At 41.8% G+C, this 72089-nt stretch overlaps 1 protein-coding gene across 1 annotated transcript; it reads right to left on the reverse strand.

The window, feature by feature from the left end:
- Positions 1 to 21819: 21819 nt before the first annotated feature.
- Positions 21820 to 48909, reverse strand: RIPK2 (receptor interacting serine/threonine kinase 2). Its single transcript, XM_056854390.1, has 11 exons — positions 48698 to 48909; positions 37490 to 37643; positions 36068 to 36223; positions 32423 to 32580; positions 31600 to 31649; positions 31053 to 31214; positions 28293 to 28378; positions 28027 to 28122; positions 26669 to 26774; positions 23273 to 23440; positions 21820 to 22162 (listed from the first exon to the last, which is right to left on the reverse strand). Exons 1-11 carry the CDS (start codon positions 48907 to 48909, stop codon positions 21831 to 21833), a joined length of 1680 nt encoding a protein of 559 aa, XP_056710368.1. The 3' UTR covers positions 21820 to 21830.
- Positions 48910 to 72089: the final 23180 nt, after the last annotated feature.

The following is a 72089-nucleotide window of genomic DNA, read 5'->3' on the forward strand; positions in this document are numbered from 1 at the left end:
CAAACCCTGATGCGCACTTGGCTAGAGTTTTTTAACCTTAAGGCCTAGGTTTGCCAACCTCCAGGTACTAGCTGGAAATCTCCTGCTATTACAACTGATCTCCAGCCGATAGAGATCAGTTCCCCTGGAGAAAATGGTCGCTTTGGCAATTGGACTCTATGGCATTGAAGTCCCTCCCCTCCCTAAACCCCACCCTCCTCAGGCTCCACCCCCCAAAAAACCTCCCACCGGTGGCAAAGAGGGACCTGTCAACCCTATTAAGGCCCACTGAGGCGATATCCCTAAGATGCATTAGCATTCCTCTTGTCATGCAGAATAGACATGAATTCAAAACCCAAGCCTGCTCAGCTATATAGACATGAAAAGCAGTACAAAAAACTAGCTTGATCCTTTTATCAACCCATGCTGCAATCCTAAGAACCCTTTCCTGGCAGGAAGCACCACTGACTAAAATGGGACTTACTTCTAAGCAGACCTGCTTAGGATTTCTCCCTCTGTCTGGCAGAACAACATTCTTCAAAAGCCCACTGAAGTTGGTACTGAACTGGACATCTTGTCTCGGTGAACAGCAATTATGAAATGATTTTGATGCTGCAAGAGAAGCAAATCCTTCACACTTAGTACCAGCTTGAGGCTTACTTCTCTGTGTTCCTGTGCGTATTTACTTTTCAAATATAAGCACACCTATTGTCTAAAGAAAGAGAAAATGTTCTGTGGGATGTGATTTGAAATTTAAAACCTGTAATTGTTCGCTATTAATTATAGCCCTGACCTGGATGGCCCAGGCCTAGCCTGATTTGCTATGCGGCTGCAACATGCTGGCGCTTTCCACCTACATTAATTATTACTAGGAGGCTGAGCAATAATGGATAACTCACATGGCTTAGGTATTACACGTCTTACTGGAAATTTGGCTGAAAGGACACTGAAACAAGGACACTGTAACAAGGACACTGAAACAAAGTTAAAGTATGTATGTCTCTAGAAGGGCTTTGCGGGGGGTAGGGGGGACGGACTCTGAATTTCTTTCACTCCTGCTTCTCTCACTTCTTATCACGCAGCATTCCTGTAGACTTTTAATATAGTTCTGTATTAAAGAGCCTCATTCTCCCAATCTGTAAGGGGTAGGGTTGCTAGATCCGCCACTGGCGGGAGGTTTTGGGGGCGGAGCCTGAAGGGGGCAGGGTTTGGGGAGGGACTTCAATGCCATAGACTCCAATTGCCAAAGCGACCATTTTCTCCAGGATTAACTGATCTCTATCAGCTGGAGAACAGTTGTAATAGCAGGAGATCTCCTGCTACTACCTTGAGGTTGGCAAACCTAGTTAAGGGTGCTACATGTTCAGACATCATAATTAATGCTTGTAAAATTGGTGAAAACTTCCAGAAGGGTAGCTGTCGTTTTGTACATCGAAAGGTCCAGAAGTACCTAAAAAAACGTATCAAGGCACTACCTTTTTTGGACTGGAGCACATTTCATCAGCTATTTTCACAAAGAAAAATAATGCAAATTTTTCCAAGCAGTGGATGCAGGTTTCCCCTGTATTTCCTTTCTCTTAGCAGTCCCTTTTTGACCTCTAAAAATTGATACTGGTGGTTATCTGTGGGGATAGAAAGCCCAGGAGAGTTGGGGAGAACTTCATGGAGAAAAGGGAATTGACTAAAATCGCCCTCCTTTCTTTTCAACTAGAGGAATCTTGATAATGTGCAATGTCACCTACATTGGAATTAATGAAAAAACTGGCAAATTCAGGAGTTGCTGGTACACATCACAGTGTACATGTCACTCTAGATCAGGATGCATATATACACAAATCCTTTAACTGTGGTTATCACAGTATTTGCAAATTGCAGTTGATTGAGACTTGAACAGTTTCAGATTGCTCTATGACATTCCTTCCCCTCCCCTTTGCAATTTATTCATATACAGTTTGAAGAAAAAGTATTTATTCCAGTGATGGGGGCAGGCCAGAGAAGGAACCTACTTATCAGAGGCCAGGAGGTGCTCCACATGAGGAAAGCCTTGAGGCATGGCTGGAGGCCAAAGGGTACAGCAGCAGCTCTGCGAAGCCTGCTCAGAAGAGGCAAAACCCCAGATGGAGCTGGTGAGGGCGAACAACCCTGGAGATTGGCCAAGCCAGCTGCCATTAGCAGCAACTGGGAACAGATAGGGCAGCAGGGCAGCAAGCCAGGGTGCTTGTTAAGGGAAGACTTAAAAACAGCAATTTGAGGCTTGCTGAGGAGGGAGGCAGATGGAGTAGTGAGAGGAACTGGAGAGCCTTGAGGCAGGAAGGTGCTGTCAACTACTTCCTTGTACTGTATCCTGAAGGACTGAATAAATGACTGACTGGAGAGTCCTTGTGGGCTTGGAGGAATGGGACCCATGGACTCTAGACCCTTGCCCAGATGGCTGCAGGCTGCAGTACTACAGGTCACCTGGGTGACACCCAGTTCTGTCACAATCCCATGCACTATATACCTGAGCGTGTTACACTAAAGTTTGCACTTCCTAATTTCTCCATGCCTACTGCCCTGGAGACTGGCCAAGCCAGGGTGGTATAGTGGTTAAGAGCGGTGGTTTGGAGCAGTGGACTCTGGAGAACCGGGTTTGATTCCCCACTCCTACACATGAAGTCAGCTGGGCGACCTTGGGCTAGTCATAGCTCTCTTAGAGCATTCTCAGCCCCACCTACTTCACAGGGTGTCTGTTGTGGGGAGGGGAAGGTGATTGTAAGCTGGTTTGAGTCTCCCTTAAGTGGTAGAGAAAGTCGGCATATAAAAACCAACTCTTCTTCTCTGCATATCACACCTAATCCAATCACACCTGCTATTGTCATTTACTTGCTTTTGACATTTATATTGCCATTGTGTGTCTAATTTGCTCTTCTCTACTTAAGAATAGTTGGACTCATATTCTAGCTGTATCAGAATGAGCTGTGGCTCATGAAAGCTCCTACCCTGCCAGAAATTTTGTTAGTCTTTAAGGTGCTACTGGACTTTTGCTCTTTTCTAAAGTTTGTACTGACATCTCTGTTTTCTCACCATCTTCTCTTTGGCTTTCATCCTGATGCCCTTTGAAATCAAAGGGAATTCAGCGATTGACTTTTATAATCAGGTTTGAACTTCACACTCTTCACACAAAAAGTGTGAAAGAACATTATTTTATTGCTCAAATCTTGGCATTATGGGTTCTAAGGATCAGTGCTTCCTTACAGGAGGAATGCAAACAGATGCCGAAGGCTAATTCAAATGAGTAACTAGATTATTTACAGCATAACCTCATTTGCCCGTGGCTCTTGGAGATCACTTAAGCTCATTTATCATAGTCAGAGGTTCCAGTTCACAGAACTTCTGTGACTACATGTCCTGATGCAGAGAAAAGACTGTGAATATAGACAATAGGAAAATCTGGACTGAGGATCAGATAATGGAAATTCTGCATGTTGAACAAGGTGTGGTAATTCTGCTAAACCTGAACAATAATGAGTCCATTGTTAAGAAACTATTCTTGGAACCCATAGTACCTAAACAGCTATTGGTTGGTCTCTCATTTGCCTTTTGGGAAGGCATAGTTCTCAAGGGTGTGGTGGCAATTTAATTATATTTGTTTGTGGATTAAGTAGATTATCTGGATCCTTTTCAATTTAGTTTCCAATCTGAGTACGGGACAGAAACACCCTTGGTCACCCTGGCTGGTTGCCTGTGCCAGGCAACAGATGGGGGAAATGTGCCGTGTTGGTTTTTCAGGATTTCTTGGGAGTTTTCATTGCCATCAACCACGGTATCCTTTTAGACCACCTTGCTGGGATTGATTGGTTGTTACTGTCTTGCAGTGGCTCCAATCCTTCTTGGTAGAGAGATCAGAAGGTAGCTCTGGGAGATGACATTTATTTCTTTACATATATCTTGCTTATCTTCCCAGTGGGGACCCAAAGCAGCTTACATCATTCTCTCCTCCTCCATTTTGTCCTTACAACAACCACTCTGAGAGGTAGCTTAGGCTGAGAGAGTGGTTGGCCCAAAGTCACCCAGCAAGGTTCCAGCGCCAAGTGAGGATTTGAACCTGGGTCTCCCACATCATATTTTGACACTAGCCACTACACTGGCTTTCATTGGTCCATCCTTTCACTGAAGGCTTATGGCATGCGGCAGGGCTCCATCTTTTCTCCCACACAGTGTAACATCTACTCAAAACACCTAATGAAGGTCATCCAGATCTTTTGAGCACAGTGCCATCAATATGGAGATAATACCATATTGATGGTGCTCGCTTTCTCTCATTTTTCTCTCTGTGTCTCTCTGTGTCTCTCCGGAGATTTTGGAACAAGTATCTGGAATCAATAATAGGGTGGAGGGTGTGTTGCTCAGTGGTAGAGCATCTGCTTGGCATGCAAAAAGTTCCAGGCTCAATCTCCAGCATCTCTAGTTAAAGGATCTGGCAGTAGGTGATGTGAAAGACCTCTGCCTAAGACCCTGGAGAGCTGACTGCTAGTCTAAGTAGACAATACTGACTTTGATGCACAAAGGGTTTGATTCTGTAAGGCAGTTTTATATGGTCATGTGGGTGAATGAACTGAAATTTAGTCCTGACTAGCACCCCAGGCTAGCCTGATCTTTTCAGATCTCAGGAGCTATCCAGGGTTGACCCTGGCAAGTATTTGGATGGGAGACCTCCAAACCACCTCTAAATGTCTCTTGGCTTGAAAACCCCACCAGAGGTCACCATAAGTCAGATGTGACCTAACAGCAAAAACAAAACAAAATAAAAAGACAAAAATGCTGTGGATCAGGAATGCCCTTGGTTCTGGGTGGAATTTGCAGTTTAGAGGTACTTTTAGACCTGCTGTTGCTGCTGAAGAAACAGAATGCGGAGAGATAGCCAGGTGTGGTTTTTACAGCTCAGGTTGGCTCACTAGTTTGTACTTTCACTCCTGGACTGTGGATCTGACCATAGTCAAACATGCTTCAGTAACAGCCAGATGAATTTACTGTAATGAGCTTCACAAGAGGCTGCCTTTGAAGAATGTCTAGAAACTTCAAATGGGTCGGAAAGTAGCAACAAGGATTTTAACTGAAAACCACAATGGTGAGCTTAAGTGTTACATCAGTGCCACTGGATGGTTTCTGAGTACAATTCAAAGTACTGGTTTGTGACCTTTGAAAGCCTAAATAATAGCACCATCTTGCCGTGAACCTGATTCTTCAATAGGAGTGCAACTCCATCTAGAATCAGTTGATTCCTTACTCCCTGATTAGGTCTATTATTGACCAACAGCTTCTCAGTTCAGGTTTGTCTGGATTGAGCTTTAGGTTACTGGCCTTCATCCAGCTCACAATGGCCTCCAGACATCTTTTTAAAATGTCTGCTGTCTCACCAGACTGCTGAAAAGGAGAAACAACCTGTCCCCTCAGCCTGAGGAATAAGATGGAATCTTGTGGGACCCTTTAACACAACTGGCACTAAATCAGCAGTACTCCTCTCACGCCTCACTGCAGAATCACTTTCTGGAACTGGTCAAATTCCCAAGTACCCCAGAAATTCACCATGATTACCTGAGAAATTATGGATAATCAACAGGGTTGCCCTCCCATCTTTCTGCCAGCCAAGGTCATTCTCAGGATGCTGAAAAGGGTATAGATAATCTGCCTCTCCCAAGAAAGCCTGGAGTTGCCCTACCACACCTGCTTCAAGAACCTGACCCCAAAAGAGGGTATTTGCAAGGAATATATCTCCATGACTACTCCATTCCATGCAACATGCTAATATCTTCAGGCTGCAGCAGCTATAAAAACATTCAAGAATCTGAGACTAGATTGTAGTCTGATACCATTCTGAGATTGGCTCACAGAACTCACGGTATCCAGATGGGAGCAGATGTACCAAAGTTTGCATCGTCTCAGAGGTCCCAGCAAGCAGAATAAGATGTCAATTGAGTACAGTCATTTTTTTCTTGACTTAGCAGTTTGTTGCGGGAATTGTTATAAATGCCAATCTTTATCAAAACCCATGGTTTGGCTTTTGTTATTTCCCAAAAAATGGATTTCAGTGTGACACTCTTCTCATATTATGACAGGACTTGTTGGCAGCTGTTTTCCTGCTCACTGTTCCTCCCCCTCCCACTGACACAGTTCCTACAGTGTTTATTGCTGACCAAACAGGGCCAAGAATTCTAGGCTTCTACGTAAATAGTGAGGGTGGTTGGGGGCGAGTTTGCTAAGAACAGAATGCTAGAGGCAAATAAAAAGGAATTCCTCGTAATTTTGTAAAGATTTATGATTTTAAATTATCCAGCACTGACTTCATAATATTGGCCTGCATCCAAATGGAGGGAATTTTCCATTCTGCATTCATTGCTCCTGCAAATTCAGAGGCATCAGTATTGGTAACAGAGTGTCCACATAGAAAATAGTACTAAACCAGGTTGGACAAAACACACTGAAGACGAGGAAAACCTGGAAAGTAGATGATTAGGGTATGACTCCTCAAAAATGCTTAGGGGGTGATTAGGGAATGACTCCTCCAGTGCTTCAGTTTGGAGACAAAAGAAAAACATATTTTTTAGGGTTACCAAACTCCAGATGATGGTTTAAGATCTCCTGGGATTACAACTGATCTCCAGGTGACAGAGATCAATTCACCTGGAGAATGTGGCCACTTTTGGAAGGTGGACTCTATGCCATTATACCTCATTGAAGTCTCCCATCCTCAAACTCCTCCTTCCTCAAGCTCCACTCCCCAAACCCCCAGGTATTTCCCAACCTGAATTTATATAGCAACCAAAATCTATTTAGCAGCCTTGGTGATCATCACTTAGGTCTGATTCACATATGCAGGAGAATGAGATCACAGGATACTGAGCTGACAGAATGGACTGCTTCATTTCAGATTGCAAATGGCAAATCGCATTGTAAATCCTCTCTTAAATTACAAAAGCCTTCAAATACAACACCAATATGGCAGGCAGAGTGTGGGATGTTCCCTCAAAGATGTTCTACTTTTTTTATTTGGGGGGAGTTTAGGTTTTTTTGTACATGGAGTAGCATTCAAAACTGGTACCCTCACTTGTTGCCTGATGCTATCCTGACAGTTCTATCCACCTCAGGATTATATCTTTCCCATCTCATTTTGTTGTATGTTTTAGACCTCCTCCCCCTTTACTACAAGAGGGAATAGAGTTGTATAATAGATTGTGATGTTTTGCGTCCTTCTTACCACGATTCACTAAGGTTAATAAACTAATGACTATGCTTACAAATCTGAGCTTGAAGAGGATAACGGTTAGGGTGTTGGATTAGAATGGCAGGAGACCTAGGTTGAAGTCTCCCCTCTGCCCTGAAGCTCCCTGGGTGACCTTCTCTAAGCTTTACTTACTTCACAAAGTAGTTAAGGGGATAAAATAGAGAGAGAACTCTCCTTGAGAGAAGGGTGGGATAAAAATGTGTAGCTACTCCAGAATAATTTAGCCTGGGGTGGACAGAAAGGCCCATAAAAGTTGACTGGTGAATGTCTGTGAAAAGTTAAGTAAATTAAACCAATTCCAGGGCACTTGTGTTAGTTTGCAGCAGCCAAAGTAACCAAGAGTCTTGTGGCACCTTAAAAACTATCAGATGTATTGTGGCACAAGTTTAGGCTGGTTCACAAACCTCAGAGGCTAAGCTTATGCCACAATAAATGTGTTAGTTTTTAAAGGTGCTACAAGATATATTTTTTCACCAGCTAGTGAGCAAACGGTGCCAGCTACAGCAGTGAGAATTCAGTCATGCCTGTATGAAACTTCAAAACACAGCTATTGAGCATGACCAAATGCAAGCTGTAGATGGAATGTTTATTATGTGAGCGCTTGCCAAACCAGGGGCAAGCCAAACGGACAAAACAAGCCTCCGCATCACAACCCCCCCATACACACACCAGACATATTGCTGAGCAAAACAAATTCCTCCCCCGAAGTTCAGTAGAAAAGAACAATCCTTCCCGTCCCATGTAAAAGAAAGAGCATTTCTCTGAAAATTGTGTGTGTGTGTGTGTGTGTGTGTGTGTGGAGATCGTCAGCTGTTCCAGCTCATAATGTTCAGTTTCTATTTATTTAAACATATTTCAAAACAACACACAGTCTGCCCTTCGAATGGCCCATCTCCAATTCATACTACTTAAGAATATCCACAGGAGAATATGATCATTAATCTGCAACTGAGGGGGAGAAATTGAAAAGAGAATGTTAAGGCTTACCCGTGTATAACTGATGTCTTGCTTCATTTAGCACAAGGCAGCAATAACTTCAGGAACAGAAGAGTGATCTCGGGGTCTAAGTAATCAAGCAGCTGCGAGACGAGGAGTGGTAAGTGATATGACTATGAATGGCCCCTTCTCTCTCTGTGCTGCTATTTGACTCCCCATAGCAGAAAAACTAAATTCAGCAAGAGGAGGGAACTGTTTTTCATCTGAACAGCTCAAGTTTACTAATGAATAACAACTGCCAAGGCTAAAGCCAGTCCCTTGGTTTTTAGCAGTTCCTAGAAATAAACTCAATTTGCTGCAAACAAAGAAATTCTCTAGCTGTTTGTGTGTCGATTTCCACACTTCTCAAATGTGTTTTGGAACCTCCTTTGATTAGTGTGATGCAGTTTCTGATTGAAGTGCTCACAATGGGAGGTTTTAGAGAATATGAACAGAAAGGAACCCGTTTTCAGAGCAATGAATAGAATGACGTGGTTGCCATGTGACTATAGGGCTCAGACAGAAAGAAACAAATTATTTCATGAGTCACTTATATAGATCCAAATCAGCCAAGCTGGAGGGAGGGACAACTACGATTGCCAACTCTGGGTGGAGAAATTCCTGGAGATTTAGGGGTGGGAGATGGGGAGGGTGGGGTTTGGGAAGGGGAGGAACCTCAGAGGGGTGTCATACTGTAGAGTCTGCCCTTCAAAACAGGCATTTTCTCCCAGGGAAATGATTTTAGTAGTCTGGAGATCAACTGTAATTTTGGGAAATCTCCATAGCAGAGTGGGGATTTTAACCTGGGTCTGACTCTCTCCACTACACCCCACTGGCTCTTGACAGTATTAGGAAGTGTAACAGCCAGATTGCAAAGGAGTTACATGAAAAAAAACCATAACATCAATGGGAAGCTCTAAAATGGGTGAGTGAACAACAATGTGGCAAATGAAGTTCTGTGTAGCTAATTGTAAAATGATGCACACTGGAACAAAAGACCCTGACTTTAAATATATGTTGCTGGCGTCTGAACTAGCTAAAACAATGAGAGAAAGCAATATTGAGGTTGGAGTGGGGTTGCCAACCTCCAGCTACTAGCTGTATTACAACTGATCTCCAGCCAATAGAGATCAGTTCACCTGGAGAAATTGGCCACTTTGGCCATTGGACTCTATGGCATTGAAGTCTCTCCCCTCCCAAACCCCACACGACTCAGGCTTAACCCAAAAATTTCCAGGTATTTCCCAACTTTGCAGCCCTAGGAGCTGGCAACCCTAGGTTGGAGCCAATAGCTCAATGAAAATGTCAGCTCATTGTGCAGCAGCAGTGAAAAGGCAAACTTCATGCTGGGGACAATTAGGAAATGAAATAACCAGCGTAATAAAGCTCCTATATTAGGGTTGCCAGCTCTGGGTTGGGAAATACCTAGAGATTTTGGAGGTCGAGGCTGGGAAGGGCTAGGTCTGGAGAGGGGAGGGACCTCAGCAGGGTACGATGTCATTGAGTCCACCCTCCAAAGCACCATTTTCTCCAGGGGAACTGATCTCTATTGTCTGGAGATCAGTTGTAATAGCAGAAGATCTCCAGGCACCACCTGGATCCTGGCAACCCTACCCTGTATAGATCTATGGTGCAGCTTCATTCGGAATCCTGTGTACAGTTCTGGTTACAATATCTCAAAAGAGATGTTGCAGAGCTGGGAGAAAATGCAGAAGAGGGCAATCAAAATAATGATGGGGTTGGAACACCTTATTTTTGAAGAAAGTCTGGAGGAGCTGTTTTTTTCAGTTTAGAAAAAAAAGATAACTAATGAAGTTTATAACATTATTCATGGGGTACAGATAGTGGATAAAGAGCTTTTCTCTCTCTCCCAAAATACCAGGACGTGGGGGCACCCAATGAAGTTGATGGCCAAGGGATTCAGGACAAACAAAAGGAAGTACTTCTTTGCTCAATGAGTAATTAAATAGTAGAATTCACTCCAGGAAGTAGCGATTCCCAAGAGTACAGTTGGTTTTAAAAGGGGATGAGACTCATGGAGGATAGGTCTATCAATGGCTACCAGCCCTGGAGATTAAAGGGAACCTTCATATCCAGAGGAATTAAACTTCTGAATATGAGTACTTGGAAGAAACATCAGAGGAGGCCTTGGCTTCTGTGTCCGTTTGTTGGCCCTCTAGGGCAATTGACTGGCCTCTGTATGATACAGGATGCTGAACTACATGGACCACAGAGCTGATCCAGCAGGGCTGCTATTATATTCTTATCCCAGAAAGTCAATGCAGCAAGTCATATTTCCAGTTTTTTTTACTGAGCTATAAAAGTTTGTTCCATTAAAAAAAGGAATACTTAGAAGTTTCTGAACAAACATTTTTTCCCCTAGAAAAAATGAGGCACTACAATGCTTAGTAGTAAACCCCCAACATGGAAGCTTGGAAGCTATTTAAAAAACCTTCCCTTGCCACATGAACATACTGCCTTAAAATGAGCCAGAGACCCTTGGTGTATCAAGGTCAGTGTTGTCTACTCAGTCCCTCAGAATGACAGTATTGACAATGTACACTGAAGACAGCATAGATAATGTACAGTATGGCAGAGTACAGTATTTACTGTAGACAATGACAGTATTGTCTACTACTGACTGTGGCTTTTCAGGGCGTCAGGTAGAGCTATGAAATGTCCTGAGATATGCACACCACACACATTGCTGACAAGCTCAGAACAAATCATGTAGTAAAGGCCACATGCTTCTTTGCCAACCCTTTCTCATATATTTGATTGTATATGTTTCTGTGCATACACAGCAACACCAGAGCAAAGCCAGAGTAGTTTAGGAGTGTTTAGCAGTGGTACGAGATGTATGGCCTTGGCAAGTCAACTCCTCTCAGACTGTGCAGGGTGAAAAGTCTAATCTGAGTTCCTCAAGGAAAAAGCACAAAGAAAACGTAACAAATAAATAGTTGGCAAACAGGCAGACCTTATCCTATGGTCTCACTGTACTGGGGGCTAATTGCAAAGTAACGGCGCTGCAATCTAATATTCTGTTCATAGAACCAACAACTATAGCTGTAGAAACCAAAGGGAGCTTAACAACAATAACCGACACTCCCACAGAATCACTGGAAACTCCACCCCCAATCAAAATGTTCCTTGATAATGACTCCTTTTATTCATGCATGAAACGACCAATCAATATGCAGTTAACAGCAGGAATGCCATGCATATGCTACTTATTACCAAGTGCACAGAAACTCTCCCCCACACAAGGCACAGGCACATTCCCTGGAAGATACCAGCACTTCCCATGCTTCAATATACTGTATGTAGAACCCAGGTGCTTCCCAGGTGAAGGATTCAGATACAGTAAGGGTGCCATTTATTCTACAGACTTGCTAATAAGACTACGCACACCATGTTGTCTGCTGAAGAATCAATTTGATAAAAGGAATAATAAAAGGCACACCAACAAATGAATAGGAGACTCTCCTATTCATTTCTCTCCAGGATCAAAGCTCTCCAGGATCAGAGGAGCATGCCTATTATTTTAGGTGCTGTGGAACACAGGCAGGATGGTGCTGCTGCAGTCATCTTGTTTGGGGGCTTCCTAGAGGCACCTGGTTGGCTACTGTGTGAACAGACTGCTGGACTTGATGGGCCTTGGTCTGATCCAGCAGGGCTTTTCTTAATTAGGGTTCTTAATTAGGGTTAATTAGGGTTACCAACCTCCAGGTACTAGTTGGAGATCCCCTGCTATTACAACTGATCTCCAGCCGATATAAATCAGATCCCCTAGAGAAAATGGCCACTTTGGCAATTGGACTCTATGACATTGAAGTCCCTCCCCAAACCCCGCCCTCCTCAAGCTCCACCCCAAAACCTCCTGCTGGTGGTGAAGAGGGACCTGGCAACCCTAGAGACAATACCACGAGCTGCCTGGCAGCTCAGCAGTTGAAAAATCAAGATACCCTTATGCCCACACTATAAGTCTAACAAAATACAAAGCATAAGTACGACAATTGCAGTGTATCATATAATGTCACAGTTATACTAGGTAACAATACAATTATACATTCACACACACACACACATATATATTTATCTGCACACCAACTAAAGTAACTCTAGTAACTATATAATACATACACTTAGCAGGCGATACTAAAGCACTGTTGGGAGAAAACAGGAACGTTTAGACTTCCTTCAGAGTTATAAAGCTTGCTGGAATCAAAGGTTCAGAATGAAGCAACGTGAAATACAGCCCAAGACGATGAACAGGAAAACAGTCCAGACTAGCTTCTTGCGAGCAGAAACTTCAGAAGTTAATGAGTGTTGGAGAATTAAACCCTGTCTCCTTGGGGTTTTTTCTTTTGCTATGCAGCAGTCAAAACAAGGAGGCCAGGGTCAATGAATGAGTTTGTGTTTGTGAAAGCAAAGAGTGACTAGGAGTTTACCAAATGTAACCAACCAGACTGTGACTTAGCCCCCCCCCCCGTTTCCTCCCATCATCTCACATTTGCAGCTGTAAGTGAGATGGCTATAATTTTGGATATAAGGTGAACTGCTGCTTCTAACTTCCACAGTCGAGATCTGAAGGGTTTTTCATTCCATGCAGCTTCTCACCCCTACTGACCACATAGGTTCACAGAGACCCACAAGCACTGTTCAGTATTCGCGACTTGTGTTCTGTAACTGCCAAAATGTTTTCAGTTGTTGTCTAGAAGACACCTCCACAAAGCCTAGTTTTACTAGTCTGTGGGTAAAAACAAGAATGAGTCATGCCACCAAAGGTGCTTACAGACAAAGTTTCTGCAATAAAATTAAACAAAAGTGACACAGTAGTCATGCACGGGAAAAGCCTGGCACTACCAGTGCTGATTAAAAAAAAAATTTTTTTTTTAAATCAACTGCAAAACAATCATTTGAGTGGGTTAATTGCTGTAATATTATACAGTTCCAAGAAATCCAAACCCTTCTGTAACATAGTAACAGCTGTTCTATTTTAAGCTCGCAATAAGTACGAGTGTGAAGAAAGGCAATGCGACACTGTATATTAGATCTGCTTGTGTTGATAAATGAGACGACTTCTCGGAAACATAAAAAAAAAATAGAGTGACCTGACCTCAGTGAAAGAAGAGTGACATCCTATGCATAGGGTTGCCGACCTCCAGGTTGCGGTGGTAGGAACTAAACAGTGCAGGCAATAATATCAAAAACATATTTTCATGAAACAGTGCAAAACATACACAAACGACAAGTGCTAATACAAAAATAACTATCAAGGAAATACAAAATATATACAAAGCTATTCACAATGTGACAGCAATGTTAGATAAAGCTATCTCCAACGAAATAGGAAAGTCCAATGCGAGTAATTGCAAAAGTCAAGGTCTACTGGAACACCTCTTGCTGCTCCAAAAAGGTGACAGAGGGAACGCTGGTGAAAGCGCTACAAATATCCGGGATAGCGTTCCCTCTGTCACCTTTTTGGAGCAGCAAGAGGTGTTCCAGTAGACCTTGACTTTTGCAATTACTCACATTGGACTTTCCTATTTCGTTGGAGATAGCCATTGTGCTTTATCTAACATCGCTGTCACATTGTGAATAGCTTTGTATATATTTTGTATTTCCTTGATAGTTACTTTTGTATTAGCACTTGCCGTTTGTGTATGTTTTGCACTGTTTCATGAATATATGTTTTTGATATTATTGCCTGCACTGTTTTGTTCCTACCATTATTAATTAACAGTGAAATTGAGTTTTTCTTTGGTTGACCTCCAGGTTGCGGCAGAAGATCTCCTGCGATTACAACTGCTCTCCAGCCGATAGAGATCAATTCACCTGGGGAAAATGGACGCTTTGGCCATTGGACTCTATGGCATTGAAGTCCCTCCCCTCCCCAAAAACCTCCCGCTGGTTGCCAAGAGGGACCTGGCAACCCTACATATGCACAATGGACACTGTGTGGGGAAGGGGATTCTACATCTAGCACCCAGGTGGGTGTGGCACTCTCGGACCGACTGACTTTTTCCGTTGGCAGCTGTCCTTGGCAACTGAAGTGGGCACTGTTGGGGGAGCAGAAAACTACTTGTGTATACGATACAAGGTTTCCTGTCGTACTCCAAAAACCCTTACCTCCTCGGCTTCACTTTCCTCTAGCCTCTTCGAAAGCAGGGCAGCAGGCGATACGTACCCAATAGGGCCTTCAGGCCTCTTCTCAGAAGTCAGCATCCATTTTGGTTTCCCTGGCAGCAGCAACTGTTGGTAAGAAAGGGATAGGTAGGCCGGGCCGGCCAGCCACCCAGGCTTCCCCATGCACATTCAAAAGCTTCCCTTGGCAACCTGCCTCAGGTAAGAAAAACTACCCAAATTAATCAAATTCTGGCCAGGCGGCAACTCTTGTCCTCGTCCAACATTCTAGCCCCACCTCACCTTATTTATTCAGGTTAATTATTTAATTCCTTTGGACCCCCACTTTGATCCCCAAAGTGGCTTACGTCATTCTCCTCTCCTCCGCTTCACCCTCACAACATCCCTGCGAGGTCAGTTAGTTCTGAGGGAGTGTGACTGGCCCAAGGTCACCCAGCAAGCTTCCATGTCACGAGTGGGGATTTGACCCTGGGCCTTCCAGATACTTGTCCGATGCTCTTAACCACCACACAACACTCGCTCACTGGTTTGGTGGATTACATTTCAAAGAAAAGAGAATAATGTAGAGATTAATGCCTTGATTTTATTCAAACAATAACCTTCAATATGGCCAGTGTTAGAGGCAGGGTTGCCTCTAACAACCTGGAGGAAGAAAAAGCCGTACCCTTTTAACATAAGCTTAATGGGATGTTATTTAACAGGTGATGTTATTTACCTCTGTGCCATGAAAGGCTGCAACTACCTATTTCTACACATTAAGACCTCTGTTAAAGGGGCATTTTTTTCCTCCAGGCTGTTGGCAACCATAGTTAGAGGTTAAACTGTGAATGGCTGCTACTTAGAGGTATCTAAGGGAGCAGTTCTAGGCAGGTCTACTCATACATAAGTCCCATGTTATTCAGTGGGGCTTACTCCCAGGAAAGTGCCCTTACAAGCGCAGCTGAAGTATAAAATTGCTTTTGCCAGTTGGCAAAGTAGGAACAAAATAAAAATGGATAATAAAAGCATAGTAGTAAACAAGAAATATTTTAGTAGCTGGGTTTAGAAACAGTTACATGTGCAATAGTTTTGCATGCTCCAGCATGCTTTCAGCTTGGATTTCTTAAGCATGAATCGTGTGCTCTTCTTTTAGGGCAAACCACTTTTGAAATTGAGGCAGATTTTAAAAGCAGCTTGTGCTAAGTCACAGAAGGCTGCCATGAAAAGGAATTTTGAAAAATCCTAAGTGACATGCCCCTCCCCTTGGGCACCAAAATAGCGCTAGGATCTTTCCTAGTACATAGGATCTTTCCTAGTACATAAACTCATAGAGCATTATCATACAGAACATATTTTCTTTTTAGGAGGAAAGCTCAGAAAATCAGCACCCCTATAATGTAATGAAGGAGCAGCAATAAATCTAGATTTCAGTAAATAACATATCTTTGAAATACCAGCACAAGTAGTTTTTTCCCCCTTAAAAATTTCAGAAATGGTGAGCTTCTGACTCTGAGTACACTTTCTACTTTGTGGATTTCACAAAATGAGAAGCTTGTATGAACTGAAACAAAAAATGGCATCTTTTTCTTGATTGTGTGGATTTCATTTCATTTATTTCCCGTTTTTCTCCTCAAATAGGAACCAATAAAAAAACAAAAACAAAACAAAGTACAATAATACAAAACAATTGAACAAGAGAGGGAGGGGCGGTTTCAAAATATAGAATCTCTCTCCCTCCCTCCCAGATCTTCACAGTGTAAGGCAGTCCTAAGCAGGGGTGCGCCCTTCAATGGATTTAGAAAGATGTAACTCTGCAGAAGACAGTGAAATCAAAGGTAAGAATGAAGCAGAATCAGAGGTTATGTGTATCCCCATGCTGCATCCTATGGATCCATTCCATTAAAAGTGGTACTTTCCTTCTGAGTAAGGAGCCTTTTTCTGTTGCAAGAGGTTCTTTGACTGAAGAAAGAATCTCTTGCATTGGGAGAAGGCTTCGTGTGGCAGAGGAAAGCACCACTGTTAGCAGAACAGATCCATGGTGTCCAACCCACTGCTTATTTTATTTATTTAAAATATGAACCCATTTCTCTTCCTCTTCTCAGAGGCAGACTCCTAGAATGTACTAAACGTTTTGCATTCGAAGAGCTGTTACCAACTTAAGAAAAAAATAATACAAACACAGAAAAAAATAATACAAACACAGTCAAAAAGACACTCGTTTGTTTGTATCGAATATAAATCTAATTAAGAAATTACAACCTGTTCTCTAGCTACATATACAAAATTATTTTTTAATTATTCTTACAACTAAAAAAATCAAACTTTTCTCTCTCATACCGACATTCTTATTCTTCTACTTAACACACGGGCACACTGGGTAGTTGCCTGGGGGCCCCACGAGAATAAATAAATACTATACTAAACTATAAATATTTGTTATTGGGAAATGCATATTTAGCGTTTTACTAAAGACAACAAACAATATTAACGGGTTTGGATTACGAATAAATACTGAAGGTATAATGCAAGAAAGGGCTTGTTCATTATGGAAGCGGAATGTTTAAATATTCCTGTGAGTGGTTGTGTAGATAGGGGCCCCAGTGCCCTGCTTTGCCCAGGAGCCTGTAATGCTGTTAGGATGGCCCTGAGTGATTATTTAGTACTTTAATCAAACGGTCTGTTCTAGCACGGCATCTCTTATGTCCTTGTAAATCACAGCATGAAGGGTATGTTAAGAGGGCATGTAAGACAGCAAACGTCCTAAAGCTAAGGTGGTCTAGGTGTCATCACTGACCTTGTAGAAATCACATTTGCACTGCTTTGAGTTTTGTGTTAGAAGAAAGATGGGATATAAAGGAAATAAACACACACACATTTACTCCAATACATATTGTGTGTTCTTGTGTGAACCTGAAGAACAACATCTTTCCATTTATTGTTGTCAGGGTGAAACTCTGGCATACATCTACCCTGTACACACACAGCTGCTGCTGCCCTTACAGGGAATGTTCTTGCCAAGAGTTTTGGAACATGCACACATTGTTAGATCAAAGTCAATTGCTAGATTATGTCCTTCAGAAAAAAAAAACATGTTTTAAGGAAATCAGTGGCAATTTCATACAGCAGGCAGTTATTCATACAGCAGGCAAAAAGAACCATTGTCTTTTTGCCAAATAATAAATATCAGATTCTGACTTGACATTGGCACATAACGTGACCTGAAGCGTTTGACACGGACATGGAATTTGTTACAGTTGCTTGACTCAGCTTTCTTCCCCTGACCTGAAAATACACTTCTTGCCAAAAGTTGGTGAGCCTAGCAAGCGGAAAGGCCTCGTGGTTTCTTCATCCTCCTTTGACCCCATCTCGCCTCATCATCTGTTCTTCAAGAATTTTTATACGCTTACTGAATTTTGGTGGTTGCCAAGTTGGTATTTCTACTGGAGGAGGAGACCATATCATAGGGTAACCAGATATCAGTAATGGCAGGTAATTGCTCGCCAATTAGAGGGGCTGCCCACCGCTCTGCCAGCCGAAGGGGGGCAATTAATGTCACTTCCAGGTTTACCCCGGAAGTGACAGGGATTCTATGAAACCGAGGCCACTAGCTGCTGTTGGTGCTCACAACTTGATTATTCCTCACTTTATCTTGGTGAGAACCTGTCCCTTCCTTCCTAACAGATGAAACTGACTAGAACTGAATGGGCCAGGCTAGCCTGCTCTTGTCAGATTTCAGAAGCTAGCCAGGATTGACCCTGGTTAGTACTTGGATGGGAGACCACCAGGGTTGCTACACAGAAGCAGACAATGGCAACCCCCCTGTTTGTCTTTTGCCTTGCAAACCCTGTGGCAGAGGTCCCCAAAGTGGGTGCCCTAAGGTACCATGGCTTCCACCAACTCCTTTCCTGGCGCCCAAGTGTTTTCAGAAAGTGGGCAAGGCCAGGTGGGAGTTTTGCCCAGCAGAACGTCTGATTGGCTATGCAGATTTTTAAAAAAAATTGCTTCAGCAGCAGCTGCCACCCATCACAACACAAGAATCTTCACTGTGTCACTGCAGGTAAGCTGAAAATATTTTTTAATGGTATGTTCATTTTAAAAAGGCTTCTGCTTGAAATTTTGACGACTCCCTGAAATTTTGTGGTTGGCAGTCATTTTGTGGTTGTGCCCATCACCCTGTGTCAGAATTCCAAGGTGCCTGCAAGCTCAAAAAGTTTGGGAACCTCTGACCTACAGGGTCATGATAAGTCGGCTGTGACTTGATGGAGCTTTCCACCACCACACTGTGGTTTACCAAACATTAGCCTGGCTCCACTAGCAATCCAGCAATCACAGAAGTGTCATGTAATGTGCTAGTTCTTCTTTCCAATACTCTACCATTCCCAAGTGCCATTACAAGGATGAGAATGTGGCAAGTTATTATAATTCAAATTAGATCTCTTGGGAAAATACTGTGATGGCAGCCAAGTTTGATTTGAATGAAGGAGATTAAGAATCAAAACACACGGGAACATAGCCCCCACAGATTGGCCCAAAGGTACATCTGGTCTAGTATCCTGTTCCCTTCAGTGACATTCCAGATGCCCAGGAGGCCCACAAACAGGGCATGAAAGTAACAGACCTCCTGCTGTTACTCCCAGCAAAACTAGTATTCAGTGGCATGCCACACAGAAGTTCCCTTTAGCCGTGATGGCTATGAATGTGTCTACTCCTTGTTTAGTCATCCAGACTACTAACCATTACCATATCTTGTGGTGTGGTGGTTAAAAGCAGCGGACTCTAATCTGGTGAACCAGTTTAGTTTCCCCACTCGTCATGAAGCTTGCTGGGTGACCTTGGGCTAGTCACAGTTCTCTCAGAACTCTGTCAGCCCCACCCACCTCACGAGGTGTCTGTTGTGGGGAGAGGAAGGGAAGGCGATTGTAAGCTGCTTTGAGACTCCTTAAAGGTAGAGAAAATTGGGGTATAAAAACCCAACTCCTCCTCCTTCTCTGCCTTGTCTTTTGTCTATTGTGAATCTAATGCCCATCAATTTCATTTAGGTAACCCTGAATTTCAAGATTACAGTAAAGGGGTTGACCCATATCTAATTATAATAGGCCCATTAAAGCACATTCAAGTACAAAATGAGAGGGTCTTCCTCTTACAGAAGCACAACATCTAACCCCATTATTTATCAAAGCTGTCAGCTAAGAGATCTGAACACGGCTAATAACATGCAATATTTACACTTCAGCGCCGTGAGATTCCTGTACCAAGGAGGCTCACGGCCCTGGGAACTCAGGCTAGTTTATGTTGCCTCCACTATCTTTCCAGGTCACTAATGCTTTTGATATATGCTGTCATAAAACATTTAACCTCAGGTCATAAAAACATTTAAAAGTATGTAGACTGTAATATGCGGAAGAATATTGTATGAGGAGTTTTAGGTTGACATGTCACATATCCCTCCATATTTCCTATATAAAAATATAGTTTTCTGTAATGAATGCTGGTTTCTGTAGTGTTACTTTAAGGGGAGTGTTGTGTTGCCAGATGTACTCACTAGTTGATTAGGCAGTCTATGCTGACTCATGCAGCAGCTGGTGTGCATGATCAGGAAGGCAGGGCTGTGGGCCAGGTGCCCTAAATCAACCCAAAGTACCTGGCCTAAGTGAAAAACCCAAGAAAGGAGATGAACGATGGGCTTCTACACAGATCAGTCTGGATGCTGTGTGACCGGACTGTTGACCCTGGGATCTCTGGATGCTGCACTCGTAGCCTCCTGCAGCCAAGGAGGGGAGAGAGACTCATGTAAGGTGTTATTACTTTGTATTGTGGATTATAAGCTGAATATTGTGTTACTTTATAAGTAAAGCATTGCCTTTTCTCCCCCTACTAGTATTTTCATTGCCTCCAAATCTTAAAGAACCTCTGCCTTGGCAGAACAAGACTCAATCTCAACTCAGTACTTTTTCAATAAGACATATCAGTCTTATTAAGGTAAATACCAATAAAAGCACCCTTCCGGGGTTTGTCTCCAGTTTATCCAACTTGATATTGATTGTTAAGAGTAGGGTTATGTAAGCAGAAGATTCTCTCATGAATTGAACCGTACTGGTTTCAGCAGGGTCAGGTAGTTTCTAATATAGATTAAGTTCATATAAATTTAATACTGTGACCTACTTTACAACCTCTCCCTTCTGCTTCATGGTCTTTACTAAGCTATTGCCCAACTGCTGATGTTTTTACCAGGTTCATTGGCTTTATTCAAAAAAGAAGAGGTAAACGAGTTAAGGGTTTCTGTGCTGATTATTCAGAAACACATGCCTTAAGTGGTGTACTAAAAACATGGTTTTTTTTACAGCAGTCCATTCTATGTTACCTCCACAAGGAGGCACATGTTCATTGAATGATGGCTATCAAGGTTTCCTCTTTGCTGCTTTTTAGAAAGGATGATATTTCTATGCTAAACAGAAGCAGAGTTGGAAAACGTGGTGTGCATCTCCGTTTCTATTTCCATGAATAAACCAGGAACAGTGGAATTCAGACTCAGGGTGGTGGGTACATCCACAAAATGCTGCCACAAGAGGCGGAGCCAACCACAAAATGTCAGGGAGCGAGGTCATGCATAGCTCTTAATAGTAACTCTTCAACATTTCAGGCAGAAGCTCTGTTTAACACAATGCCTGTTAAAATGAACGTGTTGTTTAAAAGTATTTTCTTGCATACACACAGCTTACCTTCAGTTACACGGTGAAGACACTTATGCTGTAGTGACAACTGCTGCCAAAGCAACTTTTTAAAAAGCAGCACAGTCAATTGAATCTCCAGTGGGCAATCAGGAGCCCTGCTAGGCACATGGCCTCAATCACTTTCTAAAAATGCTTGATGGGCACCAGGAAAGGTGTTGACGGGCACAATGGCACCCAGGGGCACCACACTGAGAATCCCTGAGCTAGATACACCCTTTAAAAAAAAAAAAAAATATGGAAGCTGGGAATTCACAGAAGCTGTTACACTTATTCTTGAAATGGTATATTGAGATAACAATTTGAAATTGACAATTTTTAATTGAAAGAGCCCCAATGGCTCAGAGTAGGGGGGGATGATCCTTGCTGGGGGACTGAGGCAGGGTAACCTGTCACGTGGAAGCCCCATTACCTCTGCGGTGTATCAGCCCTCTTGACAGCAATGGGGAAACGACCCAATGAACTAAACCAGAATTTTTAACTCTTTATTCTCAAAGCCAGTTTTGGCTGGCAAAAAACAAAACAAAACAAATTAAAAAAACCTGAAACTGCATATATTTTTATAGTATTTTATGTATTGCCTCTGTATATAGGTCCATGAAATACATTCCAAGCGTTTGGTGTAAAAATAGTTTTTTATACTTTCACTTAGCAGACTTTTTTAGAACTTCATGCTAGAGAAATAAGGCAAAAATCCTAAAGTGACCTTTCAGAAACAAGAATCCTACTTTGTCATAAAACATAGTTCTTTACTCCAACTTCTATAAATTCAGAGATGTCGGCTTATTCACAGTAGATATATTTGGGTAAGGCTGAAGTCCCATCTGCTTGTTGTCTTTCAGTTTTTGCACTATAATTTTAGCAACTTCCTCTCCTTGGCTATCTGTATTATCAAGCAGTTGCCTGACTCTTGATGTCCTTGTAGGTTTGGTGCTGATAAGTTCATAATCCTCTTTCAGTATTAAATCCCTTGATAAGAGAGCATCCAGACACTGGTTAAGACAAGCTTCAGTCATCTGGTCGACAATTTCCTCTCTTTTACTTTGGATCCACTGATGAGTAATTCCATGGCGCACAGTCCTCAATATAAGATCTAACAAAAGAATTGACACATATGGTGGTCTGGAACTGTACAAATAACTCTAAAAGATGCTAAACTACTTGAACAAAACTGTCATAATTTTAAATACCACAGTTATGGGTTGGATCCAGTGGATCTGTTCTGCTAACAACAATGCTTTCTTATGGTGCAATGTATTTTCCATTGCTCCTTGTAACACTGGAAGGCTTTTTGCGCTGGAGGAAAATGCTGTAGAACAAACAGATCCATGTGATTCAACTCTCTATTCTTAAAGTGAAACAATCTGCTTTTTAGATTCAAGTAAGCTCCACAACAGGTCCTTATTTTTTTAACTCTTAAGTTTATTTTATAATAACAACAAAATAAAAATACATCAGTAGGTTAAACATCGTACAGTCGAGATATGTTTCAATACTCGGTCCCAATATATGTACCAATGTTATACATCAGTACTTTTTACAGAAATCGTACCATTTGTTGTATTCACTTAGCAGAACTTAATAAATGCAAATTATACGATAGTTTCGTGGGCATCATTTACTTTGTGATGCCCCCTATCCCACAAATTCTAGAAAAGGCAGCCATCTATTTTAAAAGTTTGTAGAGTAAGATAAGTTATTTATTACTTTGAGTTGTGAATATATCTAAAATTAAAAGGTTCCACACAACAGGTCCTTATTTACAGATCTTTCTGTGTCAATTAACAGCACTTCCTTCAAAGCTAGTTTGCCATTGTTTATCAGCCAGATTTTCAAACAAAAAGCTTGACAGACCACTAACTTTGCCAAGATAGACAGACTGCTGCGGTGCACATTTGTACCTATGTAAAGGCCAAACTACACATAGGGTTGGGAGTTCCATGACAGGTGCTGATGATCTAAACCTAACACTAAAATACACCCATGACAGGCGTTGGTATGTATTGGAGCTACAGTGCTGGGCAAGGGAATGCAGAGGAAGGCAATGGAAACCACCTCTGCTTCTCACTTGCCTTGAAAATCCTACTAGGAGTCGCTACAAATCAGCTGCAACTTGACGGCACTTTACACACACACACATTTCCTACCAATAAATGCCCAAATTGATCATAATTAATGGTATGTAAAAATTGCACCACTTTACCTGAATTAACTGATACCTGCAGCAATTGCAATGAGGAATTTGAAGAATTAGAACTGGCTGATGAGGAGGAACTTAGTTGAGATGCATAAGAATGAGTACTCTGGGAAAGCGAGTTATTTTTCTTCGTTGTATCCGGTGAGCTCAGCCCACCAGAAGGATCACGACTACCTGCATGAAGAAGACAAAACGTGTTTTTTTTATTTTGTGTTCAAGTAATAAAACAAAAACAACAAAACCCCCAAACATCATTTTGCACAAACTGGCTATGAAGCAAAGAGGTATTGCTGACTTTCCAAAAAAGGCTTGGATACCTCCAGTAGAACTGCTGACATTTTTGACCACCTCTCCAGCTACTTAGGCGACAAGGTTCTGATTGAGAACAGTAAGCCTAGAGCCCACTTTGGCTCACTGAACTAGCATCACGTTGCTTTGGATCTTGGCCGCAATATGTCCTACATCTCTGCTTTCTCACTATAAAATGTGCATAATTCACCAAGTAGTAATTCCTCAAAGCATACTCTCTCTTTTCTGTTAGGAGAATATTTGCCAGGTAGGATTAAGGTCATTAGTTGTCTTTTTGTGATGAAATTTAGAGTTAGCCCTTCATGTGCCTCAAGAGTCAAAGGCCTCAGAGCTTTGAGGAAAACCCAACTACTTTTGGTATATAATACAACTTGGGCTCTGAGGTATACTACAACAAAACAACAACTCCAGCAGACAGCCTCCAAAACCACCTGCTCAGGGTCTTCTTCCCCAGTCTCCATCAGGAAACTGGTGGCCCCTGCTCTCTTAACATTAACTCTTCATGAACCACATAATACTTTTGTCCATTCTTTATGCCAACTTCTAATGAGGCAATATTTGGAGATGGAGAACAAGACAGTGAAAGGAAACAAACACCCTTGGCAGGACAGTTTTGTTTTTTTTAAGGCATGGTGTCGCAATAACCCACACAAGGCAAATGTCAATCAAGCAAAGATGAAGAACTTTCTTGATGGCCCAGTGAAAAGAGTTTGTTTCATAAGGCATTTTATAAATCACCACTACTACTTAGGGCTGCCAGCCAAGGGAACAGGAGGATTGGGGGGGGGGGCAGAGACATATGGGAACAACATTACTCAATGCCACCATGTCACTTCTATACTTTGGGCTGGAAATGATATTGTGGCATCACATGGTGCTGCCCCCCCCCAAGCACTAGCAGGAGGATGGGGAGCACTGGCAGGGATTCCTTTGCCAGAAGTGGTCAATTGGCAACCCTATTACTACTACAGGTTGAGTATCTCTTATCCGGACAGCCGATATTCGGATTGATCTGAAAACTGGACCTTTTGAGCCGGCATACAGGCATTACTCACAGGCAGTTCCATTGATGGTTCAAGGTACACAAAATTATTTTAAATATTATTTAAAACTGCATTCAGACTATGTGTATAAAGTATATATTAAACAAATGAATTTCGTGTTTAGACTTGGGTCCCATCCCCAAGATATCTCATTATGTATATGCAAAAATTTCAAAATATTCCAAAATATGTAAAGATCCAAAATACGGACTGCTGGTCCGAAGCAGTCCAGATAAGGGATACTCAACCTGTACTATTATTACTAGCTTTTCTCTCTAATGGTGACCCAAACTGGCTTATAACATTTTTTCCTCCTGTACCTTATTCTTATCACAAACTTGTAAGGTAATTTAGGCTGAGTTGAGGGGGCCCAAGATCTCACAATAAGTTTCCATGGCAGAGCAGGTATTCAAACCTGGTTCTCCCAGGTTTCAGTAGCTGATTCTCCCAGAATCAATAATTCACTGAGCAGAAAGGGTAAGAAAAGCAACTTGACTCTGCCTAGGAAAACATCTTTCTCATTTGAGGAAATCAGAAAGGGGATTTCTGCCCTGGTTCAGAGCTTCTGCTCTCCAGTTCATGGACTGCATAATGACTAACACAGACAGCCTTGCATTGCACAAGCATCAGACTGCATAGGAAAGCCCCTTTATAAGCATTGCTTAAGGGTCATTCATTCAAGAACGACAGAGCCTGAAAAGAGTCAAACAGCCATGGTGCCGCTCCCTTGTTCTTTGCTGTCTGTTTTTGCCTCAAGGTGAACAGTAACAAGAGGTCCTTGCATTGCTATCCAGACCAAGAATCAGCAGTAATACAGTAGGGGCTTTTAATGCATGAATAAAAGCTGAAAGCAAAGACGTCCGCGTAGAAATGCTCTGCAGGCTTCATGTTGCTTGCTTGAGCAGTATGAAACAAGGGAAACACACACACACAGAAATTAATATTATAGTAAGACCACCCCTTTTCCCAAGCTAAATATTAAGAAAGGAATTGGTTTGTAAAATGCATTTGGCCTGGGATAGTGTTCAGCAAAACTTCAAAGTGGTATGTAGGAATTGGGAAGGAAAGGCATACTGAAGACTAAGTTGCTGTTGTTGGCCCAGGGAATCCTGGGAGAGAGAATGGCCAGGGAATCCTGGCCTGCATCCCAGCATCCTTTGCATCACTGGGAAAGAGTTCAGGGTACACCTCTTGAACAGCTCACTATTTTAATGGTATTTCTAAAAAAAATATGGCCTCAAGCTGGCAGTCAAGTTCTCAATGTTTTTGGCTGTGTGTGTGTGTGTGTGTGTGTTAAGAACCAAAAAGGGGGGAAATGCCTTGTTAGATACAGTATACTGAAACCTGAAACTTCTAACTCAGAGGTGAACAAGCAGGACAAGCCTGTTGTACCATACCCTCAGGACCCCTACAGTTTTCCTCTTGTTTATCCAGTTTGTAACCTTCTGTGCCATTGCTTCCTCTGCACTCACCCCATGCAGAATAATGAGTTAGTGCTCCTTCGTGTAACACTTCATGAATTTGACACAATGCACATATTTACTATTAACATGTATTTAGCACAAGTATGATAAGCTGTAGCAGACAGATTGTAAGAAAACACCTTGACTTGTGGGCTGGACAATATGGGAGGAGGCGGTCCTTCAAGTACATTGGAGCCCTATTCTTTAGTGCCTTAGAGGTATGAAGAGCATTTCAAGCTGTACCCTGAAACAGATGGACAGCCAGTGTAGTATAGTGATTCAAGTTTCAGAAACTGAGAGACCTACTCTGAAACCCCCAATGCTGCTATGAAGCTCGCTGGGTAACCTTGGGCCGCTCACTGTCTCTCCCAGCCTAACTCACAGCACAAGGAAAGGTATGAAAATAAAATGGAGGAAAGGAGAACTGTGTATGTTGACCTGAGATTCTTGTGGAAGGGCAGGGTAAACGGACAGACAACCATTCAGTACTTAGCACATTACTGGCACTCTAAAGAGAGCTGTGCAACCTTATTTTCAACTAACTGATCAACAGCAACCAAAGTTATATCATGGCAAAAGTGTATTACCTTCTGAGAGAATATTGTACTGTGATGTAGGGCGAAGTTCTGACATTTCTGGAGGAAAGCTTAGTAGAGGACGCCCATCATTTTGGGATAGAGAATCACATGCTTCCTGAAACAAATGTAATCATAGACACACTTAATAATGCCTAATCTAATATCTCTCCCATAGGGGGAGTGTCCAGTGCATCTCTGCATTAGGGATGTACACTTGGATAGTCCCAGTCTGAATATATATCCGAAAAACACATCGGTATTTTTCAGATCTATTTTGGTGTCTGGATAGTATTTAGGATTTTTGGGGATACTGGAAAATGGGTTCTGAAAATTTTGGAAATTACTGGGAATATCTGGGGACAGCATTTTAAAGCTCCTAAGACTGTTTTTCTTCCATTTTACAGTGTGTTTCTGTCAGCGTCTTCTTGCCACATCTTGGTATTGTCTTGCCAGATCATTGGCTAGGATTCTCTGATGTGATATTGGTTCTGTTGGTCTTGCAACAGTGTTACTGGATTAAATTGGTTTGCCTTGAATTCTCTGGTTTGACATTGGTTCTGTTGGGCTTGTTGGATCTGTTTGCATTGAGAGGCTTTTGGCCACAGGTTGTTTGCTCTTGTGTGTTTGGCTAGCCCCTGGAAACAATGGAGACAAATACGATGACCCTTGTTCACGGGCCTGCAGAATTTGACTTCTTGATCCAATCCACTTGAAACTTGGGGGTTCTTTAGTGGACAGGCACAACTAGGTACCCTGTAATTCTGGTGTCATTTGCTTGAAAAACACCCACTCCAGCTCCCCAGAAAGGTTCCTCATAGGAAATTATGGACCTGAATAATTTCAGAATTCCCCCCCCCCAAAAAAAAAAAACCAAATCTGAATACCAGATCAGTACTGGGGACCCAAACAACCTGGAATACCAGTATTTATGCCCTACCTGACATCTGAATCTAGCAAATACCAATTTTTTTCAAGTGCACAATTGTATTATGCACTGCACATTTCTGTTTCTGAATGTCGAAAAACTATCCGTTGCCTATCAACAGGCCTGTTTTTCAGCTCTCAGAAGGATTCATGGTACCTGGGGTTGGTGTCTTTACTTCCTTTTTCTGTTTGTAAAACAAATGCCGTTCCCTGGTTCAAGTCATCCTACATATGCACTGAATGGATCCTAAAAAGATCCATCCTTTCCTCACTGCTAGATTGTGTGTCTGACAAGGCCATTTTTAAGTGCTCTTGAGTACATCTCAGCACAATGAGAAGTGGAGAGACAATGCACATTAAGGACTTCAGAGGATTCCAAAAGCTAAACAAAGGCTAAGTTGTGATGGTGGTTTCAGTGATAAAAAATGAAAAGGTTGCTTTACCTGTTGTGAACTAGCATTTACTGGGATGTTAAGAGATATCGACTCGTCATTGGACGTGTTGCTCAGTAAGTGAACGCACCGCCACTCATATTGTGCCTGAAAGAAACATTAGCATGCTTGCATCAACCACCCTGACATTATGAAGACACACGCTCCACGTATATAATTTCAAGCTTCAATTATATGGTAATCATATTTCTTGTAAGGGACAGATAATACCCACATTCATGTGTCTTCTCATTAAGTTATAATTAAAGCTTACTTACTTTGGCCCTCTTTAACTGTAGCACTGCTTGAAGCATAGGTATCTCATCAAACGTTCTCAGCACCGGTTCAAGCTCTATTAAGCATTCTAAAGAAGAAGAAAAAAGACAGTTGGTTCAATAGGAGCAGATCTGTAACAGTAATTACTTGAACTCTCAAAATGCATTAACAACAAAGACTTAAGAACAAGCTCCATAAATACTACTGTGAAGACTCCAACAGTGCTATCCTAAACCATTCCAAGCACTCTTCTAAGCACATTGACTTCAATGGACTTAGTAGGATGTAACTCTGTTTACAATTGCATTGCAAGAACCCCCAACACCAACACATGCAGACGTGCTCTCCCGACTCTAAGCAGACATACATTTACTAATTTAAAACTTCCGTATCCCACAAATCCCCAGCCAAATTTGAGGCTTATGAATCTTGATAAAACAATGCACAAAATTATCTATAACACGATTATCATAAAAACACAAAGGGGTTTTAAATACACATGTAGAACAGCAGCAAAAATATAATAAAATCAACAGAAATAATAAAGAAAAAATATTAATATTTACTTACAGTGGGACACAGTCGAGCTATGCTCTTAAAAGTAAATGAAGTAATCAGTACGGATAAAAGCCAATTTTCTAAAATTAATACTGAATGTTTACAAAATTTATAAATCAACAAAATGCCTGGGGAAATAGGTTTATCTTCATATGGTGCTACAAATTTAAAAGACTGTCAGCTGGATGGATGTGGAGACAATCACCAAGTTTATTACTGGTTAATTTTTCTTTCTAAAAAAACTTGTAGAAAAAGTTTGTGACTATGATCAACTTGTGGTGTTTTCAGGTCCACCAGTTTGGACAACTCAGTATTAAGGCACAAAGACAACTTGAAGTTTCTGTTCCCTATTTATTCCCAGGCTCCTCTATTAAGAGGTGTACTCATCTATATATCTAATTCTCAACATGGCCGTATCTATGGATACTTAAATCGTGAGACTTTAGTCATGAACAGACAAAGCAAATCTTTCTATAAACCTGAAAAAGCCCCAGCTTTGAAGAAATATCCAAAATCTTAAAAAATGCATTGGGCATTAACCCCCTCATATAGGATTGCCAACTCCCACACTAGGAAATACCTGGACATTTGGGAGCAGAGCCTGGGGAGGGACCTCAGTGGGGTATAATTCCATAGAGTTCACCTTCCAAAACAGCCATTTTCTCCAGGGGAACTGATCTCTATCACCTGGAGATCAGTTGTAATTCTGGAAGATCTCCAGCCCCCACCTGGAGGTTGGCAACCCTACCCCCAAATAACAGAAGCAGCCCATGTAGCTTTAAGAAATGAATGCTCTCAGTGGTCATTGCTAGCAACCACATGATGCTGCCAGCCTTCAAGTCTTGGTTTCTGTAAGTTAAAGGCAGGGGGAAAGAACAGGGCCTTTTCCAGGACTGTTTTGGCCTTTGAGGGATGGCTCACCCAGGCCTGGCTCAGCAGTTACCATCAGGCAACTTGCTACTACCTGACTTGCATGTGTCACCCAAGCCTGGCTATGGTCAACTGTTCATCAGCAGCCATCCCATGAAAGCCACTCTAACCACACAGTGGTTAGCATTTCAGACTAGGATCTGGGAGATCCAGGTTCAAATCACCACTCTGCCATGGAAGCTCACTGGGTGACCTTAGGCCAGTCATGTATTTTCAGCCTAATGTACATCACTGGGTTGTTGTGAGGATAGAATGGAGAGGAGAATAAAAATGGAGGAGAATAATGTAACCTGTTTTAGAGTCCCCACTATGGAGAAAGACAGGGTATAAATGAAGTACATAATAAATATAGTTGAATATGGGGGGGGGGAGAAAAAAACGTAGGCGGGCTGATGGGTGGGAAGGACAGAAAGTAGGGAAAAGTGAGAATATGGGGTTTGCCAGGAGGGAAATAGGAAATAGTGCAGGGAGGGGATCCAGGGGAAGTGTCTCCCCCAAATCCTTGTAGGTTCCCCAACATGCAACCAAACCCAGCGGCCAGAGCAGCCAGCACGACACCACTGGGTCATAATTCCCTTGGGTAGAGGCTGCCAGGGGAAATAAGGAGGGAAAGCTGAAGGCAGAGAAAAGTAGGTTGGCTTGGGGGGTGGGAAGAGAGAAGGAGCAGGAAAAGGGGAGAGGTTATGGGGACTTTCAGCGAAAGGAAGGAAGAAACCGTGGGGGGGGGAAATGAGATGCCCCCTATAAGTTCTTGCAGGCCCCCCACTGTAGTCTCCTGTTGTGTATTCAGATCTTGCAGTACTTAACTTTGCTTCGTACCCTGAGTTTCAGCTCCCTTGCTGTGCTCAGTCTCCTTCCTCCCCCTGCACGGCTGCTTTCAGATGCTTTTCCCTTTCTCATTTTAACACCTTTTCATTGGGATTTTACTGGGGTTTGCTTCACTAGGCTCTGCTAGCTCCCTCTGGAACTCCAACCCTCACAATTTGTGTTAGCGTACAGACTATCAAGCTGCTTACATTGTCAGGATCTCCTCGAACAAGTGTAATACAGATAGACTAGGTGTATGGCAAATAGCATCTGATTATACTTTCAAAATTGACCTTTAGGCTGAACGAGCTATAAAGCACCCTGCTAATGCACAGCTTCTTCTAATTTCTTTCAGCTGCATGTAGGGTAATAGAAATGCTTCCTTGAAAGTAACAGAAAGTACAGAACAACAGGCCACAGAAGAAGCTTGCCAACTTCCCAACCCGCTACATAAAAGTGAAACTGACTTGAAAAAGAAGGCCTTTCATCTGGATTTTGTGCCCAGCCACTTTCCATTAATGACTTCATCAGTCCTCGATGAGGAATGTCAAGGGGTAGATATCCTTCGCTAGTGTCTGGACGGTTTCCTTGCATCACGGTATACATAATCTGCAAGGGGTTTATAACATCTGTCAAAATAGATATTACGCATTTATTAGAAATATATGCACTTATTTCTCCAGTAGCAAAATTCCATTTGAGCTTAAAAACAATATTTGGCACTTTGAATTACACTACACTGCTACCAAAATAACTGCAATTATTAATAAATAAATGGTTGCTAGGGGGAATCCAAACCCAGCATTTCCACCTCTGGTTTTCAAGGAATCATTTATATAAGAGCAACTTAAAATTTCAGAGGGGAAAGAAGAAAAGCACTGGTCATCGAAAAAAGGTACAATGTATATTTTTTTCAATGGGGTGATTTTTTTTAAAAACATATTGGTTTCTTAAACAATTGTTGCCTGTTAACATAACTGTTGCTCTATGATAAAATAAAGAGAAGAATCTGACCTTCAAATGGCTGTTTTCTTGTCATCACTTCCCACATAATAATGGCAAAACTGTTCAAAGAAAAAATACATATTAGTGTTGATCCACTCCATGTTTTTCTGCTAGAACAAAAGAATCTCTACAAAAATACAGACAGTGGCTTTTATATCCTACTATCATTTCCCATCAACAGAAGTGCCCCTCTGTGGAGAGGGGGAGCATTTTTGTTGATTTCCCCTTTGCACTGCAAACGCCCACTTTTGCTCCCATCCTGGGGAGCCCTCTTTGGGGGCCTATCAAATTGGAGTCCCTGGCCCAATCTTCACCAAACTTGGGGGTTCTTCTAAGGAAAGTCGCCAGCAGCTATGCTGCAAATTTGGTGCCTAGAGCTTAAAAAAACAGCCCCCCCAGGAGCCCTGGAAAACTTTCCCATAGGCTATAATAGAGCCGAAGAGGGGGTTAAACTTTAAAGTCCTGTGGAACCTGGGGCGAACATGCTGAAGAGGTTTTTTTCCAGTTGACAAGGTTTTCTACTCTGAATTGTTTCATCTTTTTTGGGATTGGGATTGCTGGCTGCAGTTTAACATGCCATATTGGTGGGGGGGGGCTCAGTTTTCCCAAATGCCTCTACACTAGGCATTCTGTTCCTGACATCTCTACACCTCTCTTCCTTACATCTACCCTCTCACTACAGACTGTCTAAATCTCAGGTTACTGTAATGTCTGAATGAGGACCCAGCATTCTGATATTCTGTATTTGCCAGCAGAGAAAGATTATTTTTTTGAATTGCAACAATATGTTATTTCTTTAATTCAAGAGTAGTAGTGCTAGTAGCGGCAGTACCTGTATGCATCATGCTTTACACTGGAACGTGTTTTTTGATTAGGATTATAATCTTCGGGAGGCATGTACATAATAGTCCCTCCCTCAAACATAGTTTTTTCTCCACGTGACTGTGAAATGGACACTGTGCGCCATTTTGACAAACCAAAATCTGCAATCTGGAAGGAACAAAACCCCAGGTCAGTAGAAGAATACAGAAAATCCCAGCTTTATTCAGATACAGTGGCACGGTCCAGGCAGAAGGATAAAATTGTTGTTTGGGGGCTACCTGAATGAGCTTGGGGTGTCCTTGGGCTCTGCTTCCAGTAAGCATGGCTCAGCAATGAAATATCTGCCGCCAAAATCCCTGATCCTGACCTCCGCATCATAAACTGTGGTGTGTCCGACCCCCCTTCCCCCTGCAGCCAAGATTCTAAGCCTTAGAAGGAAATCTGCAAATAGTAGATTGTGGCTATGCTGAAGGGGAAACCCAAGGATTGCTTCTAGGGTTGCCAACCTCTAGGTGGGACCTGGAGACCTCTTATAACTGATCTCCAGACCGCAAAAATCAGTTTTCCTGGATCAAATGGTTGCTTTGGAGAGTGGACTCCATGGCATTATACCATGATGAGGTCCCTCCCCACCCTAAACCCTGCCCCCCCAGCTCAACCTCCCCCCAAATCTCCAGGAATTACCCAACACAGAGTTTGCAAACCTAATTGCTTCTGCCTGTCCCTGGAATAGCCAAACCTGATCACAAATTCAAAATAAGGCATTGAGAAATATAAGGAGGACATAGTGTTAGATGTTTGTCAAGTGCCATCAGGACCCAGCCGACTTATGGCAACACAGCAGGGTTTTCAAGGCAAGAGAGTAAATGAGGTGGTTTGCCATTGCCTTCCTCTGAAAAACAACCTTGATTTTCCTTGGTGGTCTCCCATTCAAGTACTAACCAGGGCCAACCCTATTTAGCTTCTGATATCTGATGAGATCAGGCTAGCCTGGGCCATCCAGGTCACGGTGGGCATAGTGTTACTGGACATGATTTTGCTCCCCATTCTACCTACATTGCCTGTACATTAAAAGGTTATATGTACAGGGAAATTGCCTAAACACCCAAATGAAAAACTGTAGTAATTTTAAAAGTTTTTTTTTAATTAAAGATAAAATCCAAACTAGAAAAACAGAAAAGTTTCCATAAAGTTTCAAAGAAGCCACCAAGTGGCTATAGTAGCTAAGTATTCTCAGGAAATATTTCTGTGGAAAAGTATAAGAGAAAATCTTAGAAGGCCTTTATGCATGAACTGTCACTAGTATAGTCATTCTAGAAATCTTACTCAGCAAGAGATACATGTAACGCATGCTTGCGTGACCATTGCAATTCTTACACAACTTCCCTTTTAAAAACAGTGCATTCTCTCTCCCCACCCAAGCAACATTATTTTCTTCATACCAGGTAAATCATAAGACATTTGACTGACCCCCACCCCTCCAAACAAAAAGTACAGTGAAATAAAAGTACTTTGTGGATTACTGCTTTGTAATTAATATTTAGCCAAATCAAATAACCTATAGAAATTATTAGTGATAAAATGAAAACCATTGCTGGTGCAATATTTTGCATATTTTGAAGCTGAGTCTTCATGCAAAGACACAAGCTGCTACCCAGTTCTCAGAGGCAGCTACGTGTATTCGCTACGATTACAGCATTCATGTTTTAGAAAAACAAATTTCTAATGTTTTAAAAATAGGCTTGGAAAATATTAGCACCTGTGGAGGGAGGGGGGGGCTTCACTGTACTTATAATGCTCAGATGATTCATTATCCCCCCCTTAGCACTGTGCCCTTCCAAATAGCTACAAGAAGCAGATTCCATGTTGTTGCACAATTTAAACTAGTTATCGCAGAGCAAATCCATGGGGTTGTATGCTTCAGCATAGTTACAGCCTATAAACGTCTCAGTAGCAAAATGGGACAGCAAAGTGCAGTTAAACATTATGCCATGACTAGGCAAAATGGCATCCTGTTTCCAAGTATCGAAGGATTGGCAGCAATAATAAACTGTTCCCTTTCAATTTCTGCAATTCTTATTTGTGAAAAAGAAACCCAAGGTAGTCTCAAGTTTGTGGACCAAGATGTAGTATAATTTTAAGCAATACTTTTTGCATGTAAAGCAACTTATAAGCGTTCCCCAAAGATGGCAGGGTAAGCTCACAAATACCTAAAATGACCCTACTTTTCCATTGTCACAACCTGGGTTGGAGAGACCCCTGATTGTGAAAACGGAAAAGTAGGGTCATTTTAGGTATTTGTGAGCTTACCCTGCCATCTTTGGGGAAAGCTTATAAGTTGCTTTACATGCAAAAAGTATTGCTTAAAATTATACTATGTCTTGGTCGACAAACTTGAGTCTACCTTGGGTTTCTTGTTCACAAATAATAATTGCAAAAATTGAAAGGAAACAGTTTATTATTGCGGCCAATCCTCTGAGCAAAAAGTAAGAAACTTTACTGGGAGAATGCAGAAATGCTTTCCAAAGAGACTCCATAACAACCTTAAGTATTCTACTACTGAGTTACTCTTATAGTCACAGCAATGTTTAACTAAACCTACCTTCTTTTAGTTTAAATACACTGCTTTTCATCCAACGTTCAGCACACTAGCTTCCCTCTTTGGGGACTCATTCTTCTATTCCCCCCCCCCCCAAAAGAAGGTTTTCTCCAGGCCAATTTAAACATGAGCATGGACAGAGTAAAATAATTCACTTGCAAAACTTGGCATTCAAGTAGGTTCTCGTTTAAACTGCACTGTTACCTGTGCAGAGCTGCTCAGCATGCTCAGTGAGCATACAAGAGGGTAATTAAGCACACCTAGCTTCCTCATAAAAGTTGCCACCCAATTTCAACTAGACCCTATGTGAATGCAAAGTCCCACAGATGAAGTAAAAAAAGAGCAAGAGTCCAGTAACACCTTTAAGACTAAAACATTTTCTGGCAGGGTATGAGCTTTTGTGAGCCACAGCTCACTTCTTCAGATCTATCCCACAGATGAGATCTTTTGCCTTAGTAGCACCAGGTAAATTCCCCGCCCCTCCAACAACCTTCACAGAAACTAACAGTGCAATCCTAAGCAGAATTACATTTTTCTAAGGCTGCTAACTTCAACAAACAGAAGGGTGCAACTCTGCTTAGGATTGTGCTGTCAAGCAATCTTTCCCAAAGTTGTGAAATCTGAAGGTGGAAAAAAATTCCACTATCAAACTAGTGGAATGATACAATTGCCTTTTCCCAACCCAGTGGCTCAGTGGTACAGCACAAGGGTTATGGTCTCAATTCCTGGCATCTCTAGTTAAAGGGTTTCAAGGAGCAGATGTGAGGAATGTTTACCCAAGAGCAGCTGTGAGCCAGAGCAGAAAATAGTGAATTAGATCGACTGGTGGCATAATGGTCTGATGGTATAAAGAGCTTCATATGTCCCATGACCCTGAGCTTCCTTCCTGAACAGCAGCGAGTCCCATATTTACAAACAGCATGTGGTTTATATTGTAGAATCTGTAATCCCGAGTAGTCTCATTTCCCTTACTGGGACGCTTCCTCTTTTCTGCAAACCAACAGCTCAGCTCCCATTTAGAGTAACAGAGAAACCAAAGAGAAAGACAGAGCATACCTTAACGTGAAACTCACTGTCGAGTAAAATGTTCTGTGTCTTCAAATCATGGTGCAAAAGGGGAGGACTCATGGTATGAAGATAGTTTACTCCCAACGCTATTTCATAGAGAATGCGAAACCTCAGGGACCAAGCAATATCAGGATATATATTTTTCTTTAAAAAAAACAACACAAAAAATGATTAAAAGACAGATATATTACTTGTTTAATGGCTAAGGAAATCTTTATTTAATATTTCTCCCCCACAGGAATCCAAAGTGGCTTACACCTCCTCCATTTTGTCCTCACAACAACCTTGTGAGGTAGGTTAGCTGAAAGAGTTTGACTGGCCCAACATCGCCCAGGTTTCCACGGCACAAGTGGGGATTCAAACTTGAATCTCCCACATACTAATCTGACCCTCTTAACAACTACACCACACTGGCTCTCACTACATAAGGCAATGAAATATGTACTATATGTATCCGTAAATACTAAATGATTGCCTCATTTTTAAGAAGTATTTCTGCGCTTTTGAAAAATAAACAGGGTTTGGTGAACCTCTAAAAGAGTGTTCCAAGCTGAAGAACAGCCACCTCTGAAGATGCATATAATTCAAGTGATAACTTGCCATTGTGTATCTGTTACTGCTTGCTAAATTGGTAGTCTGGAAATCATCCTCTCAAATGAGGAGGACTTCTGCATATTCTCAGGAATCCAGGGAAGCAGCAGAGCACTCTCAAGTAGTAACATGCACAGTGGTAAGTCATCACTTGCATAGTCCTCAGATGATAATTACCAACCACTAGGCATTCCCTATAAGGGATGAGCAGAGATGTCCAAGAGCAGACAGCACATCTGCTATTTGCCACGGATACCTCACTCAGGGAGTTCTGGAGTGAAATACAATTGTGGGGGAAGATAAAACTATGTCTCTAGATCAAATTGCAGGAAGAAAGTTGAAGAGGGCCAAGGTTCATGCTCTCAGAAGGGGAACAACTGACTGCTTTAATGCTGTCTTCCACACTACCAATAATTCAAGCCTAACATTAGAGCATGTTCGGGAAAACAATTTTTAAAAGAAGATAAAACAAAACAGATGGATTCGTGCAACATTTAAAATATTGCAGTAGCTAGGAACTGTTGATATTTGTGTATATTTTCATGTTAGCAGCTTTAACCTCCCAAACCACTGGTGCAGTATATACTCGGCTGTATTTAAAAATGAATTTGCTATCTGCTTTTAAAAATAGCACTGAGTTCCCTTCAATTTTCTTCACCCTCCTCATACAAAAAAGATTCATTTTAAAATAATAACATTACCTGGGGTGGGGGCAGGGAGAGAGGCCCTGACAAAATGTAGCCGTTACTCACCAAGAGGACTCTTTCCGCTCCGAGGGGAGAGAGGACCTGACAAAAGTATACCATAAATAATACTTACTCCATATAAAAGTTGGTTTAATGACCCATTTGGCATGTATTCTGTCACTATTCCCAGAAATTCAGGCTCATTGCAAATTCCCAGGATTGGGAGAATGTAGCTGAATCTTGCTTGGTGTAAAATTTCAGCTTCTTTTAAGAGGCTCTTTCGGTCACTACAAAAAAAAATTAAAAACTAATGTTTCTACATCAAGGCCTATTCATTGTAATAACAACCTTGCATAAGAGATCACCATTTTCTTATTACAGAATTCAGACTGGGAGACAGTGATTTGCCCAAGGCTATCCAAAGAGCCAAAGACTAAAAGATTCAAAGTGGGAATTTCCAACCCTAGCTGACAGTCCTAGTAGTGACTGCACCTTCTCATTAAGATGTTACAGAAAAGCAGACACATGACTGACTTACATGTCCAATGTGCATAGGAGGATTACAGTATCTGCTCTGTGGATACCCACCCATCTTTTTGGGGGGTAATGATTGAGTTCCCCTTTTCATCACTCAGCACAAACAGGAGATACATGAGTCACTCATGCTCCTGTTTTCCTAAGTCTCCATAAATGCTCAGAGCTCAATATTCAGTTCTGTGTTAGCTGTTCAGTAGATTACTCACCTAAATAATCAAGCAGGCTGTCATCTTGCCATAACTTCCAGAAATGTTGAGTGCCACTGTGAGCCAATGATTATAAACCATATTTCACACATAATGCTTAAATGGATTTGTGCTTAAATCTTTTTAAAAACTTTGTGTCACCTGTAGCCAACACAGAAATACTAATATTCACCTAATATACTACTAATAAATGACAACAACAACAATATCCATCAACACAAGCCCAGCTCAAACACACTTTTTGGGTCTACAAATGTTTTTATTTCTTCAGGTGAGTTAAGACTGACTTCGAAAGCTCACACGAATCTCACTGTTTTATCCTGCTCGCTTTGATTTCTTCTGCAATCTTTATTATTTTTAAAAGCTATTTTAAAACTGCTTGCTCCCCTATTATTCTCTCTGATCACTGAGGATATCTACCAAGGGACTGTTACAGGTGCTCCTGACAACTGAATGGAAGCAGGTGGTAAATCAGTGTAGGGTATTAAAAAATTGTTTTAAATTCCAAATAGCATTAACTGCAAAATTAACATTAAAGGTAACACTGTACTTTCCTAAGACTAAATTACATCTAGATAACATGAGCTCAACAAAAAATGTCACCAATGCTTTGGAAAGGCTATATGCTTTCTTCCTTTTAAAATACTGACACGTTCGATCAGTTTCACCATTTCTGTTAATGCCTATATCTTAAGAATTCAGTCTTTCGAAGATGGTAATATTGCCACCTTGATGCTATGAGAATTTCAGCTGCTGTAATCAAATTTCAAATTAATTCGATATGGGACAAGGCCTTTTCTAAGGTGGGGCCATGCTGGGGGACGTCCTTTCTTAAGAGATCTGCCTGCCACCATCCTTGTAATTTCAGGCAAAGACACATCTGTTTCATTTGGCCTGCTGTCTGTTGTCAATAATGGTATGGCACTCATGGCCTCAGAAGAGGGGTGGCAACTTTCCTGGCAGTATCCCCCTCCCACTGAAGACTTCCAATGCTGTTCATTAAGGTCTACTGACTCTTAGGAACAAAAATGGAGGAGAGGCTACGGAGTGCGGGAGAGGGAGGAAAACTGCACAGAGGTGGCTTGCCATTGCCTGCCTCTGCGTTACACCCTTGGCATTCCTTGGAGGTGTCCCATCCAAATATTTGCCAGGGTGGAGACAGAGAGTGTGTGACGTGCCCAAGGTCACCTAGAACGTTTCCACTACACAAGCATGAGGCAGGCAATGGCAAACCAACTCTGAACGTCTCTTGCCTTGAAAGCCCTACAGGGTGGCCTCAAGTCAGTTGTGACCTGACGGAAAAAAACACACACTCATACATAAGCTCTGCTCTACTTGCAGACCTCATAAGAACCCTTGCTTATACAGTTGCTGCATTGGTTTTGGACTGTTTTGTTAATTCTTGGCTTCGACACTGGATTTTTTTAAAAAATGAGCTTTTTATTGCTACTATGAATTGGTATGATCTATTTTTATCCTATTGTTATTTTGCGCTACGTTTACTGCAGCTATGTGCAATGTTCATCTGCTGTTTATTTAATATGCCTTTTATTTCCATTAAAAACACTTGAGTGACTATTTTATTGAGGGTTGTTGTTCATCACCTTCAACATCTTTTCAAATAAATCAGTGATTTCACACTGGCTTGAACGTTCTTTAATTAAAACAAACATGACATCCCATGTACTGTTATGATTACCAGTTTACCTCATGATGTTAGGATCAACAGTTTACCTCATAATAGACAGCCCACAAAATGTCTGACTTGCTTTCCTTCACCTGCCTGGCAACCATTGGCAAATACATCTCTGTAGGCTTTGGCTCTGTTTCCCATTTCTATCTGAAGAAACAAAACATCTCCGATGGTTAAACTCCCACTGATGCTGCCAGAGGGAACCATCAACATGGCATCACCTGAGTGGATTATCTACTTTGGTATTATGAGGTAGATAGAGCATTTGACAGCAGCCTAATCCTAATCATTCACATTATTCATGGAGCCACAGACTCTTAACAGGCAAACCTCCACTCACCACACCCAGCCTTCCTGCAAGAACTTCGCATCTCAAGATCTAAGATTTCAGCAAGTGCAACTGAACAGGTGTGGCTTGCTGCACTGTGTCTAAATATGACTGGAGAAGGAGGAGAGAGGTAGCATTATCTGCTCTTGCTCCTGGATAGCATGGTGGAGAGGGCAATGGTAGCATGGGTAGCAGTTAGGGGTGACAGCCTCACAAGGTAGAAGAAGAGTTGGTTTTTATATGCCGACTTTCTCTACCACTTAAGGGAGACGCAAACTGGCTTACAATCACCTTTCACCTTTCCTGAGAGAATGTGACTTGCCCAAGGTCACCCAGCTGGCTTCATGTGTAGGAGTGGGGAAACAAATCCAGTTCACCAGATTAGCCTCCGCCACTCAAGTGGAGGAGTGGGGAATCAAGCCCGGTTCTCCGGATCAGATTCCACCGCTCCAAACCACTGCTCTTAACCACTACACCACACTGGCTCTCAAGGTACCCCTTGTTGAGCTGCCACTGATCACTAGGTCCACAGAATGCTACATGGGGACCTTGCTGCCAGCCCATCTCCTCCGGATCAGCACTCGAGCAATGACAGAAGGCAATTAAGCAAGCAACAATACTAATGGCTGTTTCGTGCCAGTGGTTACACAAGGCTGGCTCACGTGATTTGAAGCAATGGTACACTCACACTAATGCTTGAAGGAACCCCGTTTTCTAATCCCATGAGCCACTGTGGGAGGCTTACATTGGGCCATAACCGTGGCCTCAAGATGCAAAGGAAAAGCAGGCTTTTGGAGTTGCAAGGCGGTACAACTACATTTTTTTTAACAAAAATAAATATTCATTTGCTACAAAAAGAAGATATAAATATAAGCGTATAAGGTACAAGGTGAGCTAAGCCCTAAAAAACCCTGTAAAACTAAGAATGTTCTCTCTCACATTTTGTGGCAATTTCCATTCTCTGCACAAACCTTGACCATAATTAGTCTAATCTGGAAGTATCTATTTTGTTGGTAAACCATTAATTTCACTAGTGTGTACGGTTTCTTTTACTTTCTTCTGTCATTCATAAATTGTTGAGCTCTTTTCCCCTCCTTCCAGTTCTTAGCAAAGACCAATCTGGCTGTAGTAATCATATGTTAAGCTACTGCTTGAGGATTTTTAGGCATGTCAAACACATTATTCAACAGTAAGATCTCTGGTTTATAGGGAATATCTCTCTCCAATATGACTGACATAATTTCCATCATTTGTTTCTAGTAATCTGCTGCCTGTTTAGAGGTCTACCACACATAGAAAAAAATCTGCCTTCTCTGCCTCATAAAACTACCACTTATTACACCCAGTTGCATAGATATTTGTAGCCTGAAAGGGGTTAGGTATCAATGACAGATCACTTTCATCCAATTTTTCATCGCAAAGGTGGTTTCCATATTTATTTAGTTAATCGCAGAGTTGGAAGGGACCACCAGGGTTAAGTAGTCCAACCCCTACCAATGCAAGAACTACAGTGTAGTTGTAGAAAAAAGGTGCTCTTCACATGTAGTTAACATTTTGTCACATTTTGACACAGGTCGTAACACAAAACCTTTCCACAAGAGGTGCAACTTCAGTATTGTTACCTCTGACTGACATTCCAACATTTCCTTCTCTACCAAACTACTGAAAGTATAGAAACTCTGCTTACCTTTCTATTGGTTCCCCTTACTCATAAGTGGTTTTACAACTCTACCCTAATTAGACTGCACTTCTCAAAACGAAGATTTTACTTCTACTACATATATGCAGAAACCTAATCAAATTTCTATGTGCATTAGTTGCACACTTACACACACTAATTTAAGTACAGCTCTGGCTACTGGTGACCAAGGCATATAGAGACTAAAGTTCTGGTCTAAGTGAAGTGGATATTAATACTAATAATTACTCAGAATTAAAGGGAAGTATATAATTCACCCTACGTGCACCAGGCTGCTCAAATTTCATTTCACCTTTGTGTTCACCACGTCTCTCACCATCTATACTAATCTCATTGGATATTAGAATCCTTATAGCTGGATGCAAGTTTCACCTACTGTACTGTGAGAATAATGCAAATAACTAGGCTTTATAATTGAGTTGTTCTACATTATTAAAACGGGAACCAAGAGAGTTACGTGAGGGTGTTGACACCCAGTTGTCTCACTGAGGCCAAGGAGAACCAATTCAGATAACACAGGAGGAAACTAACCAAATAACAGTACTTACATTAATACAATGGCTATACTAATACAGACTAACAAAATTTAATCCAACATAAGCTTTTGTGAGTCACAGCTCACTTCATCAGATGTATTGGAGTATATGTCCATTACATTCACAACAGAAAGAGGGATAAAAATAGTCCTCAGTTCACTGGGAGTGGATGAGGGCCATCCCTAAGTGTTGCTAGACAGCAAAGTTGAAGTAAGATAAAATCTAGTGTAAAATAAGCAGATACAAGTTCCTCTTATCACGCACTATATGCATATTACTCCTACTTTGCCTATTTAATAATGCTGAACTGAGTCACTAATTGTGAGTGATCTGATTACTTTTAATTAGATGTGGTTTTAAACCAACCTCTCTTTGCAGTATCTCACCACCTCCGCACCTTTCTGTTGTGAATATAAAAACACCAGCCTAATAGATACACACTTCACTGTGTTTGATGAAGTGAGCTCTGACTCATGAAATCTTATGCTGGAAAAGATATAGGGGTCACTGGACTCCTGTTTTATTTTGGTGCTACAAACTAAAACACCTACCCATCTGAAATTATCGATTCAGATAAGGATTTAATTCAGAATGTTAGTACATGTATCCTAAATTCCCCTAAAGAAAGGGAAGCACCTCTACACCCCATGCTCGTCACTGTAACATCTTTCTTGTGAATTGCCTGAACATAACTTAACTAAAGCGCTATAACGCAAACCTCTGAATGTAAAAAAAAAAAAAAGGAAAAGAACGAACCCGCAAAGAAAGGCGGGAAAACGATCACAGTGCTGTTTAAACTCGCCAAAGTGCTTTAGAGACAGCTCACAGACAGATTCAAATGAGCTGTATAAATACCCATCTTTGTATTGCTTTATTCCAAGCCGGGCCAACAACGTATGACATCCAGTTTAGAACAGCAATCTGAATAGGGCCTTAATGTCCTGCCCCCCAATTTTCACTCCACCATCTAAATCTAATACAGCTTTCCTAATGATATGTTCTGCATACAGATTGAAGAAATAGGGAGATAAAATACATCCCTGTCTAACACATTTGCCAATTGGAAACCATCCTGTTTCTCCATATTCTGTCTGAACCGTGGCCTCTTGTCCAGAGTACAGGTTGTGCATCAAAACAATCAAATGTTGTGGCACACCTATTTCCTTTAAAACCAGCCATAGCTTTTTGTGATCCACACAGTCAAAAGCTTTGCTGTAATCTTTGATTTAACCAAAGGTAATTGTCAAGTCCCAATGCTGGAGAAAGATCAGGCCAAAACTGTGTTTACAATTTTACCTTTTGGTCTTTGAAATGCCCTTACCACAATCCAAAGAGCGGTCAACAAACTGCTGCTGGGAATGAACCAGTTTGTGTTAGCATCCAATGATGATATGGATGTGTTTAGCAAACCTAGGAAGAATACCTAACACATACCGAAGAGGTGTTGCAATGCATTGATAAGGCTGTGCTAAAAATTAAACCAAAGAAATGCCATGTAGGAATAAAACAATTCAGACATTTGGGTCATATTGTAGGTAGGTAGTGGGATCATCCAAAACCCCAAACCCAAAGGTAGTGGGATCATCCAAAACCCCAAACCCTGAAAACCCAAAGGTAGAGGTAACTGTGACCTATACCTAAAAGCAAGTACCAGGTAAGATCATTCCTAGAAATGGAAGGCAATCATCAAAGGTTTGTAGAAGGCTGCAGTGGCATTGCTGCTTCTCTAACTGATCTGACCTAGAAAGCTATGCCCAAACAGGTTAACTGGATGGATAAATGCCAAGAAGCATCCTATTGCTTTAGAACTCTGACATCATTAGAGCCATTAATTGCCCTTAACTTTAAAAAAACTTTAACTGTAACTACAGATGCTTCTAATATTGGCTTTGGAGTGATTCTGAGTCAGGAGGGCCAGAGGGACAATTGTACCCAATAATGTTCCTAAGCAGGAAGCTAACTAATAGGGGACAAGGACTATCAGCCATAGAGAGGAAGGTTTTGGCGATAGTGTGGCTCTTAAAGGACATGAAAATGTGGTTTCAGATGCATTATCTACACCCTGCTAAATCCAGGTCTCAAACAAAGGGAAAATGCACAGAACTATACCAATTGAGCTGTGTTTATCTGTACAAACGAAAATGATTGTAATCGAATAACACCAAGGTTTTCACCCAGAGTACATGGTAAGTAATTGTAAAATAAACTTGTAATGCTTTTTTTGTTTACATTGCTCAGGTGGGGCCTGCACAGATCTCACCTAAGCGACATCCTAGAAAAGATGGGCTTGTGAGGGTCAGTTTCAAGTTCTGGCCTCCAGGAGCCAATCACTTTCAAATGGTAGACTGGAATTTTCAAATTAAAAAAGGAAGAGTTTGGCAGTTTAACTGCCTACGAACTGACAAGAGTTGAAGGTTGTTGGATTTTGGTGGGAGAAGGGTTAGGAAGTCTGATGCTTACGCAGCAAGTCCATTAGGGACTTACATCATTCTCCTCTCTTCCATTTTGTCCTCATAACAACCATGTGAGGACAAAAGGTCATCCTGGCCCAAGGTCATCCAGCGAGCTTCCATGCCAGAAATGGGGATTTGAAACTAAGAATCCCAGATCCTAGTCCGAAACTCTAACTACTACATTATACCACCTCAGGCCTTTGCTACCTTATTTGTCTACATGTGTGCATCAAGCCTTAGTCAAAATTATTTTTTTTGCTGGATTGTGTGACTTGAAATTCACCAGCTATTTCAATGGCTTGTTTTTTTTGTTTGAGTGGCCTGTTCTGCATCCCTCCGTGTGTGGCCTGTATGCATCCCTCCAACAAGAGACTACAGAACTTGGCTGGACTCATTAGCCTGTTTAGATAAAGGTAGGGCTTCTGGTGAGCAGGGCTAATAAGCCTTCAAGCTACAGCTATTGCCAGGACATTTTCAAAGGTTACTGAAGCAGAGGGCTGCAGAAAGCAGAGAGTAGCAGCCATGAGATCTCTTCTATGCCAACATTCCTTGTCGACTTGATTGCCAATGGCTGAGAAGTGTGGAATCCTCAACAGACTGCAGCTTAAAATGCAAGAAGCAAAACCAGTGCATATTGTGTGTCTCTCATTTTGCAGAGAAACACCAAATCAAAATGCAAACTACATATTAAAAATATGCAGTGTAACATCATTCTAAGCTCACCTGATGATAAGTAAGCCCCTTTCAATTCTGTCAGATTTAGTTCTAGGTAAGAACTTGTTTAGGATTGGAACCTGATCTTATGCATGTTGACTCAGAAGTCCTACTAACTTCCGTGTGACATACTCTGAAGCTGGCAAATGGCAAATTTTGGATTAAAGTCCATGTAAAAAGCAGGACTTGCTTCTGAGCAGATATGGATCAGCTCACACTGTTAGTTAAACAGTTTATTTAGACCTTTAATTTCTAAGCCTATGGAGGAGGGAGTATTTTTTTAAAGCACTAAATCTACTATATATCGAAAAGAGGCCTAAAATGAAAGCCCTGCAGATCTTTTCATCTTCCATACACTTCTGGGGTATCAACAGCACTCACAAGGATAACAACAAAATAAAAAGCAGCTTTTTTTAAAATTAGAGTCCAAGTGCACATTTTCAGTCAAAATTATGAAGCATTTTACTCAGGGAATGTTAAACACAGAAGAAACAGAATTGCTCTAATAGTAAGGTGAGATGTGGCACAAGCAGTCAGGGGCTATAATACAAAGCCTGATCGAATAATATCAATCAGACTTCATGGAAAACCCAACAGTCAGGTTCACGCCCCAACTATAGATGTTGATGAGGAAGAAATTGAAAACTTGTATGCAAATATTCAGTAAGAAATTGTTCACACACCTAAACAAGATGTGGTGATAATCATAGGTGACTGGAACACAAAAGTAGAAACAGCAGAATCAAATACTGATGGAAGATTTGGGCTAGGAGCACAAAATGAAGAAGGAGAGTTGACTCACAGAATGCTGTGAAGACAACAACTTGTTCATTGCAAACACATGCTTCAGGCCACCAAACAGATGACTGTATATGTGGACATCACCAAACAGTAAATATAGAAATCAAATAAATTACAAAATCGGAAGCAGAAGATGAAGCTCTATTCTTTCTGCCAAAACACGACCAAGAGCCGATTGTGGTACAGACCATGAATTGTTAATATCAAAAATTAGAATAAAGCTGAAGAAAAACACCAAAACATTCGTAGTGCGAAAATACAATCTAAGCAACATTCCCGATGAGTTTAAAGACCATGTCAAGAACAGATTTGCTTTACTAAGTTCAAGTGAACGTGAATCAGAGGAACTATGGGTTGAAACTAAAGATATTATCAAGGAAGAATGTGCAAATACTATTCCTGTAGCCAAAGAAATGAAAAGGTTCAAAGGATTACTGAGGAGACTCTTAAACTTGCTGAAGACAGACCAGAAGCAAAAGTAAAACAGAAGCAAAAGTCTAAATGCAGCGTTTCAGCGACTGTCACATAGAGACACAGAGAACTATTAAAATAACCAGTATAAAGAAACAGGCCCTGACCTGGATGGCCCAGGCTAGCCTGATCTCCTCAGATCTCAGAAGCTAAGCAGGGTCAGCCCTGCCCCTGGTTAGTATTTGGATGGGAGACCATCAAGGAATACCAGGGTTGCTGTGCAGAGGAAGGCACTGGCAAACTACCCATTAGGCTCTTGCCATGAAAACCCCAAAAAGGGGTCGCCATAAGTCGGCTGTGACTTGACGGGACTTTACACACACATACATAAAGAAATAGAAGGGAACAACAAAAAAGGAAGAACAAGATCCAAAAAAATCAAAGGGAAATCGAAAGTACTGCTAGGCATGCTGAAAGATCAACACGAAAATACATTGACAGAACAAAATAAAGAAAAGATGTGAACAAAACACTGAAGAACTATACAAAAGAGATGAAAGGATAACATATTCCTTCCAAGAAGAATCTTTTGAAGAAAAACTTATAATTTTAGAAAGTGAAGTGAAAGCTGCACTGAAAGCAATAGGGAGAAATAGGGAGAAACAAATCACCAGGAGTAGATGGGATATCGGTAGAGCTATTCCAAGCCAAGAAACGGAGTCCCATCAGAAGCTTAACAAGAATATGCCAACAAAAATGGAAAACAAAACAATGGCCCACAGACCTGAGCAAGGTTGTTAACGATAGGACATTTTGGAGGACATTAATTCATAGGGTCTGTCCGTTCTGCTGGGGCAGCACAGGGTCGCCATGAGTTGGAAGCGACACAATTTACTTGCTGAGATATGTTTATTCCTTGACATTTCCCTCTGTTTGGTTCCTACTATGGCTTTGTGTTATCATGTATGGATTAGAGGTGCCTTGGATTTTTAATTGATGCTAAACTTTTAAATTGGATACTGTGGTTGGTTTTAATTGTGTAACACTGTTGTAAGCTGCTCTGAGCCCGACCTGGTTGGGAAAGGACAGCATAAAAATCTAACAAATAAATAAAAATAAAATAATACAATGGTTACAACACTGGACTTGGGCCAGGAGCCAAATTCCTGCTCCGCCACAAAGTTTCTTGGGTGTCCTTGGGCCTAACTTCCTTCATAAGTTGTTGTAAAGGGCAAGAGAGAAGCTAAGCAGTAAAGAAACCAGTTTTTTTTGGGGGGGGGGATTTCATAGCTTCAGAAGGAAGGAAGAAGCAACTTCCTGAGCTTTCTCAATCAGTCCAAGGCCTAACAAAGACTACAGTCCACAACAGCCATGCAGATTAGCTTTGGATTCCACACATTAACAGATCACTTCAGGATACAATGGTTCCATATTAACATACCACACCCTCATTAGCACATTATCTTGATACTTACAGGACAATGATTAGCACATTACCTTTGTTACTTTTTGCAGGACAATGATTCAGCTCAAACCCAACCCCTTTCTGACTATATATTACTCTTCCTACACCCTTGACACTGAGAGACACTGTCCTTCAGTGTTCCTCCTCTGAAGATGCCTGCCACAGCTGCTGGCGAAACGTCAGGAAAGAAAATACCAAGACCACGGTCACACAGCCCGGATAACCTACAAGAACCAAAGTCCAAGGCCATTTATGCATGGGAGGTTTTGCCTTGGATCTGCCACTTTCTAGATGCACATTTCCCCATCCAAATTCTCAAAACTCAACAATCGGCCCCCATGCAGAGTTCTGAGAATTCGGATGGGGGGGGGGGAATGTGCACCTAGAGAGCGGCAAAGCCAAGGCAAAACCTCCCGTGCATAAATGGCCCAAGCTGATATCCTGGGGAAAGTTCACATTCACCCCAGAATTCACGTGTCCCGCCCCTTCAGCGGTTACCTCTCGAGGCGCGGCCCCTGCAGGCACTTGACAGCCACGGGGATCCTCCAGTCCGCGTGGCGCGCCGAAGACACGGTGCCGTAGGTGCCCCGGCTGATGAAGCGCAGGTCCGGCAGCTTGTTGGAGGAGATGGTGGGCAGCGTGCAGCTGATGGAGGAGGAAGGCGCATCCCCGCCGCCGCCGCCGTTCACCTTCACGCCGCCAGCAGCCATCGAGTCCGGCTCGGTTGAGGCAGACGCCCCAAGCGCCGCGGGTAATCCTTCGGCGTCTCCAGCGGCAGCGGAGCCGCGTCCTTTGCCGCGCTCAGCGTCCCGGAGTCCCGGAGCAGGCGGGATCCTCTAAGGGCCCTTCCAAGAAGGAGAGCGGCCCCGCCCCGATCCTGCTGCGCCCCCCTCCACGCGCCTCCGGCTTCGCATCACAGCCCCGGAGCTGGGCTCTCCACGCGGCCCCGCCTCGGCTCGCTCCCGTCGGCCTCTCCGCCTCCTCTACGCTCCGACCCCCGACCTCGCCGCCGACCGGCTCCCCCTGCAGTTGCGCTTCTGATCCGTCATTCCTTCCCGAAACTTTTCCACCCTCCCCCAAACTTTTCTCAAACTTTTCCACCCTCCCCCAAACTTTTCCAAACTTTTCCACCCTCCCCCAAACTTTTCCAAACTTTTCCACGCTCCCCCAAACTTTTCCACCCTCCCCCAAACTTTTCCACCCTCCCCCAAACTTTTCCAAACTTTTTCACGCTCCCCCAAACTTTTCCACCCTCCCCCTTCCACTAGTTCCCCTTCGGCTCTGCCCGAAGCGGCTCCAGAGACTTCCGTCCGGATCTCCAGGCGCGGCCAAGCTTTCAATCCGACCCGAGTGGCCGTTCGCCGGCGGCTGGCTGCAGAAGACCTCCCACGAGCAGCCCACTCAATGCGGCGCCGCGGAAGCCCGGCCGGATCGACGGTTCCTCCCGCCTGGCAACCCTCCCCTCCGACGACGCGCCCAGGAACAGGAGCCGCCTTGCGCCGAGGGGCCGCCACCCCGGGCGGGCAGGAGCCACCCACTGCGGCCGCTTCCGCTCCGCCCTGATACTGGAGAAGGAAAGGGGCGGCGCGGGAAGTCTGGCCCGGCCTGCAGGGTGGGCTGCGGCGAGGCTTTTGCTCACCGCCGCGCCTTTCCGTCCGGGGTCGTTGCTTTGGAAGGACCCCGAGCCGCTCCGGCTCGCTGTCGTCGGATGCTAGAGCCAAACGCACGGTCGCAGGAGCCTCCTTTCTTCCCTGTTCCAGCCAGGATGCAGCCAGGATCCTGGCTGCATCCTGGCTGGAACCGGGAAGAAAGGAGGCTCAAGCGACCGTGTGTTTTCGCCCCATATGTTCGTAAAAAGAAAGAGGAGGTATTGTCGAAGGCTTTCACGGTCAGAGTTCATTGGTTCTCGTAGGTTATCTGGGCTGTGTAACCGTGGTCTTGGTATTTTCTTTCTCTGTCCTTCAGTGTTACTCCTCTGAAGATGCCGGCCACAGCTGCCGGCGAAACCTCAGAAAAGAAAATACCAAGACCACGATTACACAGCCCAGATAACCTACGAGAACCAAAGAAAGAGGAAGGTTCACCACGCGTTTCTGACTCTCGGGGCGAAAACGCACGGGAGGGTTTCGCCTTGGATTTGCCGCTCTCTAAATGCGCAATTTCCCCCCCGCCGAATTCTCAGAACACCAAGGGCAAAAACGCACGGTCGCTTTATCCTCCTTCAATCTCTGTTTCAGCCAGGATTCAGCCTGGATCGAACGCATGCGTTTCGCCGAATGTGCATTTGATCCTGGCTAAAACAGGGATTAAAAAAGGATGAAGGGGCCATGCGTTTTCGCCCATAAATAAGCCCCCATGCAGAGACTGGAGAGTTCAGATGGGAAAAACGGGCCTCTAGAGAGCTTCAAATCCAAGGCAAAACCTCCTGTGCGTTTTCGTCCTCCGTTTTCCGCACACTTAACTGGGGATTAAAAAACAAACCAACAAAAACCCCGGTAGTACCTTTGTTGAGACCAACGGAAATAACACAACGCAACGCAGCGTGCAAACTTTCAAGTTGTCCAGAACTCTGGTGTGCCCATGCCCTTTTGGAATGCCGCTTTTACGAGGAACTTCAATCGCACTATATTCCCCCCCCTTTAATATACAAATCCAATGCCTGTGTGACTGACATAATGCCTTTTTTACTAAGCGATAGGGACCCCAAGGCTACATTGTCAGTGGCAAGATTTGTTTCAATCCTTATATCCCTCCAACACTAGATATATGCTGCTCAAGATCAATGGATCAAGGAGCTTCTAAGGGATAAAAGGAAAGGAAAGAACTCTGGTGTAGTGGTTTGGAGCAGTGGACTCTGATCTAGAGAACCAGGTTTGATTCCCCACTCCTCCACATGAGCGGCGGAGGCTAATCTGGGGAACTAGATTTGTTTCCCCACTCTTACACCTGAAGCCAGCTGGGTGACCTTGAGCTAGTCACACTCTCTCAGCCTCACCTACCTCACAGGATCTCTGGTGTGTGGGGGGGAGGTGATTGTAAGCCGGTTTAAGTCTTCCTTAACTGGTAGAGAAAGTCAGCATATAAAAACCAACTCTTCTCCTTAATCGGGATGGCTGTTGAAAAAAATTAACACCTTCCCACAAATCACCAGTCCGATGGAGAGTTCTGGAGAACTTTAAAGCTTACCCATTGTTTTGTGTTATTGTTGTGGGTCTCAAGAAAATGGTTTCGTTTTTGGATTTTGCTATGGGCCAATGTTCTCTCTGTGTTTGTTTAGGGGGATTAATCTTATTAAAATAACTGCAATTTACTTCCCTATAAGCACATATATGGTAGCATTGTATATCCCTAGAGAGGATGCTTTATACCAGCCTTATGGGCCAGTTCTAGGCATGCCTGGGAAAGAGCTGTGGTCCAGTAGAAGAGCCTTCTGCTTTTCATGTGCATTGGGTTGGGCTGAAAAATTGTTAATTAGCTTTATTCCAGTTCTGTAGCCACGTTAATATATTGAGCCTAAAAAGAAATAAAAGATTCTTTTTTTGGGGGGGGGAGGGAGAATACCTTAAAGACTAACAGATTTATTGTAGCACAAACTAATATTACAACAAACCAGACTTTTTAATCTTTTCGATCTCTTGATATCTGAATGTGCTCTTTTTGTGTCAAGCCAAAAAAACCTTTAAAAACCTTTAACGCCTCCTTCCTGTTGAGATCTGTCAAATATCCTTGCCTAGAATTCAGCACTTTTAAGAGCAGAGGCGTGAATGGCTCTCTCGTTCCCTTCCCCAGGCTGGTTTTGATCACGTGCAAGACACATACCAAGTTAGGGAGGAGGGCACAGGTGCCTACCAAAATAAAAGGAAAAAACCCCACGCCCAATATAGACTCGGCGTTCCGGGGAAGTGAGTTATGACGAGTGAGCCGGGTTGGTGGACTGCTGCCAAAACAGAAGATTGGTCTACAGCAGATTCTTAGGGCGCTTTCACACATCCTGAATAATGCACTTTCAATCACTTTCAATGCACTTTAACAATTGTTTGCAAGTGGATCTTGCCATTTCAGACAGTAAAATCCAGCTGCAAAGTGCATGGAAATGGATTGAAAGTGCATTATTCCAGATGTGTGAAAGCACCCTTTAGTTCTTGTGCATCTATTATTCCGTGGCTCCGACACAACAGGGTGCCAATCCTACTTTCAAGCCCCATTGAACTCTCAGGCATTTTCTTTTGAGCAAACAGAATAGGAACAGAATAGGCTGCCCCACCCATATATGTCAAGTCACATTACCCAGGGGAGGGAGACAAAGGTGGGTTTAAGGGTCTCAAATGAGCGAGGCAACATTTGAGGCGATGCACCATCTCTGAATGTCTCTTGCCTTGAAAACCTGACGGGGTTGCCGTAAGACAGCTGTGACTTGACAGTACACACAGAAAGAGAAAGAAAGACAGACCCTGTCTCCGCTCTCAGGCGGTCCTGCCACTCCCTGCTCTGATATCCGAGCCAAGGTTCGTGACAACAGAAACAGGAGTGGATTCCGCATTGCTTTCTCCTGGCTCCTCCACCCCATAGGGATAGGGGAGGAGTCAATTTGCTGCACTGCCGAGGGTTGTTTCTGGGGAGGGGAAAAGATTCTAGCCAGGGTAGTAGAGTTTTATTAGAAAGTTATGCTAAGCCAGTTGCAACGTTTCCTATCCAGGCTCAGACCAAACACACACACCTACAGCCAGTATGGTGTAGTTGTTAGACTGTCAGACTAGGATCTGAGAGACCTGGGTTTGAATCTCCACTATGCCATGGAAGCTTGCTGGGTAACATTGGGCCAGTCACACTGTCTCAGCCTCACCTACCTCACTGGGTTTTGTGAAGATAAAATGAAGGAGAGGAGGCCAATGTAAACTGCTTTGGTACTCATTGGGGAGTAAGGTGGGATATAAATGAAGTAAATAAATACTTAGCTTCGCTGGTTGCCTCCTGCTCAAATCCTGGACTTTGAAGCCATTTATCCATAAAACAGTGAAAGTGGTATCCTTCTGGATAGTTACTGATGTCCTTGGAAATTGATATCCTCTCAATGACAAAAAAATAAAATTACAATAAAATAAATTTGTGCTCAAAACGAGTTTCTGGGAGGCTATGTGTATTTTGCTGGTGGCCAAGGCAGCAATGTTGACAAAGAAAGGGACATTGTGTTTGTTTAGTGCTATAATTAGGATTGTCAAATTTAATCAACAGAACAATCAATTAAAGCCTTAGCTGATTAATTGGCAGGGGATGACTTCAGTGTCTGAGTTAGTGAGTTAAGGGCATGCTTTTAAAAAGTTAATTTTAGCTCCTCGACGGTGTTGGAATAGAGAAAGCAAAGGACAATTCTGTAGGCCTCTGGAGGCGAAGTGCGTAGTAACTGGACCTGATCAATGGAGGCACCCGAACTTTGGCGTTCCCTCCCTGTATTGGGTTGCATGATGTTAAGTGGCAAACTGTTGTTGTCCTGGGTATGATGCAGTTGAGTATGTGTGTGTGTGTTTCCTTTTTTACTTGGACGGCTGCCTTTGAAAAACACTCTCTCCTCTGCTGTGGCTGTACTGTGAAGCTGTAACTATGGACATCTTTTAGCTTTCTGTTCTGTTTTAGTCTCCTTACGCTGGATAACCAATACTTTCTTTAAAAGCCAAACTAAAAACAAACAAACACAATAGCAGCATAAACAACAACAAAAAAGAGAGTTACAAACAGCATAAATTCATTATAAATGGGTCAATATATCCATCTCAAGGAAATGGCAAAATCAGAAGAATTGGGAAACTTCCTAAATCATAGTTAGCCTCTTAGTCAATGTGCTATACTATCTCTCAGTCTCATCTAACCCTCCCATACCTTCAAAACCCTCTGCTGATTAAGAGCAGCTGCAGCCGTGAAAGATGGGTGGGGCCTAGGGTTGCTAGGTCCTTCTTCGCCATTGGCGGGAGGTTTTTTGGGTGGAGCCTTCAATGCCATAGAATCCAATTGCCAAAGCGGCCATTTTCTCCAGGTGAACTGATCTTTATCAGCTGAAGATCAGTTGTAATGGCAGGAGATCTGCTGTTACCTGGAGGTTGGTAACCCTAGTGGGGCCGGAGGAAGAATCAGTTCCTCTTGCATGCTTGACTCTAGGTGCAGTTGTTCCCCTTGCCTGGCTCTGATGGTACTTGCTTCTCTGGAAGGTAAGCGCATGCTGGGTTTGGACCTTGCCTCAGGCATGCAAAAGCAGGAGTGTTCTGCACAACACAAGCCTTTTTGTACCATCCAACAGTGCTCTACAGTGTTTGAGGAATGAGGTCTAGCCCTGCCCCTTCCTCCTGCTCCTGTTTTGCTGCTGGTATGGCAGTAGCAGGCAAAAAAGTGAGCTTTGCCTTATTCTTGTTATATATGTCTACAAGGTTCTCTGCCTGTGGTTATGTATGCCCTTTAAAGTTATGAAGTATTGGCTCTTGTACGCTGGTGAAATCATTCCTTTTTCTCTTAACCTTGAAATCTTAGCTGCTGCCAGTAGCTAAGCAGGTCATGATGACCTGAGAACCACGTTTGGTTTTTTTTTTTTTTTGGCTTGAGGAAAGTCCCTGACTGGTTTGGGCCTGTTAGGACGGTAGACGAGAATACCGTATTGATATCCAGAGAGACACAAATCCATTGGAATCAGGCAGTGATAACACAAGAAGAGGGAATTTGCCGGCACTTGATCAGAACTGTTTTCCAAGTAAGAGAGCCAGCGTGGCATAGTAGTGAAGGGCAGTGGACTCTAATCTGAAGAGCTGGGTTCAATTCCCCACTTCTCCACAGGAAACCTGCTGGGGGACCTTGGGCTAGTCACAGTTCTCTCTGAAGTCTCTCAGCCCCATACTGATAATGATTTGTTGTTGGTTTTTTTGCAATTTGGCAAGCACAATCCAATAGATTTAGCAAGATCAGCATAGAATGCACACTTTTTAAAAAAAATAAAATTTTATTATTTTTCCAGAATTATTTATCACATAGTTTAACAATTGACATAAACAATAAAAAGTAAAAACAAATAGGAAACATTGTTAAAGATATTTGTGTATAATCAAAGAAATATTGACTTCCCCTACACCTCCCTCCATCTTGTGATAAATTAGTAATCTCTTTTGCATAAAATTCTAATCCTGATATTGTTGCTAATATTTATTAATAGTTAGTACTATCATATAAAAGAAAGAAAAAAGGGAAAATAAAATAAAAGAAAAAAAGAAAAATAGTGAATCTCACTAATATTTAATGGATTATTATAGTAGAAAACATTTAATTACTTCCATTAAAAATTAATTATTTTGTAAGTCCTCCATTTCTCCCTAACACTCATTTATTACATTTTATATTTCTAGTAAATATCATATATGGTTCTATTTCCATTATAGCCAATCCTTTTAACTGGTTCCTTTTTAATCTCATGCAAAAGAGAAACTAGACTCTTTTAAATTAGTCCCTTTGTTCGGAATTTCCAGCATTTCCTTCTTTTCGTCATTAACAGTAAGCGTCAAAGAGCATCCTTGGAAATTGTTGGTAGAGTCTCTTCTGCAGATAGATGATCTCCATGGTAAATCCACGTTGCAATATCTTGCATCTCAAATTTAAAGAAAAGGATCCTGATGGGCCCAGTTCTTCTACTCATTAAGTCCTCCAAGCAGATGTTGAAAAGTTCATCAGGGAGATTGAAGAGACAGAAGTCAAAGTCACTCACATTCAGATCCGTTGTTGTCAGCTGGGCTATTGCAGTTTGTTTATTGTAGTTCTCGATTTCCTTTGCAGGATTCTTCTGTTCTTCATCTTTCTTGTCAACTAGAGGGCCCTCTAGTATCATCTCTGACCTCATTGTGATAATTTGGGTTTTTATGTCTTTAAGATCGTCTAAGATGATATCCAGTTTTTGATTAATAAGTTGGTATGAAATGTTACCTGTAAATGGGCAGGATCCCTTTAAATTATTCTACGCTGGTTTGGTGAGCATGTATATATCTACCCAGGTGTATGTCATTAGGTAAGGATCCTACACACATCCCTTCTATACAGAACCATGGGTTATTGGTAAAACTATGTGTGAATAGAACCACCAAAGTGTGGTCGCTCTGTAAGTATGATTTTTGTTAGATAGTAGAACAGTTGTGGGGAATTATAGATGTATTTGCATTAACAGTCTGTTGGCTTCATCGCATTTATTATTAGCCACGCGAAGTCCATGTTTGTCTTCTGAGGAAGATATTGTATCGAACAGGATTTACCGGAAACATGTTAAGGAAGAAAAATATTAATTTCATGGACATGAACATGCAATGTTTGGCATTGGAATGTACAATGGAAAAATGATCCTTTGTTTGGCTCAACTGCGTTGAACTTAAGTTCTGTCTGGATATTTTGTGCTATTGCATATAATTATTTGTTGTTATTATTGTATAAGTCCTATTACGTGGATGGAATCTTTAATGTATAATATATTTAAGGATTAATGAATATAATTGTCCCAATCAAGGTAACTGTGTATACAGTTTTTGCATTTAAGATTTTGATAGCCTGAGTTGCTCAGCCTTTTTTTTTTTTTGCCAGTACCTGGAGGTTGGCAACCCTTAAGTGTAGTAAGCAGTATGTGGCTGCTGTGGAAGGGAAGGTGGGGAAGGACTCACCCTTTGCCTGTTTCTAGAATTACAATGAACTCGCTATTCTGACAAGCTTTGTCTCACATGTTTGGAACGGCATTGGAACTTCTTAGAATTCTATTGATGTTGCACAAAGAGTTAATAATCCAATTAGTTCTCTAACAATGTAGTCTTAAGCAGAGTCCTGCCCTTCTTAATGCATTGATTTACATGGGCTTAGAAGGGTGTCACGTCATGAGATGACAAGAGTCACTGGAAAAGACAGTCATGCTAGGAAAAGTTGAGGGCAGCAGGAAAAGAGGAAGACCCCACAAGAGATGGACTGACTCAATAAAGAAAGCCACAGCCTTCAAATTGCAAGATCTGAGCAAGGCTGTCAAAGATAGGACATTTTGGGCAAGGGAAAAAACCAAGAATTGCATATAAATATTTGGTAGATGCAAAAGAGAGAGGTGGCTTTGCTCTTCCTAATTTTAAACTTTATGTGGAAGCTTCAGCTATGGTATGGTTAAAAGATTGGATAATGTTGAAAAATGCACGTTTACTGGATTTGGAAGGCTTTGACAATAGATTTGGGTGGCATGGGTATTTGTGGTATGACAAAACTAAAATACATGTGGCTTTTCAACACCATATTGTTAGATCATCATTGATAAAAACCTGGTTGAGATATAAACATCTGTTGGAGACAAAGACATCACTATGGATATCTTCTCAAGAAATGTTAACTTTGCGACCGTTAAGACCATCACAATTTATAATATACCAAGATCTTTTAAAATGGGAAGAGAATAAATGTGCCCTGAAGGATTTTGATGAGGTTAAAGACCACCTAACATGGCTTCAATAAGTACAATCTGTATACATCCAAGATATGAAAAAGGGATTTCTTAAAGAAAAATCAGTTCTACAACAGACACTTTTGGATAATACTGATCATCTAATTTCTAGGATGTACAAGCTTTTATTGTTGCTATATACAGAACAAGAAAGAATCAAGCCAACAATGATTACCTGGGCACAAACAATTGGACATTCTATTTCCTTGAAAAGTTGGGAAAGACTTTGGTCAAGAGACATGAAAAAGATTCTTTCCCAATCGATAAGGGAAAATATCTACAAAATGATTTACAGATGGTACCTGACACCGAAAAAATTGTCTGCAATGTACAGTACAATGTCACCAAACTGCTGGAAATATCAGGATAAAGTTGGCTCTTTTCATCATGTTTGGTGGCTTTGTGATAAAGCTAAAAACTTTTGGGATATGATATACAATGAGCTAAGGTTAACTCTACAACAAAATATCCCTAAAACTTCAGAGATGATGTTGTTAAGCATTATATCGGACTATATTATAACACAACGGACCTTTTTACTCTATGCCACCACAGCTGCGAGAATGGTCTATGCAGCTAAATGCAAAATGACTGAAATACCGGACAAAACTGATTGGATTTATAAAATGTTTGAACTTGCAGAAATGACAAAATTGACTGAGTTAGTAAATCAAAAAGGTAATGATGAATTTGTTAAGGAGAGGGAGGCGTGGATTGTTTATTGCAAAAATGAACTTAACGTGCAAAATGTTAAAGGTTATAACTTAGACTAGGTTAATTTTCTTGTTTCTACTTTCCTTTCTTTTTTAATAACTGTAGAAGGTTTTATAAAAAAATCTTTTTATAAAGAATTAGAAAATAATTCCTAAGAGGATTACGAAGATAAGTTAGAGATAGAAGAAGGAAGGGGGGAAGTCAAAGTAGGGGAAGATAATTGTTATATATGTGTTAGTTTTAATTGAGAATTAGAAAAGATTGAAAGGCAATGTTAATTGCTTGTATCGAATGTATGAAAAAACAATAAAACATTTTTTTAAAAAAATATAGGACATTTTGGAGGACTTTCATTCATAGGGTCGCCATGAGTCAGAAGCGACTTGACGGCACTTAACACACACAGAAGGGCGTAACTCTGCATAGGATAGCTCTGCACAGCAGCAACAAGGACTATTTCAATCGTTGCCATTAACTGCAGCCAGTGGAGGCAAGGTAAGAATGAGTTAAAGGTCAGAGTTTGAGCTTGGGTGCAGAAGACTAAAGTGGAAAGGACTGTTCATTTAGTTAAAGTTCTTTCGCAGCAGACGGCTTGTGTAATTTTTGAAGCTGGATACTTTGGCAATGCACAGGAAGTATATTGTTGAAAAAGTAAAAGGGAAAGTGGGAATTCCCAAGGCTTGAGCATCTAGCTGAGACACTTTTAGCACAGGGAAACTTCATAGTAGTTCCATAGCTACTTTGGGAAAGTCCCCTCGTGGTATGTGTTTTATTTGATATTCTAAGACATAAAGAAAAACAACTTGTCACTACCCTTGGCTATAATCAACCCATTGTCAACTGCAATTTTAAAAACCATCATTTTTCTAGTCCAGTTTCAGTCTTTTCTTTTTCGAAGTCATAAGAACATAACATAAGAAAGGCCATGCTGGATCAGGCCAAGGGCCATCAAGTCCAGCAGTCTGTTCACACAGTGGCCAACCAGGTGCCTCTAGGAAGCCCAAAAACAAGATGGCTGCTGCAGCATTGTCCTGCCTGTGTTCCACAGCACCTAATAAGTCTCCCCATGCCACGCAATTTCATTGCAAGTATTTCCACGTAATGTTTACTTTATGGCTTCACTATTTATTTTTGCAATTATCATTGGCATAGCAGGCCAGGAGTGCTTATCCAGAGTTATGTAATGTGTATAGTAGTTGCACTATCTGAATTCATATATTGCGACAAACCATTGTTTTGGTTGCTATCAAACTGAGATTTCATACCGGGGTTTGCAGATGGTTTGTTAACCATGTTTTGTACTAACTGCGATTTGTTGCAATATGTATAAACCACAGGGTTTGTTTGCTTATTTTATTTATTTATCTATCAAGCTGCAGTGCCCTGTGTGGCTTCCTTGTCAGAGACGACAATCTAAGGAAGATACTCACCCTGCTTAACAGCAGAGAGAAGACAGGAAATGGAGACAGCAAATGGACTTCCAAGATTTTAGACACAAACTGAGATTGTTTCTGGTGCTTTCCCTGTGGATGGTTGTTATTGACTTCAGTGTGTCTTGGTGGATTTATTCCTAGTGGTCAAGTCTGAGTAATTGGACACCCATCTAATCTGGTTTACTAAGGCTGCAATGCCAAGGATACTTTCCTGGGAGTAAGCCTCACTGAATAATATGGGATTTATTTTTAGGTAGATGCATTTAGGATTGCTTCCTTGCTGGGGTGTTATTCAGGGACTCTCCAAAAGGATCCCAGGGAAATTACAACTAGCTTTCACCTTTGCATGTTTGTGGGAAAACATATGGCCATTTGACACTGCACTGTGCCTATTCCAGCAGTGTGGCACAATGAAACATGCTATCAACAAGTAATAACTGAGTGAAAGGAAGAAGGGAAAATGCATTTGAAAGGTAGTGCAGGATGTGGGGGGTGGGGAAGCTTTTTTATGGGTCTCCACATCCTCAGGGTTTTCCAGCATTGTTTTCTGCAAGCAAGCTAGGTGGATAATTCTATTGTGAGACTTCAGTACCTCGTTGCATTTCTCTCCTAAGGAACTTTACTCCAGACATAATTGTGAGTTAAAAACTTATATTAGAGAAAGCCAGCGGGTTCAGTAGGTCCGTTGAGACATAAGGCTAGAATGCAGACATGGGGAAACGCCAGTGCATTTAAAGGATTCATACAATAGGATTGATTAGTTTCAGGACATAATACAAAAGGTGCGAGTTGAGGCAGAGTTGCCTTGATGGTTTAGGTATAAGGAAACAATACAGAAGGTAACGGCCGGTAACTATTCACAGGAGAAACCATACATTAAACCAATGTGTGAAATAGCTAGGTGATTGCCAGGGCTCCCAGGCATTGTTCCACAGGCCCTGGTGACTCAGTAACGATTAGCCAGGCAGGTCTCCATTGAGGTGTAGATGCCGGGGGGGGGGATGGGCAGAGGCCAAAGCCAGGAAGCCTTAGCTGACATCTATGGACAATTAATTCTGAATACTCAGTGCAGATATTTCAGGCCAGGAGGAAAGGGCGGGAAATCCCCTTATGTCTGCATGTTAACAGATTTCAGCAAGAAGGAGGAACTGTCTGCTAAACTCAGAACTTTAAGGAAGTACTGCAAAAGTAACTTGAGATGATATTTTTATTAGAAAAGATGAAAAATGGGCATCTGCATAGAAGAATCACCTATCATTTCAGGTACATTCTTGGTGCATGAAGTGCTTTGCATCATTTCTTGCCTCTACCTCAAGAATACCATAACAGTATTTTCATTTTATATATGGGAAACCTGAGACAGGCATAGTGACTTTTCCAGGACACCGCCTTGAGTGTCTGCATATGCACCCAGCAGAATGTGCCACTTGGGCATACAATATGGCACAGGTTTCTGTGACAGCTGGCATCATCCCTACTCAGCATCAATCTCCATGTAGGAAACAGGTTCTGTAACTGTGAACTAGCAGCTGCTGCAGCAGCAGAAGAGTTGGTTTTTATATGCTGACTTTCTCTGCCACTTAAGGAAGAATCAAACTGACTTACAACCACCTTCCCTTCCCCTCCACAAAACAGACATCCTGTGAGGTAGGTGGGGTTGAGAGAGCTCTAAGAGAGCTGTGACTAACCCAAGGTCACCCAGAAGGCTTCATGTTTAAGGAGTGGGGAAACAAACCTGGTTCTCCAGATTAGTGTTCACTGCTCCAAACCACCGCTCTTTACCACTACACCACACTGGCTCTCCCTGGGCCCAGAGGGATAATAAATATAGATAACAGCTTTCATGTTTTGAAAGGTACATGATTGCTTGTACCCTGAATTCTAGTGCCAAAGAGGCGGCTGTGGTTCAGTCTGACTGAATATCGCAAATCTTTATTTTTTTTCCATAAAATTTTTATTATTTTTAAAATATTTTACTGTCTGGTACTTTTCAACAACACATTCATTTCATAAATCATACAATAAAAAACTTTAACAGCGTCATCGAAAAGCATATTCATCTATTAATGAAAAGATATTCAAATAAGAGACTTCCCCCTCACCTTCCTCCATCTTGCTATAAATTTATCTATTCTTTTGCAAAGAAGTTCTAATCCAGAAAAATACATCAAGCTTGATTACTAAGTTAATTCTAAATTATTCAATTCATTTACAATTAGTACGTGTTTATTATTGATTTCATATATAGTAACAGATTTTATTTCAAAACCGTTCTTAAGATAAAAGGATTAGGTCAGTAAATACAAAATTCCCTAGTCATCATTTAAATCCCTGTTTAGCCCTCTGTTTCTCTCTATCACCCATAAACTGCATGTTTCCTTTTAGTTTTGTTCTTGCTGTGAATTTTTGTTTTTCCAACACTTCTGTTATTTTTGATGTCCTGTCTTTTTTGTCCAGATGTCAAGGCCAACTCCTTTTTCTCCTCTTCTTGTTGATGTTGTGGCTCCTGGTTAAGGCCAGCTAGATCTTTTTCATAGTTCTTCAAAAAGTTTTTTACTTCCTCCTGTGAAGTGATAGTAAATCTGACCTCTTTGTAGGTAAAAGTGAGTCCCTGTGGGAAGATCCAGCAGAATCTTATTCCATTCTTCTTCAATGTCCCAGTAAATTCTTTGTACATATTTCTCTTCATCATCAAATGTCGTGGGATATCCTTAAGAATGATAAGAGGATTTCCATTCACAAAGGATTATCATAGAGGGTTTGCATAATATAATCTTTCATCCTTATATCATAAAAGGAAATCATAATATCTCTTGCCTTTGTCTTCTCCAGACTGGTGGGTAAAGGAATTCTATATACTTTATTTATTGCATAATCCAGATCTTGTTCACTTATATGAATCAGGTCAGCCAATGATTTTATGATAGTTATTCTGGTACATCCCATTGCTTCTGGAAAATTGCGAAGACGTACGTTCGATTGTCTTAATTTTAACTCCATAGTAGCCAGTTGGTCTAAAACATTTTCTTGTTGGAAATGTATAGCTTGAATTTGATTACCTTGAAGTATCTGTTTATTTTTAATATCTTTCTGTTCTTCAATTGCCTTTTTAATTGAAGTATCAATTTTTCCCATGTCAGTTTTCATTGTAGATATTTGAGATTTCATATTTGTAATTTCACTTGCCAAAATGTCCAATTTCTGACTAGTCTGGTTGGTAGTTTGAGTTAGACTAGTCAATATGTTGGTTAGCTGAGCCAGACGTTGAGATTGTTGCTCATATTGTTTAGTAAAGGCATCCATGTGTTTTGTTAACATTTCCTGTATTTTCTCGTCGGCCTTTCCCATGTTTATTTCTGAAAATAGTTCTAATAATTCACCAATATCAAGAAGTGCTGTTTTAAATATGTTGGCAGGGTCCAAGACCTTGTAGTGGTTCTATTCATCAATTATACAGGTCCCGGGATTAAATGGCTGTAAATTCTTCTCTCCGCTGTAAAACAATTAGTGTTGTTGTAAAGGGCCATCAAGTTTTATTGACACTCTGCTCGATTGTAAAAGAAGGGGGTGAGCTGGGCATTATTTAAATCGCGGACCTTCGGCTGTCTTGTTTTCCAGTAGTAGGAATATGTTGCGTGTTGCACAATAAAGACACACTTCGAGCCCTGCGATTTTCCTGTATGATCTTTCCCTTTCAGTCTCGATGGTTTTCTTTGATGAATCGGAAAGACGTCATCTCCAGAGGAATTTAGCCCATTCGCTCCCACCCCTTTTAACACCTCGGCTTCTAATTGGTAGCTAGAGTGTCTGTCAGCCGTCCCGTTTGTTATGCCAAAGTGGAGATCGAATAGATAAGGCTCCTGCCGTTCAACTATAGTCTTTTTAAACAAACAAAGTCACTTATATTCTGGACAGAGAGATGCAGATTGCATTGATGATTGTTACGATCTTCCAGAGCTTCAATTTCAAGGTAAAGACAAAAGAATTCTTGCAACTTACTCAGATGTTGGATGATAAGGTTACGGTGATGATAATTTTCTTAGATGGTGATTGAAGGGGGAGGACTGAACCTTGATTACCCATGAAATGTTCCGGCGATGACTTTCCCTTGCCCGCAGGACCGGCATCAAAACTTCCGAGGGGCTTAGAAGCCTCCCTCGGAGAGTTCTGGAGGTCAAACCGCATAAGTGGCTGCAGGGAATTCCTGCTTCCCAAGTCCACTGTTTAGGACCGGGTTGAGGTGCTATTTAGCACCCCAATTTGAACATTTCTTGGATTGTTCCTGGAGAGTCCAGGAAACATGGCGCTCAGCCCAGCTGCCCCAGCAGGAAGTCCTGAATATCACAAATCACTCCACTTGGAACAGTGGAAGACTGAATCCAGCTTTCCCACCATTTAGGAAGGGTAGCCATGGATACAGCCTCCATGTCTCTGTTAAGAAATCAAACGGCTGGATCCAACCAGCTTTTCTGCTGGTGAAAAAGGGAGGAGGGTGTCCACTATGGGTGCCCAAATGGCCATGCTGGGACTCATGAGCCTTGCAAGGGCAAAAGACATGTGCAACGGGGCTGGATTAAGGAACGGAATTAGGTGAGATTGAGTGGGAAAACTGGGTGGGTCCAACTCATAGGCTTGATACATGAACTGCCTTTTTTACTGTTAAGTTGTCCATGCCACATGAAAGGTCTTGACCAAATAGCAAATCATATGCATTTAAATTAGGTGCATATATGTGCATATGTGTGATTTAAAGGGTAGTCCTGTATAGAAGGGTACAACTCTGTTTAGGATGACACTGTTATGGAAGCAATTCTAAATCCAGCTGGCATTCTAAGCAGTATACCTAAAACCTATGCTGGTGCAACTCAGCATGCACCAGAATCTGGAACTTAGGATAGCTGTCATTCTATACATACTTTAGACTAGAAAATATATATTTTAACAAGGGGAATATTCTTCACCAGAATTTTGCATAATACATTGTAGCAGTTACAGTGTGTAGGGTTTACTGGCAAACTGCAAAGCAACAGTAGAATGTTTGTTTTTGGATTTTGGCTCATATTATACAGGACTACCAATGCATTGGGCTTCCCAAGGAAATGTCCTGTGCTTGAAAGAGTAACCAAGCTGGATTTCATAGTTTGCAACTGGCGTACCTGGTACTTATTCAAATTTTAGGGAAAATATGCAAATGTTTCTAGAAAAAGGTATTCTTTATCAAGATATGTTTCCATGTAAAATGGGCTGTTAGGAGCACCCCCCTGTAAATTGTGTTGTTAGGAGCCCCCCCCCCCCCACTTATGGACACTTTGAAAACATGCGATGCAATTTACATCTCTTAAGGTTAATAGAATTTTCCCACTAACTTCACAGGTGAATTGCATCAATTCTTATATTTCATTCGGAATGATTGTTTATATATATATACACATAAAAGAACTTACCTTGTCTTCAGGAGTGGATGAAATTCCTCTGCTCACCCCGTTTTAATCTGAAGCAAACCCTGCCTATGCTCAGCACAAGCACTATCCTCCTCTTGATCTGAGAATTGGTCCCCAGTGCAGGTGAGTACAACCTGTGTTTACAACAATGGCCTACATTTTTCTGTTCAAGTATTTATCTGTGAATGGAACACTTGCCAAATGTGCATGCTTGTGCTATTAACCTTTATGCTGATAAACAGCTCTTTAATTGTAGCATATTTCTTTTTCTTACTAAGCTTTTAACTCTGGCAATGATGTCAACAATGCTGCTCCTTGGATGGTGATGATGATGAATCTGAGCTAATTACTAGGACCAGCTGCTTGATTTTTGACATCTGCCGTCTACACTATAATACTGCTTTTATTTTTTTATTTTTTTTAGTTCTTGGGAAGCAATGCAAATAGACTTCCTCAGCTGAATGTGCTGATTAGTTTGGGGATTGCAAGCACACCTTTTTCATGCAGAACGGATCCACGTGGGGAGCCAAAATGGGCCTTCATTGTTTGCTTTCATACTTTAAAAAGGTAAAGGTCCCCTGTGCAAGCACCGTGTCATTCCTGACCCATGGGGTGATGTCACATCCCGACGTTTCCTAGGCAGACTTTGTTTACGGGGTGGTTTGCCGGTGCCTTCCCCAGTCATCTTCCCTTTACCCCCAGCAAGCTGGGTATTCATTTTACTGACCTTGGAAGGATGGAAGACTGAGTCCACCTTGAGCCCGCTACCTGAAACCAATTTCTGTTGGGATCGAGCTCAGGTCATGAGCAGAGCGTGGACTGCAGTACCGCAGCTTACCACTCTGCTCCACGGGGCTCTTTCATACTTTGCTCACTGCTGAATCAGCTGCTGCCTTAATGCCTGATATAGGTACCAGTATCATGAAGCAATTAATCCAAAGGGTGAACCCTTTTCATCTCTGTTCATAATTCCCTCCCCCTGCTCCTCGCAAAAAAGACCAAGGAGGGTGCTTTTCGCATCTTGGAAACCTTTTGCACAAAGTCACCCTATTCTGGTTCAGCTATATATTCTAATGCGAAGACTAAACCTGCTCACTGGGGGACACTGGATGGATGTCTTAGGGGATGTTCCATAGCTCAGTAGTTGAGCATGAATATGTGGAAGGTCCCTGGTTCAATCCTTGGCATCTCCTACTTAAAAGGAGGTAACAAGGCTTTGATGGAAGCCTTGTGGAACCGTTGCAAATCACAATAACAAGTTGGTCAGATGACCAAGTGGTCTGACTTGGGGTCAGGCAGCTGTTCATCCAGAATTCTCTTCTCTCTGGGTCTAAATGAGCAGAATGCTGACTGAACAGAAATGGATACACTTGGTGTAATCTCTGATGGGATCAGGCTAACCTGGATCATCCAGGTCAGGGCCACAGAAACATCCTGTCATAATAATTTAAGATGCCACAAGATTTATTATTTTGGCTGCGGCAGACCTAACTGGGCGGCACCTCTGAGATTTCTTTTGAATGTTTTTGGTGCCATCTTGTGGTCAAAGGGTAGTATGGAACTTTTTTAAAAAGCCCAAGGAAAGCTATCCACACAGTGCTACTTTCAGAAAATTAGGGACACTTTCTGTTTGGTTGTAGAAAGCAAGACTATGTAAACATGTGGAATGGTTTTTACGTTGTGTTAGAAATTGCTTAGCTACATGTTTTGTGCTTATAGCAATCTCTGCTGAAGTAGCTATCCTCTAGGACCTAGAGTCTAGGTAGAGAACGGCAAACTATTAAATGAATATCAGGGGAAGTAAAAAGCAGTGTCTAAATCATCTTCTTCCTATGATCTCTAATATGAAGACTACCCAAGAAGCGGGAGTTTGAGTATGTATATCCAGTTTGCTCCATCACAGGAACAAACCCTTTCTTTTGGAGCCTTTGTATTCATACTCCAGGTTTATATTCCTGCCTGATCCAAGAGGGTTCTGCCATTCAGACTCTTATTAACACAGGTGACTCAATAGGAAGTGACAGTGTCATGGGTAGGGTTGCCAACCTCCAGGTACTTTTGCCATAGATGCCTTTTGCTTTCTTGTCATACAACCTCCAGGTACTAGCTGGAGATCTCCTGCTATTACAACTGATCTCCAGCCGATAGAGATCAGATCACCTGGATAAAATGGCCACTTTGGCATTTGGACTCTATGGCAAATAGAGTCCAATTGCCAATAAATAAATGAAATAACAGACACGATGTAGGTATTTGCTAGACCAATCCATGTTTTAAAACAAGAACTGGGGTTGCTTAGTGCTCCTGAACAAGCACTATTTCCATTTAGTCCCTTTTCTCATTTGAGAAATGCATACTTGTCATTCTCCACTGCTTTATTTTAAGGTGTCGTTTAACCATCAGAATTCTGTCTGTCATCCACTTGGCCCATGGCATAGCAAATAATGAAACAGTAAATGCAAGACCAACAGTAACTTCTCAGTGTGAACTGGCAATCAAGAAAACCCATTAAAAACTTGACATGTGCTTAAAAGCTGCAGCAACAAAATGAGTGAAGTGAGTAGAGACAACATTTAGTTACACAGAGGAAGTTAGAGAAAAGCCAGTTATGACCACCATGTAGAACCTTGCAATCCTATGCACCATTACTCCAGTCTATCCGTTTTTAAATCAGTGGGCTTTGACTGAAATAACTCCGCACAGGATTGTACTGTCTGTCACTGAGTATGTGGATAAATATGTCAAAAATTATTAGAGTAGGTGTCAGGTAAATACCTATCTGATACATCCATCCCGTAGAAACTACTTCCTGTCTACTGCAGAATGATTTTAAGTTTTGCTTTCAAAATAATTTTATTTTGTTTCCCAAAAGCTCAATGTTCTCTTTTGCCGGTGAACACCTGGCCTGATAATTTTTAATAAAACATGTTAAATATTAATACATTAATACATCTGTTCATTTGTAGCAAGACCGTTACCACCTTCGGCTATTTCCCATTGCATCTGTATTGTGGTATCTTTGAAGCATCTTGGGGGACAGTAGTACAAAGGCTAAAATGCAGATGGGGCAGATACATTGTTTGATTGTCTGGATCAATCCTTGAAAGCTCTACAGAGAAATATTGTCTGCTCTATTTCTAGCCACTTGATGTCACTGTCGCCACAAATTCACTGATCTCTCTCTCTCTCTTTTTAAAAAAAAGATTTTTCTCTCATTTATGGTGACATGGTATAAATAAAAACTTGAATGCAACATTTTCAGTTACTGTTATCTCTGTTCATAACTATTCTAAGAATAAATTGGGCCAGTTTAAAGCAGTTCTCATCGCATCTTTACTTTTGAACACAGTTCAAGTGCATGTTGAACTGAGCACATCTTGCTTGCTGTTTTAATTCATTCATCTTCCTTAAGCGTGTGTGTGAATGCGTGCGTATGTGTGTGTGTTTGAAACAGCAATTTTTGTTACAATTTTTCAAGTGTTCTCTGCTGTGAGGCTGCTTCAAAAGTTTATCTTTGCTGTTGCCAGTTGTAAGACCTCTGTCAAGATTCAAGTCTGTTTTCCTTTGAAATAAATAGTTAGATGCACGCCAGTTTCTTATGGGTTTTATTGTCAGGATTACAGTTGGAATTAAATTGGAATTGTTCAAAAGTGATGGTGACTCAGATCTGAGGACAAAGGTCCTAAACTCCTTGCAAAACAAATAACTAATGCAGTTTTCTCATGTTCGGGGCAAATTACAACATCTCTTCTCAAACTATACCAGTTTAGACAGATGTTTGAACGCTTCCCCTGTAAACAAACATTCTGAACATGAAAAACTAGCATGTCAGAGAGATGACCAGGCTGAAAACATGGCAAGTAGAAGGATCAGGGTTTTGGTTTTTTTAAATAAACAAGGAGACAACGACAGCTGGTCTATGTCACTAGATGGAAATGACACGTTGCCAGGCGAGGCTTCAAAGCAGTGATAAGAGCTAGAATGAAGGCAGAGAAACTAGGCAGAACTCAGGCTAGAATTTAATTTAGGGCAGACTCCAGGGCAGTGATGTTGGTCCAGCCATAGGACTTTATTGCCACCCCAGCCTCCATGAAAGCAATGGTTAATAGAGCTTTTCCAAGTAATTCCCTGCCTTGTGAGATCTGGATTCCTTAAGTAGAGTGGGTGACTGCACAGTTAATTAACAAACTAATGAAAATATATATTCAAGTTGACAGCAGCATAAGGTGGCTTACAAAATCTAATATTCACCATCACTAAAGACAACTGAAAATATAAGCATAAAATAACCAGATAAAACAACTATATATAGTGTCACTTAAGGTACATAGTGACGCCAGAGAATCACCCACAATTGAAACCCCTTTCCTAGGGATGTGCAGTAGCACCACAAGTTCACAAGTTTGGAAGAGACCACAAGGGCCATCCAGTCCAACCCCCTGCCATGCAGGATCCCACAATCAAAGCACTCCCGACAAATGGCCATCCAGCCTCTGCTTAAAGACCTCCAAAGATGGGGACTCCACCACCCTCCGAGGCAGCGCATTTGTTCTTGGGCTTTGGTGCCCACCAATCTCCTTGAGAGTCAGGGAGTACCCTGAAGACTGTCACTTGGCAAGAGCTGGCGCTACAACAGTTGAGACTGTGTGAACTGATTGATCCAGCAGAGCTCCCTTCCCTGCTCTAATCTGAAAGAGTCTGAGGGAAAACAGCCCTAGCTGTTCTGGAGGCCATTTCTGGAACTCTCCTGTGAAGGTCTTAATTGGGCCAGGATCCTGCAGAGAACTAAGTCTAGTCTGGTTCCACAGCTGGTCTGTGGGCTGCTAATCTGGTGCTGTGCCATCTCTCAGCTACTTCAGCACAAGCCCACTGCCTCTGCTGGGTGGAGGCAGATCCTGGTGGACTAATGGTCTAGGTCCTGGGCTGGCATTTAGTTGCTCCAGGATCTGGGGGTGACAGATGGAAGTTCTGGCGGAGAAGCCACAACTGCAGGCTTCTCGGGGGCAGCCTCTGGAATAGATGGGTGGTGAGTTGTCTACTGTGCAGGGGTCTCCCTGGGTTTTCTGCAGTTGCCCGGGCCAAGTTTCTAGTCTCCCAAGCTCCTCCTCTGAGGCTTCTGAGTCAGAATCCAGAGCCAGCTCGGGGGGGGGGGGGGCGCATGACAGGGATCTCTAGTCAAGTGAGCCATTTGTCATTGGCCTGAAGCTTAAAGCGGGGCTCAGATGTAGATATTTGTTATTTTTTTGGCATAGTAAGAATCCCGGCTCACTTTGGTGTGCATCATGTGTTGTCATTTTATTTTTTCTTATGTCTCTGGGCTTCTCTTCACCTCTGAGAGGGCCAGGTGGTGTTTGTTACAATTCAAGATGAATTTATTTATTACAGAAAGTGGGCCAATTGATCCATTGGCACAAATCAGTCAGGTGCAGGTTTACATTATCAGCAGAAAACAAAGTATACTTCGACACTCCATGACTGCTTACTCCTCTGGCTCAAGATACTGATTACCGTATTCATATTCTATATAATATGCACCGGCATTTTCTAGCCACCCAATGACAATGGCCTTGTTAATGCACATTAATTAAAATGCATGAGAAGGCATGTTGCCATTGCATAAACGCTGACTAGAGTTTTTCTTCTTCTTCTAGTGCCCCATGCGCAATTTCCCATGCCTTTCGGGCAGGCGAGGAACAGCTAAATTACTGACATAATGCTCATGCAAGCAACTTTGTATAAGTCAAGTTCTTGGTATGATTTATTGCAGCATTACACTTTCTGCTATGAGATAGATATTTTATGTGTGTTTTAAAATTCCGCTTAAATTATATAACAGTACCACTGGATGAGCATCAGAATGTCTGTGCCGAGAAGCCATATTTTAGCCATGATTTGTAGGGTTTCCCCCCACCCCCACAATTTCCACCCAAGGTTTCAGTAAAATAAGAGAATGCCTAAAATATTGAAATGATAGTTGTTATTGTGATAAATAATTGGTTGTACATTTCGTATTCTGAGTGGCATAAATCACGTCAAATAGAGATACAGTATATAAAAAAGCAATACAAAGGATGTATTTAGGCCAGTAAAGAGAGCAATCTATGATTGTGTAAGTTCTAAATGGTTTGAGATCAGAGGTCTGGGACCTGATCTGGATGTTCCATAGTTAGATATTAGGCAATGCTGAGCAGCAGTCAAGCCTTCATTCAACTGCAGTAGAAAAGAGCAAAGAATACAGCAGCACCTTAAAGACTAACAAAATTTCTAACACGGTATAAGCTTTCGTGAGCCACAGTTCACTTCTTCAGATACAGCTAGCTGCATATGAAGAAGTGAGCTGTGGCTCACGAAAGCTTATACCCTGCCAGAAATTTTGTTAGTCTTTAAGGTGCTGCTGTATTCTTTGCTCTTTTCTTTTCTTTTTTTTCCTTTCTTTTTTTATTGTGGATAGGGTACAGGAAAGAAAAAAGGGAGAGGTAAACAATCCGTCTACACATTAATGTATATTCTTATTGGTCATTGCAATACATATAAAAAAAACAATTCATATCTTATATCTGGTTATATTGTTTAAAATCTCATAGTGATTTTACTAGGATATTATTGCTAAGAGAGATAGAAAAAGAAATCAATCTAAGTATTACTTGATATATAGGTATAAAATGGTTGCCGTTTCTCGATAAGCTGGTCTTGAGACTCATTGTCTGTCGGGTTCATCATAAAAGTCATTTTGGCCATATTTGCATATTCTAACATCTTATCTTTCCATTCATCTACATCTGGTATTGTCATTTGTTTCCATCTTCTTGCCAGAACAA

Source organism: Euleptes europaea, chromosome 8 (assembly GCF_029931775.1).
Source record: "Euleptes europaea isolate rEulEur1 chromosome 8, rEulEur1.hap1, whole genome shotgun sequence".
Classification (NCBI taxonomy): Eukaryota; Metazoa; Chordata; class Lepidosauria; order Squamata; family Sphaerodactylidae; genus Euleptes; species Euleptes europaea.

Coding starts and splice junctions, on each gene's coding strand:
- RIPK2 (XM_056854390.1), bottom strand. CDS start 48,909: ATGGCTGCTGGCGGCGTGAAGGTGAACGGCGGCGGCGGCGGGGATGCG. Junction 37,644..48,697: donor CAGGGGCCGCGCCTCGAGAG/GTAACCGCTGAA, acceptor TTTTTTTTGTAG/TGACCGAAAGAGCCTCTTAA. Junction 22,163..23,272: donor GCAGGTATCAGTTAATTCAG/GTAAAGTGGTGC, acceptor TTCTTTTGTTAG/ATCTTATATTGAGGACTGTG.